At 44.9% G+C, this 72,089-nt stretch overlaps 1 protein-coding gene across 1 annotated transcript; it reads right to left on the reverse strand.

Moving 5' to 3' along the window:
• Positions 1-8,792: 8,792 nt before the first annotated feature.
• LOC129854147 (A disintegrin and metalloproteinase with thrombospondin motifs 18-like) lies at positions 8,793-55,517 on the reverse strand. The gene is made up of 23 exons (XM_055920904.1): positions 55,195-55,517; positions 55,000-55,078; positions 53,908-54,227; positions 41,224-41,491; positions 40,501-40,700; positions 40,202-40,285; positions 39,944-40,094; positions 38,978-39,083; positions 37,927-38,064; positions 37,631-37,784; positions 36,574-36,669; positions 35,841-35,989; positions 28,712-28,884; positions 27,026-27,156; positions 26,773-26,896; positions 25,771-26,015; positions 21,810-21,930; positions 21,157-21,283; positions 13,942-14,146; positions 12,938-13,132; positions 12,312-12,545; positions 11,670-11,856; positions 8,793-11,566 (listed from the first exon to the last, which is right to left on the reverse strand). Exons 1-23 carry the CDS (start codon positions 55,294-55,296, stop codon positions 11,448-11,450), a joined length of 3,708 nt encoding a protein of 1,235 aa, XP_055776879.1. The 5' UTR covers positions 55,297-55,517; the 3' UTR covers positions 8,793-11,447.
• Between the last annotated feature and the right edge of the window lie 16,572 nt (positions 55,518-72,089).

The raw sequence follows: 72,089 nt of genomic DNA on the forward strand, positions 1-72,089 counted from the left end.
TCTCATCCCCTTATGAAAATGTCACAAATGACAGTGGAGTTCTCGCAGTAGGCTCCTCATGTACACATGCTTCACTTTTGCTGCAGTTTGTCTTTCCCGTTGGAGGCAGCAGAAAGCATTGACACAATAAAGTAACTCTTTTGGTTCTTTACCATTGAGTTAGTTGAATAACTAATCTATATCTCCTGCTGATTTCAAGCATGCCTCTAAATAGCTATTTTTGGGTGCTTGCCTTGCAATCATTCCACAACAGCATGCAGTGTACTTGTGTAATTAAGCTCCACCATCCCCTGTGAATCCCATCCAGGGAATGGGACTTTAATTCTCCACTAATTGAGGCCATCGCAGGGGACAGACAAGGTATCAATGGCTCCTTGAGGGTTGGTGGACTGCTGAGAAGGAAGATTACAGTGGATAACTACAGTGGTTTTCCACAGCGCAGTCAGACATGCCTACTCACCACCAACCCGCTCCACCTCCCCCCAAGGTCTCATATAGGAAAACCCGAGCCTCCCCAAAACAAACCGTGCATATTGGCTCCCGAGAAAGTTAATGATTGTTTATCCTTTGTTGTTCTGAGAAGGAGGGGAGCAGGTGGGCTGATTGATTTGCTTAATTTGTGCTGATATCTATTGTAATTGTTACTGTTGTTGACAGCTGTTCCGCCAGCTCCAGTGAGATGGTGGAGCACAGGGAGCTTGAAGCACCCGCTGATGCTATGTCTAATAAGCGGATCCATTTGTAAATATGATTTATTTATTCAGCAGTTATTAGAGGTGTGTATCCTTTATTTGCTTTGCGTTTCGCCGACCGAGCTAAGCTAAGGCATGCGTCCCCATCAGAGTTGTTTCCTTCGTTTTTGGTGACAGTTGTTTTGTGTGTAATAACGTCGGCAAATAGCGTCGCTGCAATACCTCGTTGCTTTCATGCTCACTTTACCAGAGGCGATGTGAAAAGAATTGACTGTGTGGAGTGCCTGTCACAGGACGCCGTCACGGACGCCGTCTCCTACTTTCTCCATTCCAGTGACAAATGACAGCTCTGAAGCCGCAGAGATCCATGTAATGGTTTGATGCTGTTGTCTTAGGGAGTTGTCTTGAGTTGTACCTGCCTATCACACGTCTGCACGAGGGATCTTCAGAGACGGCTGCTCATAAAAATAGCTCCTGTTCTGTTCCGAGTGTTGTAAAGCCGCTCTGTCAATGGTTTAGGGTTTAGTTTCGATGCTGCCTGAGCCGCATCAAGCAGGTTTCATATTGTTCTATACTTACAAGAATGACTTCTCAGAAGTCATTGTTTCCTAACGGAGGAGTGCAGAGGTTCAGAAAGGATTCAAGCTAAAGGCTTGTTAAAATGTGCAGAAATAATGAGAAAGCTTAATCAATAGTACAATATATCAACCTAAAAGAAGCGTACAGTTGAACAGTGCATGGTTCATGCACAACATACAGTAGTGCATGCGATGTTGCCAGCTTATAGTTTTCTTTGAAACATTGTTTCACTAGTAGGCCAAGTCATTTTGCTTGCCTGTCCTTGTTTGAAGCGATGCTGGCCCTCTTTGATTTATTGAGGTTTCTAACCTTGGCCAATTACATACAAATCCTCTCCTTGTTTTGCGATGACGCTGGAAAGCACCTTGGCCCTGCAAAACAACACCTTGTTGCTTTGTTTGCAAAAAAAAGAATTCGACCTTGTGTGATTATTGTCTTGTGTGCTAATGTTTTCCCTTAGCTGGCAGGGTAGTGCTCCGTTTACCTATTAGATCACTGGCACACCAAAACAATGCCAGTTTTTCCCTTATTCATCAGGGGTAACATGCTCTTACTATTGCTGTTCGTATTTGAAACCAATGGTTTAGGAATGCATATCAATGGAATCCTACAATAACATTCCATACTGTCACGCCCTGACCTTGGTATTCTTTGTTTTCTTTATTATTTTTAGTTAGGTCAGGGTGTGACATGGGTATTTATGTGGGTTTTGTAGTGTCCAGGGTGATTGTAAGGTTTAGGGGGTTTATTTAGAGTAGTTGGGTTTATGTTTAGTATAGTTGTCTAGCTGTGTCTATGTTGTGTGTAGTTGTCTAGGAAAGTCTATGGTTGCCTGAATGGGTTCCCAATTAGAGACAGATGGTTTCTGTTGTCTCTGATTGGGAGCCATATTTAAGGTAGCCATAGGCTTTAGTTTGTTGTGGGGAATTGTCTATGTTGAACGTCTGTAGCCTGTGTGTGTGCACAACGTTTTTAGCTTCACGGTCGTTTGTTGTTTTGTTAGTTTGTAAGTGTTTTGTTTCGTTTTGCCTTCTTCAATAATAAAAGAAGATGGCTTATTTTCCACATGCTGCGTTTTGGTCCGTCTCTCACCCACACGATCGTGACAGAATTCCCCACCAATCCAGAATCAAGCAGCGGTGTAATCGGAGGAAGGGACAGCGCAAGAAGGAGGAATGGACTTGGGACGATGTTTTGGACGGTAAAGGTTGCTACACATGGGAGGAGATCCTGGCTGGAAGGGATCGCCTCCCATGGGAACAGCTGGAGGCACTGAGGAGAGCAGAGGCAACCGGAGAAGGGAACCGGCGTTATGAGGGGACGCGTCTAGCACGGAAGCCCGAAAAGCCCGTGAGTACTACCCAAAAATGTATTGGGGGGGTGCTAAGAGGTAGTGGGCCAAGGGCAGGTAGGAGACCTGCGCCCACTTCCCAGGCTAACCGTGGAGAGCGGGAGTACGGGCAGACACCGTGTTACGCAGTAGAGCGCACGGTGTCTCCTGTACGTGTGCATAGCCCAGTGCGGGTTATTCCACCTCCCCGCACTGGTAGGGCTAGATGGAGCATTGAGCCAAGCGCCATAAAGCCGGCTCTACATATCTGGCCACCAGTACGTCTCCTTGGGCCGGCTTACATGGCACCAGCCTTACGCATGGTGTCCCCGGTTCGCCTACATAGCCCGGTGCGTGTTATTCCACCTCCCCGCACTGGTCGGGCGACGGGGAGCATTCAGCCAGGTAAGGTTGGGCAGGCTCGGTGCTCAAGGGAGCCAGTACGCCTGCACGGTCCGGTATTTCCGGCGCTACCTCCCCGCCCCAGCCCAGTACCACCAGTGCCTACACCACGCACCAGGCTTCCAGTGCGTTTCCAGAGCCCTGTTCCTCCTCCACGCATTCTCTCTATGGTGCGTGTCTCCAGCCCGGTGCCTCCAGTTCCGGCACCACGCACTAAGCCACCTGTGCGTCTCCAGAGCCCTGTACACACTGTTCCTTCTCCCCGTACTCGTCCTGATGTGCGTGCACTCAGCCCGGTGCCACCAGTGCCGGTATCACGCACCAGGCATATAGTACGCTTTGAGAGTCCAGTGTGCCCTGTCCCTGCTCCCCGCACTAGGCTTGAAGTGCGTGTCTCCAGTCCGGTGCCTCCAGTTCCGGCACCACGCACCAGGCCTACAGTGCGTATCAGCCGGCCAGAGTCTGCCGTCTGCCCAACGGCGCCTGAACTGTCCGTCTGCCAAGCGCCGCATGAACTGCCCGTCTGCCATGAGCCTACAGAGCCTTCCGCCAGACAGGAGCAGCCAAAGCCTTCCGCCAGACAGGATCAGTCGGAGCCATCCGTCTCCGCAGCGCCATCTGAGCCATCCGTCTCCCCAGCGCCATCTGAGCAATCCGTCTCCCCAGCGCCATCTGAGCCATCCGTCTCCCCAGCGCCATCTGAGCCATCCGTCTCCCCAGCGCCGTCTGAGCCATCCGTCTGTCCCGAGCCATTAGAGCCGCCCGTCTGTCCCGAGCCGTCAGAGCCGTTAGTCAGTCAGGAGCCGCTAGAGCCATTCGTCAGTCAGGATCTGCCAGAGCCGCCAACCAGACAGGATCTGCCAGAGCCGCCAACCAGACAGGATCTGCCAGAGCCGCCAACCAGACAGGATCTGCCAGAGCCGCCAACCAGACAGGATCTGCCAGAGCCGTCAGTGAGCCATGAGCGTCCAGAGCCGTCAGCCAGCCATGAGCGTCCAGAGCCGTCAGCCAGCCATGAGCGTCCAGAGCCGTCAGCCAGCCATGAGCGTCCAGAGCCGTCAGCCAGCCATGAGCGTCCAGAGCCGTCAGCCAGCCATGAGCGTCCAGAGTCGTCAGCCAGTCATGAGCTGTCCCTCAGCCCAGAGCGGCTATTTATCCAGAACTGCCCCTCAGTCCAGAGCTGTCTCTCTGTCCGGAGCTGCCTTTCAGTCCGGAGTTGCCCCTCTATCCTGAGTTGCCCCTCTATCCTGAGTTGCCCCTCTATCCTGAGTTGCCCCTCTATCCTGAGTTGCCCCTCTATCCTGAGTTACCTCTCTATCCTGAGCCATCCCTCTGTCCTGAGCTATCCCTCTGTCCTGAGCTATCCCTCTATCCCGGTGCTGCCCCTTGTGTCGATGTTACCCAAAAGATTTAGTGGGTGTAATATGAGGGTGGTCATTTGTAGGGGGAGATGTAAGCTGGGATTGACTATGGTGGGGTGGGGACCTCGCCCTGAGCCTGAGCCACCACCGTGGTCAGATGCCCACCCAGACCCTCCCCTAGACTTTGTGCTGGTGCGCCCGGAGTTCGCACCTTATGGGGGGGGTTATGTCACGTTCCTGACCTATTTCTGTTAGTTTGTTGTATGTGTTAGTTGGTCAGGGCGTGAGTTTGGGTGGGCATTCTATGTTTTCTGTTTCTATGTTGGTTTAAGGGTTGCCTGGTATGGCTCTTAATTAGAGGCAGGTGTTTGGCGTTCCTCTAATTGAGAGTCATATTTAGGTAGGTTGTTTCACTGTGTTCGTTGTGGGTGGTTGTCTCCTGTGTCAGTGTTTGTCGCACCATACTGGACTGTTCGGTTTGTTTTTGTACATCGTCATTTTGTGTAGTCTATTTTTCCTGTTCGTGCGTTCTTCGTGTTTAATGTAAGTTCGTCGTCCAGGTCTGTCTACTCCGTTTGTTGTTTTGTTAGTTATAGTGAAGTTCGTGTTTTTTCGTCTTGTCTTTAAATAAATGATGTGTTCACAACCCGCTGCGCCTTGGTTCCATCACTACTCCTCCTTTCGGTTGAAGAGGAGGAGAACTACCGTTACACATACAGATGTTTGTCAGAAGATGCCAGACATAAATAAGGTATAAAGTACAGTAGTATGCAAAGGTTATTATTATCAAATGGATATTATCTCAAACACGAGGTGGCATGTTAGCAATACAAATTCTGATATAGGTAGAAAACATGACATAACATGCCCTTGGTTAAAGCTTTGACAATTGAACTACTGATTTAATGCCTATAAATAAAACCAGAAACTGTGATTTGTTTCTCAAACATTTATAGCTTATCTCTGGTTTACTTATTCATCATTTGTTCAGACAATACAGGTCACCCTGGTGAAGGAAATGGTCTACTGAGAAGAGGAGGTAGTGGACTCTGTCGGAATGGGTTTTTTGGTGAGCATTGTCCTCTGCTGGACAGAAAAGTAATAGACACATTTTAGAATGGAGTGCCTCCATCACAGCACAGTCAGTGTCATTGTCCAAACGTTTTCTCTTTATCCTTACACAAGAACTGTAGCTTACTGTACCGTCAGACTCAACGTTAATAATGTATCCAGTGCTTAATCATAAATGGTTGCTCTGACCCGGATGTGCCCACAAAATGACACATGGTTGGCGGTACTGTAGGTGACCCCAGTGTTTGTATTACTATGTAAAATAAATGGATGTCCTCCAAAGCCATGCATCTCTAGGGAGGGGGGTGGGCCGCTGTCTTACATGTCGGGTACACATCAGCACTTTGAAATACAACAGTGGAAATGGATACGCTCACAGCATTACATTGATTAATTCAAAGGTGTCAAAAGGAAGGTCTTCCGAATATACATTACGACAATTTAAGAGTCATGAAATTCTGCAGTGTGGCCTTGGAGCAAGAGAGGGAAGGCAATGCCAGAGAAAGAGAGTGAAGGAGAGAGAGAGAGAGAGAGAGAGAGAGTGTGAGAGAGAGAGAGAGTGTGTGAGAGAGATAGAGAGAGAGAGAGAGAGGCAGTGAGAGAGAGTGAAGGAGAGAGGCAGTGAGAGAGAGTGAAGGAGAGAGGCAGTGAGAGAGAGTGAAGGAGAGAGGCAGTGAGAGAGAGTGAAGGAGTGAGGCAGTGAGAGAGAGACAGAGAGAGAGAGAGAGAGAGACAGAGAGAGAGAGACAGAGACAGAGAGAGAGAGAGAGAGGATGGAGAAAGAGAGGCGGACTGAATCCTTTGCTGTTACTTTGCTGCTGTTTCCTCTGCTCAAGGTCAGAGCGTGATCCGCTAGGCTCGGTGGCTGCAGCTGGTGTCCACGGGGATGTGGATTGTAATCAATTGTAACATTTCAAGGGGAAAATGATGAGAACGAGTCGCTCAAAGGAAGATAGATGAGGGCCGCCTCAAACACACAGATCAATAATATGCATAGCCCAAAGGACTAAATACAATAAATAACCGTTTTAATCAATGAGCTTTTATGGGATTGCAGAGGAATGTGGCTGTAAATTCTCCATAAGCAATTCTAGGATTATTTAGAGTGGAAAGAAAATGAGAGAACTCTGAGAAATGTGCAGCAGGTGGACACAAACATAAAGGCATAGACACATTTGGCCTTCATGTTGATATGAAGTGTTTGTTCAGGAATGAAATATAACTGATTTTGAGAAGGATTCACTATGAATCCAGATAATTAAACTACGATAATAACATTACGTTTACATTTACATTTTAGTCATTTAGCAGACGTTCCTATCCAGAGCCACTTACAGTCTCTCCTTTAAGTTACAGTAGTTGTTTATCATGTTAGGACACTCTATTGCATAATCCCTGTTCGGGACATCAATGCACATTCAGCCTTGCGTCTGTACTTTTACTGTACTTTAGGCAGTGGCTTGGTTAATTGCACTTTGAAGTAATGATTGTTTCAACCTTGTGCTCGGATGTTCATTGTGATATTATAGAGTATGCCTGTAATCTAAAGTCATTCACAGACAAGGCCACAAATGTGTCATGTAATACGCTCCTGCTGTGTTTTATCACCATGGCCATAGAACCAATTGATATAAGACCACGCCCTTCATGACAAACCAAGTCACATTGACACAAAAACCTTATTACCTCATGTCGTCTCGCTATGACAACCATGAGAAACATAGTGTATCAGCTTTATAGAAGTGTACACTCCATGTGGACAGATCGCCTCTTGGATCCACTCCAATCTGCCAGTCCTGACTGACTAACACTACATGGGGTGGCTCTATGGTTTCCGCTGCGCTCTCATAGCCCTGTCTTGCTGTGCTCAATGCAGCGAGATGCTCTAATACCACTGGATCCCCTATGAGAGCACTAAAGCATAGGTGTCACTCCACAAACCGAGTAGTGTTTCAGACAGGGGGGGTTAATGCTGCGAGTCAACCTCTACAAAGTTGGGAAGGTTTAGGAGTCAGGGCTCAGGGCTGGATTTGGAGTGTACTAGGGAGGTTGGGGGTGAAAGGCTAGAGGGGGTTGAGGGGGGTTTGTGCTGGCTTCTGATTCAGTCGATGTGATGGCAACATAACGGCGAGTGAGAAGCTGTCAATTCCTTTGAGATGGTAATCCGAGAGATTTTTGCCAGTGATAAATGGGGCGAAGGAACCTGCCATCTTTAAATTACAGAGAAAAATGGGCAACTTCACCTGACAGCAACAAATGAGGCGTGTGCCTGGGCTCCTGCACAATCACACAGATCTAAACCCACCTGATGCCCTAATCCCCCTGATATAACCCCACTGGGTGTGCGTGTGCGTGCGTGTGTGCGTGCGTGCGTGCGTGCGCACACACAAGTACATGCTCAGTGAACTCTGTCTGACATTGTAGTGGTGATGAGAGAGGTGGCATTGACATATGACAGTTCTCACTTCGATTGAAGTCTGCCCTTAGCCCGAGCGCTGGGAGACATAGAGAGATCACTCTCGCACAGAAAAGGAGACGCTTACGGACAGACCTCTGTTCAAATGTGATTAGAATGAGTGTCAGAAGTGCGCAGCTCTCCAAAGGTTCACCTCACAGGGAGGATCAGAGGTGACTGCCTGAGTGCGGCTGAAGGATCCTGGAGTGCGGGGGTTACCACCAAGTTACAACTTAGCTGGAGTTGGTCAGATGGCAACTTGTGCTTCACTGCCTTGAGAAACACCCACGACAACTAACTCAATGCTCAGTTTGAAGGAAAGCAAAAGACTGTCGTCTTCCAGCTTCAAATCAAAACACAGAAACAGTGACAGACCCATTTGGATGCTGACAGAGGATATACAGAGATACAGTACCATGTTCTTTGGAATGAATCATCTCTACAGTGTATTTCTAAATAAATGAGCTGAAGCAGATAATGAGGAGAAATAACCAAAGGGTGCGCTGTAACGATGTGACATGTCTGTATGTGAGTGTTTGGGGAGGATGGAGATGACAGAGAGCGGGCTGGTGATCATGGAGGAAACAAAGGGGGCTGTTATGCACAGGAACATGACAAGGCATACATCCTCCCATGAACTAAGGAAAGAATATAGCTGAAAAACCTCCACCTCCCAGCCCCATCACTACCCCTGAAAATGTACAAAATGGCTGCATTGATCCGCTAGGTGTTTATAATTCACCCTGCCATGCCTGCCTCTCAGTAGGATAGTAAGCGTGCAGTGGAAATGATGGGGGATTCCTGCCGTCATGATTCAGGTTAGATTGAGAGAAACGTGTTGATTAAACCCAATCATCCCTCCCGCCGAGTGTGGCACAAAAGTATTAGGAGCATCGGAGAAGTAGGGGAAATAAATTTTGTCATAGTTTTATTATAAAACTTTGAGAAAAAGTATTAAATATTACACTGATCATGCTCTATATTACAAGCAGCTCCCCTCTCAATCAAAAGTGTTCAGTATCTCAGATCCAATGAAACAGTAATAAATTACACACTTTTCCTGTCTTTACAGGTGAAAAGACAATAGAGTATACAACAACTGTACAGGACATAGAAAATAACACGAACAACACATATAGAAATATGAATGATGCAAGGCTGATGAAAAACACACGTAAAATCAAATATCCCCCACTCCCATGTCCTCCTACAGTCCAATGTGACATTTGAAAGTCTATTTGAGAGCATTAGTTCAGCACAATAAACTGGAGATAATTCACACAGACAATTCACAGGGACCGGAAACTAATTGAGTGGTTTTATAATACAGAGAGAGTACCATCCCTGGTGGAAACTAGTTCATAACCAATATAACAAACAAACAAAAACATGAAATGACCATGCGAGTATAGCAAGAAGGGGAGAAGGAACAGTCAACAGTCCATCTTGACCCTTTGTGAGTGTAGGTTGCAGAGATGGTGTTCAGGCCTGGTGAAGCCAGGGGAGGAAGCTGTGGTATTGGAAGGAATGGTAGCCTCCCATGATAATGACAGTGTTAGCCGTGAGCAGGCCAGACCAAAGACCGAGAGAGCCATCGCTCAGGAATGTCCTTCACGATCATATCAGTCTTTCTCTCTCTGTCCCTCTACACTCTCCATTCCAAGCCACTGATGGAGAGCAGGCTGAGGAGGAGGAAAAACAACTCCGTGGTCACAGAGCCTCTGACCAGACCGGACATCTCTCTCTGTATGGGGCCATCCCTCTCTGGGGAGCAGGGGGAGACGTAGGATCTTCATGATTTACAGCAAACGACATCCTATACTCTAGCCATGCTCTTCCTGTTTCTCTCCCTGCTGGCTGGAAGTAGGTTGCCTTTGCTGTCTGTACAATTGGCTATCCCATTACCTTCCACATGGCCAATAGTGCAAAAATGGGATTTACCATCATGTAGCTGCGATCTACAGTACTTCATAGCACTGACTGATGCTAAAAATGAAGGTGGGGGTCACGAGAGAGGGAGCGGGGGAGTGGAGGGACGCTGGCATTTTCTCAAACAAACCAAACAGAGCTGGTCTGGATGGTGAGAGCAGGGGCAGAGTAAACAGAGGGAAGAATGCAGCTGCCCCCTTTAGAGGCCTTTGTTGGTCTGCTCTGCTCCCCCCTAAAGTCGGTCTGCTCCCACCACGCCAGGCTCTGTGACTGATTAGCATTCTGAAAAAGTATGTCGAGAGCAAGTGACAACCTCAACCCTGGCTACCCCTTCCTCCCTCCCAACTATGCCGCCAACTCTCGCCTACCACTTCTCTCCACATCTCCCACCTGGCCAGGCAGAGGAAATAAAGCCTCTTCTCTGACCCGGCCCCATCCGCAGCTCCCTTTACTAGCCTGCAGACATTGATTTTCATTAATGAGTGGTGGAAGTCTGGGGGATCCTCTGTGGCTATACCCAGCGCTAGTTAATGATTTGGCATCATATCTATCCGGTGTGAGAGGACCTAGGTTCCGTGCTGCTGGTCCAATAGACAGAGCGTGTTTCCTTATCAATATGATGGATGGGGAAAGAACGTACGGTTTCACGACGGCAGTCAGAATTGCACCAATATTTTCACAAGAAAGGGAAGGGGGGATACCTAGACAGTTTGTACAACTGAATGCATACAACCGCATTTAACCCAAGCCCTGTGAATCAGAGTGGTGTGAGAGACTGCCTTAATCAACGTCCACGTGAACGGCGCCCGAGGAACAGTGGGTTAACTGCCTTGCTCAGGACACTTGGAGCATACATTAAAATGACAATATGGGTAAACAAATGTTATTTTCTCATACACAAATATGCATGTATTCACAACATGAAGATGTATGGAATGTACACATGTACTGTAAGTACTGTATCTTGTTACACAATAAAGCACTAATCATGGACCATGAGAGATAGAGGGACCAGGCCTGATAAGTGCATTTGGGAGTTGTGATCAACTTCAAAATGTCTTTTAAAGTTTTACATGTATAATGTGCTGAGTTTCTGTGATAGGTAGCCTGCTACGTGTAAAGAGCTTGAAACATGGAGCACACGCAGCACACAAAGCCCATGGTACACCTGACAAATGCTAAATAACATGTGTGCCATAATAATTTAAAATGTCGTCTGAAACCAGATGCCAAAACACGAGTGAGCTAAAATGCAGACATTCTCAGAGCTCTCTTGATGGCGTTGAGTTAGACGTTGACAATATCACGACATACAATACATATATTTACACAGAGACTGTCCTGCAATGATCTGTTGCACTGTATTTCCAGTTATGAGATGCTGCTTTCACATGAATGTCTTTGCCCACATTGCCATCTTTAACACGATGTATCCAGAAAGATGGAGATGATTCTCTTTTATTTTGCTAATCACTGTTAGTCAAGTACTCCAGGAACAGAGACTGCACCTCAGTTCTCTTGTGCATTATGGCCCAAAAATGTATTTTCAACCACAGCAACCTTTAGAGTTGTAGCGCATATTAAGCAATTTGCAGCTAGAGGCTCATGGGAAAAGGAGTCCTCCGAACTTATGGCTTTTTGCCACTGCAGGACTTGCAGCACTGATGTCCGTAGAACTTGTGATTGCACACACTGTGCTGAGGAACCAGGTGACACCAGCTGAAGAAGTCAACACAAGACTGTTCGTCTGATGGAGAGAAGATCAGGGGGATAGTGTTGATAAACGCGCGCCAACAAAAGTGTCAGACAGAACTTTACGATAGTTTCTATGAGTTGTTGAAGTAGTTCACCTTTGAGGGTTGTCCCAGGAGCAGGAACGTGTGCAGGTACGTGAACAGGAGGAGCAGGACAGAAGTGTGTGTTGCAGGCCCGGGATGTTATGGGTCTCTGGGGGTTCAGGCATCCAGCTGCAGGACGTCCCTGTCTCAGACACTGGATAGAACGGGACTGTACCCCTCCCCCACAGGATACAGAACACTGAGAGAGAGAGAGAGAGAGAGAGAGAGAGAGAGAGAGAGAGAGAGAGAGAGAGAGAGAGAGAGAGAGAGAGAGAGATAGAGAGAGAGAGAGAGAGAGAGAGAGAGAGAGAGGTGTTGAAGATCGTACATAGAATAGATTACGAATGCATACACCATGTCCATTACCTCCAAGCTATGTCTAGGGAGAGGAGAGAGAGCCTACGTGCATACAGTCATCACAGGCCCCCTGATCAAGGAGAAGTCAGATGTCAGACTGCAAGAGGTTGCCTTGGTAGATACTACATACATATACATGAATGCCACCCCCTTTGGGCCTGACAACAGAGAGATAGAGAGCAAGAGTCGAGAGTCGAGAGAGAGAGGGGATGTTTCACTAAATCCACATCCATTCAACATGAATCCCCATCATGTCTGGGAGAACAGGCAGGGTGGATGGAGAGTTGATATGCATACCTGCTGCCAAGGAGAAGAGTACCAGCCCAGGACCACAGCACTGGCTGTCCTTCCTGGGACGACAGGTCGAGGCTCTGGGCACGGCCCCATGCTGCAGGTCTGCTGGAGCTCCCCAGAGGGTTTGGGAAGGTTCCTGCACCTTCTCATAGGGAACTCTGTGTAGCCCCCCTGAGAATCCCTCTCCCTACAACGCAGCTCTCTGCTTCTGACACCTGGGCCACAGGATGTGGAGCACTGCGGAGAGAACGGCCAGAGGAGGCACCATTAGCAAAAAGAGAACGGAGAGAATAAGACAATGTGAGAATCCTCAGAGAGAAATACAGCTGGTCCCCCAGTGGAGAGAACAAGACAAGGTCAGCCCGCATCGCCATAGCAACAGTGCTCAACTTATAAAGTGAATGTCTGAAATGTTTGCCTTTGGTATTCAGGCTATTTGCTTTGTTTTGACGAGGGGACACAGCATCAGCACTCTGGATGTGTATGTTTGTCACATAATGCATTTCTGTCTAGACAATTTTCAGTGTATGTATGGGTTTCTTTGTGCGTCGGTGTGTACAAGGTTATACAAGGTATGTGTGGGTGTGTTTGTACAACATGTGCGTCTGTCTGTCTCCGTGAGTCCCTACCTCGCCCCAGGGTGTTGTGAACCACTGCAGCCGGTCATTCTTGGGGCAGCGGCGCACCACGCAGGTCTCCTGGCCCTTGGGTTTGTGGTGTGGCTTACACATACTGTCCGGCACCACCACAGCCTTTGCTCCGGGGTCAGTGCTTCTGCAGAACACGCCGCGCTTCCTCATCCCACGCCCACACGACTTGGAACACTGAGAGGAGAGCAGAGGAACAGAGGGTCTGGTGAACTCAGCCTGAACTCATACTGGGAGGCATGCTCAGAATTGCGTCTGAACCCTGTGAAGGATGCAGTCAATAAGGGATGTAGTCAGTGCACTAAATCACTCTGGGCTCTCTCTGCAAAGAGACACACTCAACTTGAGATAGCCTGAGAACTCTGAAAGACAGTATAACCTACTGTAACAGTGTAGGCCGGGTATGTTTGAAGTATTGAATAAGACGTGAAAAGACCTGGAATTAAAGTCATTTTATTTGTATCATATACTGTGCACTGCTTAATAAAAGCATATATATTTATATATATATCAGATAATGCAGTAAAGAGAGACGTCCCTCCAGGTATCTGCGGTATCACTGACAGACAGGCTTTTATAGAAACAGCAGGTGGAGATCCCAGTCACTACTGACTAAGATGGAGAACACTGTCACTGATCATGACTAGGTATCATAGCCTCTATAAATCTGGCCATGTCAGTTTTGCCTAGCCAACTCAATTGAGGAACTCACAATAATGGCGTGTGATTAATGATGATAATATGATTGAAATAGTTCTCTGCAGTCTGTGTCCTGTTCTCAGGCCAGTGAGTACGCAATTAACCATGTGTCCAGCAGAGGGCAGAGAAGTGTTTTCCCCATTAGGCCACCACAGACATTTGCTAATTAATTGCAGTGCTAGCTGACACAACAAGTCTTATAGAATCAAATTTTCAAAAGATTTCCAAAACGCCGTTTTTCAAAATATAATAGGCAGTATATGGGCATGTCGCGCAGTGTGGCCTACCTGTGACCAGGCTCCAGAGCTCCACTCAGGTGGGCAAGCCTGGGTGTGGCAGGGCTGCACCTGGGCTGGGGTGATGACCGGGCACAGGGAGTGAGCCACCACCTCCTCCCGCTGGTACGTCACCTTACGTAAGCACTGGATGTGACGTGTTTGTTGCCCGCCCCCACAGGACCGACTACAGGGCCCCCAGTCCCCTGTCGTCCAGCTGAGGAGAGAAATGGAAAGAGATGTGTCAGCCCAAGTACCAAACTAACAAAACGCTCCTCGAAAAAGAGTCACTGAATTATGAGAAACAGAAAGGCGGTATAGCTCTTAGAATGACTCATAAACCTGCACATAATCTCACAGTCACAAACACACACGCAGAATAACTGCTGTACTCAGCACAGTCAGCAGGGAACCTATCCAAACAGATGATTCGGGTGTATACTTTCCCCTCCTAGCCTCTGTCATAAGCGTGTCAACCACATCCCTAATCCCGGCAAGGAACCACAGATTTCCTAAATCTGTATAATTTATTTTGGGTCTAAATACACCCATCACCCATCACCTGTGCCCACAGGAAGGACAGAGACACACGCACACACAGGCCTATACACACACAAATATACTGTATAGCACATGTGCTCTACAAGCATCAGTACCCACCTCTGCACGCAGCACACACATGAGAATCTAAACATAAACAGTACATCACTGGGGCCGATCTCCCAGCCATCCACAACCTCTATACCAGGCGATGTCAGAGGAATGCCCTAAAAATGGTCAAAGACTCCAGCCACCCAAGTCATAGGCTGTTCTCTCTGCTACCGCACGGCAAGCGGTACCAATACACCAAGTCCGGAACCAACAGGACCCTGAACAGCTTCTACCCCCAAGCCATAAGACTGCTAAATAGCTAGCCAAATAGCTACCCGGATTATCTGCATTGACAATTTTTGCACAAACTTTTTTTTACTCATCACATACGCTGCTACTACTGTTTACTATGTGTCACTTTATTCCTAGTACATATCTACCTCAATTACCTTGTTACTATCGACTCAGTACTGGTACCCCGTGTACACTACCGGTCAAAAGTTTTAGAACACCTACTCATTCAAGGGTTTTTCTTAATTTTTTACTATTTTCTACATTGTAGAGTAATAGTGAAGACATCAAAACTATGAAATAACACATATGGAATCATGTAGCAAAAAAAATTTAAAAATCTTGAATGGGTAGGTGTTCTAAAACTTTTGACCGGTGGTGTACAGTTGAAGTCGGAAGTTTACATACACTCAGGTTGGAGTCATTCAAACTAGTTTTTCAACCACTCCACAAATGTCTTGTTAACAAACTATAGTTTTGGCAAGTCGCCGGACTACTAGCTGCCACCGATCCCTTTCCCTTTTCTGTTTGTTTTGTCTGTTTAGTTTCACCTGTTCCTTGTTGAGGTTGATTAGTTGGGCTATTTAAGCCGCTAGGCCCGCCTGCTCTTTGTGTGGGCTTAACTATTTTTCCCACTGTGTTACTGTGTGGCAGTATGTATTGGTTTGGGCATTTTGTTATTGTGCGCCCAGTATTCTAGGTGAGCGCTATTTTCTCCCTGTGCGTAATAAACGCTATCCTGAACTTTCTGCCTCCTGCGCCTGACTCCGCACCCACTACGCCCAGATCGTTACAACTTTGTGCATGACACAAGTAATTTTTCCAACAATTGTTTACAGACAGATTATTTCACTTATAATACACTGTATCACAATTCCAGAGGGTCAGAAGTTTACATACACTAAGTTGACCGTGCCTTTAAACAGCTTGGAAAATTCCAGAACATTATGTAATGGCTTTAGCAGCTTCTGATAGGCTAATTGACATAATTTGAATCAATTGGAGGTGTACCTGTGGATGTATTTCAAGCCCTACCTTCAAACAGTGCCTCTTTGCTTGACATCATGGGAAAATCTAAATAAATCAGCCAAGACCTCAGAAAAGAAATGGTAGACCTCCACAAGTCTGGTTCATCCTTGGGAGCAATTTCCAAATGCCTGAAGGTACCACGTTCATCTGTACAAACAATAGTTTGCAAGTATAAACACCATGGGACCACGCAGCCGTCATACCGCTCAGGAAGGAGATGTGTTCTGTCTCCTAGAGATGAACGTACTTTGGTGAGAAAAGTTCAAATCAATCCCAGAACAACAGCAAAGGACCTTGTGAAGATGCTGGAGGAAACAGGTACAAAAGTATCTATATCCACAGTAAAACGAGTCCAATATCATCAAAACCTGAAAGGCCACTCAGCAAGGAAGACGCCACTGCTTCTAAACCGCCATAAAAAAGCCAGACTACGGTTTGCAACTGCACATGGGGACAAAGATCATACTTTTTTAGAGAAATGTCCTCTGGTCTGATGAAACAAAAATAGAACTGTTTGGCCATAATGACCATCATTATGTTTGGAGGAAAGAGGTGGAGGCTTGCAAGCCGAAGATCACCATCCCAACCCTGAAGCACGGGGGGTACACTGGGTACATGTGGGTACACTGAAGCAACATCTCAAGACATCAGTCAGGAAGTTAAAGCTTGGTCGCAAATGGGTCTTCCAAATGGACAATGACCCCAAGCATACTTCCAAAGTTGTGGCAAAATGGCTTAAGGACAACAGTCAAGGTACTGGAGTGGCCATCACAAAGCACAGACCTTAATCCTATAGAACATTTGTGGGCAGAACTGAAAAAGCGTGTGCGAGGAAGGAGGCCTACAAACCTGACTCAGTTACACCAGCTCTGTCAGGAGGAATGGGACAAAATTCCCCCAACTTATTGTGGGAAGCTTGTGGAACGCTGCCCGAAACGTTTGACCCAAGTTAAACAATTTAAAGGCAATGCTACCAAAAACTAATTGAGTGTATGTAGACTTCTGGCCTACTGGGAATGTGATGAAATAAATAAAAGCTGAAATAAATCATTTTCTCTACTATTATTCGGACATTTCACATTCTTAAAATATAGTGGTGATCCTAACTGACCTAAAACAGGGAATTTTTACGAGGATCAAATGTCAGGAATTGTGAAAAACTGAGTTTAAATGTATTTGGCTAAGGTGTATGTAAACTTCTGACTTCAACTGTATATAGCCAAGTTGTAACTAATTGTGTATCTATTATTACTTATATTATTATGTGTTTTACTTTTCTATTATTTCTCTATTTTCTCTCTCTGCTCCCGAGTGGCACAATGGTCTAAGGCACTGTATCTCAGTGCTAGAGGCATCACTACAGACCCTTGTTCAACCCTGTATCACAACCGGCCGTGATCGGGCGTCCCATAGGGCGGCGCACAATTGGCCCAACGTCGTCCGGGAGCGTCGTCCGGGTTAGGGGAGGGTTTGGCCGGGGTAGGCCATCATTGTAAATAAGAATTTGTTTTAACTGACTTGCCTAGTTAAATAAAGATTTAATAAAACAAATAAAAGATTTGTTGGGAAGAACCGTAAGTAAGCATTTCACTGTAAATCCACTTCTTTTTTTTTTACAAGTATGTGATTAATAAAATATTGGTTTGATTTGTATACAACATACTAAAACAGTGCAAGGTTTCCACCATACAGTATAAGGCTAACCTTATACAACCGACTCTCACCTTCAGTTAACCCCATAGCTCCCCTCAGAGCTCCCCTTAGCCCAACTCTCCTCTCCCCTGGCCTGGTCTGGTCTGGCTGTAGGGAGGGACAGGATCCTACACTCAGCGTCTCCACTAGTTGTGGTCTTCTGGTATCTGTGGATCATTCTCAGCCTCTGATGAAAGCCGCCAGCCTCTAAAATAGACTGTCTTGGCATTTTGGGCGTAGGGAGATTAGCGCAAATGACTGCTCCGACTACCACATGACCAGGGGCATGGAGGACGGACAGCTGACTCAGTCGAGTTCTGAGGCTCCGCTGCCGACCAGCCACTCCTACTGCCCATCTGTCAGACCTTTCATTTCCCTTCAAACCCATCTCTGATAAATGAGGGAGAAGGCTAAACTGCAATTTTGAGGGGAGAAACACGACCCGTCTAGCAAAACACCGGTTCAGATTTCGCTTCTCTCTTTTTTCACTGCCATATAAATAACAATATGTCATTGGAATGAGGTTGAACTACTGTGCTTCACTGCAAACCAATGTTGGCTTAGCTGTAATTTGTATTTCTGGAATCTTTCAATAACTCCCATATTTCCAGCCATACAATTTAACTTGAAAAATGCAGGGAATATTGAGAAATACTGGATGGCTTTACATTCATGCAGTGGTCACATTTTACTGTCATGGTACGGGCTGCATTTCACTGGCAAACGTTGACTTTCCATCTGATGCACAACCTGTTACTATACTAACAATCTATTCAAGTGTAAAGTAGCAGTTGCACAGCAACCAACAGCACTTCAGGTTAGAACTTCAAGCACCACTCTAAAACAGCAGCCTCTCCGAGCACCTCCTCCTACTCCCTGCTCTGGGCCTGCCTGCTGATGTCTCCCTGTTTCTCCAGTAGTTTGGTGCACGTGCCTCAACTACCCAGGAAGAGCCAGATAAGTAACTCTGCAGCTGCAGCCTGCCTACAGGAATCTTCTTCGGAGCACTAAATAATCTATAAACTAAATAAATAATCATGTCAAATGAATAAAAAGGAAGTAAAAGTAACATTGGGAGACAGACAGAAGAGAGGAGAGAGAGAGAGTAGAAACGGATGCACCAGGGGAACTGCAAAACTCTTTAAGGCATTAACATTGATCTTTCCGGTGACATCCTGGGCTGGCAGATAACGTTGGCTCCTAGCGGGCCTCGTGGTGTTTGATCTCGCCATACCCCACACTGCACAGTGACTGCTTGCAAGCAAGTGGCCCTTGCAGGCAAGCCTGCATTGTCTGGTTGAGGCTGGGGCTCTAGACCGGTGCTAAGGCTGGAGTTGGCGCAATAGGGCTGGGACTGAGTGCTGGATTCCTGCCTGGCTAGACTGATCTGGCCCTGTGGGGATCCAGACTCTCTCTCTATAATAAAACATGGACAGACCTGTCAGCACTGCAGATAGTCGATGGAAAGAGGCCTCTTTTACGCTCCTCCTTTTCTGTTTTTGATAGCATGCCCATACAGTTTGGAAGTATTTGTAAAAGGTATCCCATAAATCCTGACACTTAATCAGCGGGAAACAGGGTCCACTGATTCAGGAGTCTGGTACTGATGAACAGGACTCTGCTCTTGGATTTATGTTGATGATATCATTCACCTGGACGGCACACTTCCTCTCCAGCTCACACGGGGGGAGGTCATTAGTGGTCTGGTCCATTTAAACCTTTCCCCTAGATAACAGATATAGTTTGACCCAGATTACAGGGAAGAAAACCCCTCTCAAATGGTGGGAGCCTCACAGAAAAACAGTGGCAGCATGTTTAAGTCGTAACTGATAGCGCCCTGGCTGGTTATTAGCCCTCTCAGAGACAGGCGGGGCAGCATAGTCTCGGGTCTTAGCCTTCTATACAGTGACGGAGCCGCCTGTGGAAATGTGACGTCGTAAAAATGTGACCGCAGCACATACCACAGAAGAAGAGAAGGTGATCTCTGTGGTATGTGCCCCTGTCACATTTTGACGACGATAGTCCCCTGAACACAGAAGAAAGTGGGTGGTTTAAGTGGTCTAGCACCAGGCCTACAAACGTGTCTCGAGAGATAATGATGTAGATTAGAATGATGTACCAACGCACTCCCCAAGATGCAACAGTACTGCGCTGACACAACAACACACACACCAAAGGCACTCGCAGACTCCCAGCAGGCTTAGAGTCGTTTCAATTACCCACTGTTATTGAACGATTTGTCAAGATTTTGACAGGGAAAGCTGCACTGGTTATTATTGTTTCTTTAAGGAAACAGTTGTATGGTCCTGATTTCCCCCTCACCCACCATCACTCATATACGCTGTACTGTAACGTGAGTGTAGGGGTGGGACATCAGACAACACAGGCAGGCGACAACAAGGAGAGGATGACAGGCGGGTGGCGAGAGAGAGAGACGTTTGCCATCTCTTTGTCAGCGTGTCATTCTCAAAGAGTCTCTCTACTGACGGGTTCATGGCTGTTCCTTTGAAGATGGAGCGTCGTAAATCGAGTCAGTCCCATAGGAGCTGAATGGATTGTCACTGGAGCAGAGCCGAAGTGATATTCATTCAATATCCCAACTTTTATTTGCAAAGTTGAGAATTGCATCCAGTGTCTGACGAAAATGGTTGGTGTCTGAAATAAATTCCCCGAATGATGAGATCAACCAAAATGTCTGAAAGGATTCCTGATGCCCAGTAAGTGTTTGGAAATTACTTTTACTGGTCTGTCGTGGTTGTAGAACATTGTTGACTATGCCAATTTAGCAGACAGTTGTTAATAATGGGCTAATAATTGAATCTGTGATCTCTGTCTGACTTTTTCTAGCATCTTCATTCTTTCTCTCCGGTGGTGAACACCACTCATTGAGGAGAAACGAGAGGCTGCGGAGGTTTTCTTCAGAGCTGTCTCTGTGCTGAACCTTATCAGTGCGAGCAGTACTCAGACGGTAAGGCAGGGTGAAACTGAGCATGAATGGGGCTGGGGCAGCTCTCTCCTGTGGCCTGGTCCAGAAGCCTTGGCTTTGAGCGGGGGCCAGTGCTGGGAAAACCAGGCCGGCCTGCCCCTGTCTGGAGGGTATGTTAATCCCGTTTGGTTTGGGAGCCGGAGCCTTGGGTAGGGAATGTACGGGACTCTCCAGCAGGACGCGACAGTGAGAGAAGGCTGAGTAGTCCCTGCCCGCAGCAAAGAGACCACACCAGCATCCCAGACCAAGCCACAGCAGCTCGCCAATGGAACTACAGCACAGACAGTAGGCTGAGGTTGTGGTATGTGTCTGTCAGAATGAGAGAGAGAGAGAGAGAGAGAGAGAGAGAGAGAGAGAGAGAGAGAGAGAGAGGAGAGAGAGAGAGAGAGAGAGAGAGAGAGAGAGAGAGAGAGAGGAGAGAGAGAGAGAGAGAGAGAGAGAGAGAGAGAGAGAGAGAGAGAGAGAGAGAGAGAGAGAGAGAGAGAGAGAGAGAGAGAGAGAGAGAGAGAGGAGAGAGAGAGAGGAGAGAGAGAGAGAGAGAGAGAGAGAGAGAGAGAGAGAGAGAGAGAGAGAGAGAGAGAGAGAGAGAGAGGGAGACAGGGAGACAGGGAGAGACTGAGAAAAAAAGGGTTAATTACTAGGCTGGGCAGGGCTGCGTGTTGCACAGGTGAGAGCTGAGCACTGGTCTGGTCTGAGGGTTGCACTGTGTCGAGTTGACTTGGGTCCGCTGATCTTGCAAACAGATGGCTTTTGTCGAGATCCGACCTGAAATTGAGAAAAAAAGAGAGAGAGAAGGAGAGCGAGGCAGACAGACATCATTCCTATCAGTTTGCCTTGTCTTTTACAACCAATGAAAAGGTCACACACAAAGCCCACACTCTTCTTCTGTCTGAGCAACGCGGGAGGGCTTGACAACTAAAGTAAAGTATGAACGAAATAGTGGCTGGGTGCAGATAGCGATCTCTGCTCTAAGCTTGTCTAGAGCTCTCTGTCTGCTCTGTCTGCTTTCACCCTCCCTACTGGGATGGAGTGAATAGAGCAAGGGAGCCGCTGATCCAGGCTCACATATGAAAACACACACACACATTCGCTGACATACATTGATGGGTGAATAGGATAGAGTACTCCGGGAGGTCTGTAAAGGACCAAGGGGAGACCGTGCAACCTTTTCACTGTCGCTTACAAAGATGCTTTTGATGAGCCAGAAAGCACTTCCTGCTAGCCCACTGCACCACAAACATACACACAAACACACACACACACTCATGGAATTCTCTCATCGTGGGCTCACCTCCAGCACACGGGGCAGAGCAGTCAGAGCGAACCACTCCCCATGTGTAGTTGGGTTTCCTCTCACTGCGGGGCAAGGTGTACTCCCACACCACACCCGGGTTCTTACCCTGCAGCAGGATCTGAGGGAGAGAGGGAGAATATGACAGTGAGGTATTGGATCCGTATTAGCACCTCCACAAGTGTGGTTAGCAGTCATTCCCCTCCCCGCCAAAATAGACAAGGCTAAGCATACCCTGAAGTGGTTCCAAGCAATGGACCATAGAGAATGATAATGAAAAACTAAGACAAGTGAAGTGGCAGGAAACTGGTGACTTGGTGACAACGGCGTTGTAGAACTTTGTGTGTTTGTGTGTGTGTGTGTGTGTGTGTGTGTGTGTGTGTGTGTGTGTGTGTGTGTGTGTGTGTGTGTGTGTGTGTGTGTGTGTGTGTGTGTGTGTGTGTGTGTGTGTGTGTGTGTGTGTGTGTGTGTGTGTGTGTGTGTGTGTGTGTGTGTGTGTGTGTGTAGCCCTTGTAAGGGTCCAACAGACAAAGCTCTGTGACTGAACTGAAAAGTGACCGCTTGGCAGACATAGATGTTGGATTAAGGAGCACAGGCTGGGGTTGCTTCTAATGGAGTGGAAAGCTCTCTCTCAAAATGAAGGGCTGCTTTGTTCCCCATAGACTTGGTCAAAACATTTTGGGGTCAATATTCAAACCGCCAAACTGAGGGATTTGTTGACAATGCCCCGCAGCAGTGACACTGACTTAATAGATTCAGGCATGCAAGCAAATAGCTAATTGTTGACCTATTACAAGCAATAGTCTCTCATATCAAACTCTAACATTTGTCCCAAAAGTTGTTGTGTATGTAAACCAGTAAGAGATACACACACACACACATGCTTCAATTACTACAGGGCGTTCAGAGTTTTACAAGCTAAATACGCTAACAGCCTCAGCTCTCACCGTAGATTATCCCTATTGTAGTCCAACTAGAGTAAAGACAGGGGGTTTACACATGGAGAAGACATCTGTACTGGGATCAGATGTCTGAAGGAAAGGTCCTCCTGTTCAATGTACTGGGATCAGATAAAATGACTGTACATCTGTCCCGTGGGCACGGTCAGTGATATGAACTTGATGTGCATCCGGATAGATGTTGAAACATGCGCTCTCCAAAGCTCAGTGAAGCAGGACATGCGAACATGAGACTGCTCTGTACTGAGTTGTACGGGCTCCAGAGGCACTCTCCAGTGAGTCCACAACAGGTAACAGAAACCAAGAACCTCGGCAGTAGGTATGGTGAGAACCGAATTGGATTTAAAGCGTTATCAGAGGAGTCGTTGCAGAGAAGGTTTAGTGGAAAGAGAAAGTGAGGTGGAAAATGTTGACTTAGCGATGAACTTAATAAAGCTTTAAGCTAACCCCCAGAGCTTCCAGGCTAAATATATTGCCCTGGACCTGTGCCATTGGACACTTTCACACTAGCCTGTCCAGGACTGGTCCAAATTTACTGCTGGCACTGCACAGCAAACACAAGCTCCAGAACGCAGCCCCAGGGGCTCCCCTGTCCATCTGGAGCCCTGACATCAGACACAACACGAGACAGCCCTCCCTAACCCTGCCTGCCTGGGATAGTCCACAGCCCTAAATGCCCTCTCCCCACCTCCACCTCCATCCAAGCCTCAACCTAATTCACTGTGCATGACTTCTCTCTGATATGCCACAGTGGTTTCAAACAGACGAGAACCCAACAATCTAACAACATCTCATTTTGCCATTCTCACATGACTAGAGTATATTCATGCCTATGAAAATAATAAGTCACACTGTGTACCAGGGTATATTATTAATTTCACTGTAGCGCTCATTAGGCTAAGGGGAAAATGATGATGTATTACAGAGTGGCAGACATGGCTACAGCTCCCCAGCATCACCTACTGCCTGCCGCCCAGGTCCACAATCCTCTGCTCTCGACTGACGTGACCGCACCAAACACTTTGCCACAAGAATGTCAATACAGAGGATAATCCCTATTCTATTTCAAATAACATCCTAGAGCTCACCATATGTTGTGTCTCGTTTCTCCCTGCCTTTTTCTTGCCATTCTCCTGTCTGATTAGACTATATGCATGAACACTGTCAGAGTTTACCCTCACCACTCTTCAACATTTGTTTTCATGAATTGTTTCTAGCCGAGTCAGGGTCTCAGAGCCATCAACATTGTTCTAGTTTTCCACGAGAGCATAAAAGATCTGCCAGGCTCAGTGGAACACAGTTTCCTTCCCCTTTCTGCTACCTTTTTCATTTGGAACGTATTTAAGTCTCTCTCTCTCTGTGCCCTGACCCTAGCTCTTCAGATCTACACAGTTCAATTACAGAATTCTTTTAATCTTTTAAACTGGGTCCCTCTCTTCTTTTTGTAATTACGGAACATACTTACAGAGATTAATGTCCTCTCATCTGCAGAACAGCAACCTGCTATTGCTAACCCTGCTACTGCTAACCGCACTAGTGGACACATGACTCTCAGGCTACATGGGAGAAACCATGTCAGTGCAGCGAGCAGCATGCTGTTACCACACTGAGAATGGAGCACTAAGCACTTTAAAGTCAATCAAATCAGGTCATTTCAACTGTGTGCGGTGATGTAAAGCTAACAAAAACATGAAGAAAAACATTTAGAAAAACGACATGGTCACATCCACTCTTTCTGCAAAATGACAAAAATTACTGAAAGGCATTCCAGGGATTTTACTATGGCATTTCTCATATATTTATAGGCGCCATTTAAACTTCAGCTCTCAGTTCACAGGTAGCCCGAGGCCGGGGGCTTTGTCCAAACTAGCTTTTACATTACGTTCACCTTGCCTTTGGTGGATAGATAACAAACCAAACTTTCCAAACTCACCTGGTTTTCCCCCTCTGTTTTTAAGAGTTCAAAGGGCATGTGAAAAAAGCTTGCCACCGTTTACATAGCTATCTGGGGAATATATCCTCTGCCTCTCAACACCCTAACTCTTAAATATACAAACTAAAGCATGAGCAACCTTGAGAGTGACTTATTCTCCAAGGACAATCAATAACACTTATTTTCATTCGACTGTCAGGAGCTTAATTTCTATTCTTTTTCGACCATCAGTTGCAGCAGTGAGTGACGACAAGTAATGGCTTGCTTTTACCTCAGAGCTTAGGCCTCTGCTCTGACAGGTAATACAAAAGAATGTGCTGGGTGTGTAAACTGTGCAGTGTCCAACCAGCTGCTATGTCTACATCCTTATTAACAACACGTTTTAAAAAGGGAAACACTAAATCATAGGATCACATACTAGAGCCTGTGACACATAAGGTGAGGTGTCCACTTTGACCTCAATGGTGAATATGGAAGCATGACGGCCCGTTTAGCCTAATTGACCACTTTTTACTCTCTCTCTCTCTCTCTCTCTCTCTCTCTCTCTCTCTCTCTCTCTCTCTCTCTCTCTCTCTCTCTCTCTCTCTCTCTCTCTCTCCCCCTCTCTCTCCCCCTCTCTCTCCCCCTCTCTCTCTCTCTCTCTCCCCCTCTCTCTCTCTCTCTCCCCCTCTCTCTCTCGGCCACCGCTTTGAATTGCTTGACACCTCTCGCTGCCACTCTATTGAAGTTAAAGCCGCTGGCCTGGTTTCACATTTTTTCTTCTTTTGCATGAAGTGACCGAATCTGGAAGTTCAAAGCGCATGGCGAGCTGTTTGAACCCCAGACCTCTTGATTATAGAGATGAAAGCCCCGACGACATCAGAATCAGGACACAATTAATCCTGAGCAGTAGCGTTACTCCCCTGCACCACTCGTTGTTGTTGGGAGTTTTCTCTTTTTTCCCGCCCACCCTGCACTACAGCCCGGCCTTGTTTTCATCTGAGTGAGCATCCGAGCCCTGTGCCAAGGCCCTGTCACCGCTAATTCGCTAACGGACGTCAGGGTAGACGGGGACGAAGGGGCAGCTTACTTCAAAGACCAGGGTCTCATTAGTGGGTCCAGCCGTGTACAGGCTCTCTGGGTGGTTGAAAGAGCGCTGATAGTCAAACACCGTCCCACCGAACTGGAACTTTCCAGGCCAGTCCACCGTCCAGTCCCCTGTCAGATAGTACTTCCTCTTCAGGGTGCGCACAGCCAGGTAGCTGGTGGAGATCTCCATCTCCTGAACACGGATGCTCCGTGCTCCAGGTGGGATGGTCACCATGGCGTAGTATTCTGAACAGGGAGAGAAAGAGCTCATTTACCTTCTGAGAGTCAGGAAATTGATTTATTAGAGATTCATATTCTTTACAACATGGCAACACTCATTACACTGTCCTGGGTATATTCAAGTATTTTATTGGGATGAATTATCATCAAGACCAAACCCAAAAGTAGATTACCAGTACAGAAAACACCTTTCAACTAACAACTTTCCCTGGTTTTAATCTTACTCTTGTACATTGTATTACACAATGTTTTATATAACATGATCATATGGTGCTGTGTTTTCAGTAAAGAGGTGAGACAGTAAGCTTAATTCACTGAGACAGCATAAACCATTGTAACTCTCTGCAGTTTACGGCTGCCCTGGTGTAACGACGCATGCAAGCTGCCACATAAATAACTTTCCACTATATTAGAAGCAACCCCAGCCTGTGCTCCATGACCCAACATCTAGGTCTGCCAAGCGGTCACTTTTTGGTTCAGTCACAGAGCTTTGTCTATTGGACCCTTAAAGGGCCACACACAGACACACATACATACACACAGACAGTGATCTGGAAAGGTTGCTCATAGCCAGTTGTGAGAGTATAGTATGAGGTCTGGAGGAAGGGACTGTCTCCCCCACAGTGGCATCTGCTAGAGAATTCATCCTGTGATGTTCCGATAACTCTGCCCCAATAACACTGTGCCAGAAATGTCCTACAACAGAGCTCCCACTCTCTCCCACTGCATCAAATTGACCCGTCAGTCTTCTTGTTTGACGTACCGTTAGCTCTGTGCTGGAGGACGTACTGTCCCCTGAAGAACTTACAGGTGGAGTTGTCCCCTCTACAAACTCCACAGGCATCCAGAGTTGCCTTAGAGGCCAGGACCTGGTCACAACCCACTGGCTACAAGATGGAAGAAACAGAAGGAACTTAGATGACACAGACGGCATCCTGAGTCCTATATCACATTCAGTAGACTTAGATGTAGTTAATGAGTTGCTGTACATCATGTTCCTCAAATCTGCACTTTACCTCACAGACTCCTTCGATGCACACGTCACCTCTGTGGTCTGAGCAGGATGTCCCATCCTTGACTTTGCTGGCCATGGCAAAGAAGAAGTCAAAGTCCTCAGCGATGCAGTACAGCTTACAGATATCCTCAGCTACAGAGGAGATAGAGACGATTTAACAGGTGTTATAAACAAGATCATGGAGGTTATTCTGCACCTGTGCATTAACCAATTCCTCCGTCCCAGGTGTGATTCTCCAGGACTACATAAAGAGCGCAAACCTCCGTATGGCCTCTCTCTGTCACTGGTACACTCCATATTACAATGTGGGGCTTGGGAAAGGCCTATGGTAATGAAGGAACCGTACTCGCCAATTGATGAGGGCAAGCTAGGAGCCAATCGATGGAGTAATGGTGAATAGTGTATTCAGGGTTCTATTGTGTTAACGATGCATGTCCACTGCAGTGCAATGTACGGACCCTCTGGGGACTGAAGGAGTAGCAGATCTCTGGCACAATTCACATACGTCAGACCTGAAAGGCTGCTACAAATGGGCCCATAAAACAGGGAATGCAGGGAGGGCAGCTTCTCCACAGATCTCACACAGAGTTCCAGACATGGGTTCCGGGTTCTACTGTACAACACACAGTCATAGTCTAATGACAGTGGTGTTACCAGGAGCATGGCAACAGCCTGGTGACACAGGGGCATCATTATCTGACCAGCTTCAGTTTTGGGACTCTGGCTATTCAGATTCTTTCCGTTTTGTCTTAATGTCAATCTCTTCCATTACAGAGAACCACTGAACGCATTCCAGAAGCATCTTATGGATTTGTATTTGACATTTAATGTTAGTAATTCACTTCCGTAGGCCAAGGCACTTGATTTCATGAAGTCTATTGGATTTGGTGCTTGGAGCCCAGTTAGACCAGGGTAAGACTGCCCTTACCTCCTGATACCTTGGCTTGTCCTCTGAAATGGTGCCACGATCAGACACTACAGGCTGCCCTGGGGGCTGGGCCTTAGGGAGTGTTCCACCACAGGGAGAGAGAGAGAGGAGGGCGGGCGGTGTGGAACCACTCTACAATCACGGAGGCGACCGTTCAACTCAGGCCCCAAGAGGCTTTTCAGGATCTGCTGCTTGCATCTTCATGAATCAGCGTCTCACTAAGGTAAACGGGGTGACAGCCAAACTCTCTCTATCGCTCTTTATCTCTCGCTCTCTCTCTCTCTCTCCCTCCCTTCTCTCTCACTCATACAGTATGTATGCTGTAGACACAGGTAAAACCTGCCTTAAGGGCTTCCTTTATAATATATTCCTTCTCCCTGAGAGAGAGCAGGTGGCTACATGTTTCCCACGTAGATTAGACTGACAGGGTATCCACAGAACTCCCAGGCATGAGTAGACTGACACATTGATATGGTGCACATGAGGCACATTTTTGGCTTCAACATTAAAATTGGTAAACAAGGTTTGTCACAAAAGATTCAAAAAGTCATCCTAATTTGAGAGTTGAAACAGGACATACCGCTCTGATCAATCTGCAATGCTAATTAAATGCACTTTTAACAAGCCTGCACTGTATAGACAAACAGCGAAACTATAACATCTGGCTGAATGAGGTGCATTCTAGATGGACTCTATTGGCTCATTCAATATTTACCCTGTTCCTAATTACAGGGGGAATTGAACAAATAGTTGCCATACCTTCCACCTTGGTGTAGGGTTTCCATTTGTAGTACCATCCCCTGAAGGGTTTGCTGTTGTACTCAGCACACTGCTGGGCACGGAAGTCCACTCCGCTGGGCTGGCACGGCTTTGTGTTACACAGCTGGTTGAGACGACTGGAGCCCTGGCAAAACTTCCCGTTGTGTTGTGGCCTAAAACAACAGACAATTAACACATGTAGACCCAACACAGATGTGGCATAGGTTAGGACAGGCATTCTCTTCGCCTCATGTTCAACACAAATTACCTCAACAGGCTAGTTGAGGTAATTTGTGCATGTAGGTAATGGTGAAGTGACTATGGACAGATAATAAACAGCGAGTAGCAGCAGTGTACAAAACCAATGGGGGGGGGGGGCGTCAATGTAAATAGTCCTGTGGCTTGAGAAGGGACTCAAGCCAACATTTCTAGGGCCCTGTTTCGACAGTTTCAAAGCAGAATGAAATAAATCACATTTAAGACAAACTATACAATGACAGCCTCAAAACAACACTACTACTCAGGTTAATGGGGTTTCATCCAGGTTCCCAACCACTCCTGTGAAGACAGCAGCCACAAGTATCTCCAGTCAGCCACATTAATAGAAAAGGCCTTCTGTTCTTAGGAACAACCTACCAGTGGATGCTGTTGAGGGGAGGACGGCGCATTAATAATGGCTGGAACGAAGCGAATTGAATGTCATCAAACACATGGAAACCAGGTGTATTTGATACCATTCCACTCATTCCCCTCCAGCCATTACCATAAGCCCGCCCTCCCCAATTACGGTGCCACCAACCCCCTGTGGAACCTACTCACACTGTTTCCCTGTTGTGAGCCTGATAGGCTGTTTTAAAGTGGAGCGGTGCACTTCTTGGGCAGGCTTCCACTGCCTAACCTCAAAGCAAATGAATCTCCGTTAGGCTCTTCCTGCTGGAGCAGAGCCAGCATTCACTTACAGCTAAGTGAATGTGTGGATGTTGGTGTTTGTGTGTGTGCTTGCGCGTTCACACATGGGGAACAGTGTGTTGTTAAATGAGAAGGAAAGTCTTCCATGATTCATTCAAGTAGCTGAGGAATAAGTCTTCATTTCAAACGCCCTGGGTAGATGTGTGTGCATTAGTAGACAGTCTGTGTTAAAATGCCAACCAAAATAGAAACAAATAAACACAACAATTGGCATAGTCACCCAGACAAGCACTGGGAAATATTATTGGATTTCATTGCCAAGATCAAATATGTAAGCTAACACAACAACATCAGCCCAGACACTGAACAGCAAAGCAAAAGACAATTTAAAAAAACACTATTTTTGGTAAAGCATAAAACCTCAAACCACTAATTCCTATCAAACCGCACACAGCAAAAATATGATATGTGTATTATGTTCAGCAACAAAGTGGCACACATTCCATAATATATTTTACTGTCAACACTCATCTGAGCGGAGCTTACACAGAGAAATGCACGTGCTGATAACTGTGGATTGTCACATATCAAACCTGAATGTCAGAATGACAGGCTCTATTAAAGGTGTCTGTGTAAACCTCCTGTTTGCAGAGCAACGCTCATTTTGTGTGCAGAGATCTGGGCCTGAGCTCCCAGTCTGATCCTATTAGGGCTTAGGAACGGAGACATATAGGCCCATATGTTAGACTGCTTATGAGGGCTGCAGACAACCAGATGTTGTCGGGTTCTAACAGGGGGTTCAGGTGCTACTTGTTTAATTCAGGGAGATGAGGTAAAGGATCATTAACTACATTTACATAATAATAATTACAAATCATTTGTAGACTGCAAATTGACCGCAAGTATAATATTTGACTAAAACATAATCATTTCAAACCTTGCTTACATTTTTATACGATCAAATATATCTCTCTATTATGTGTGGGAATACTTTGGAACAGATTTGAAAAATGTAAATGACTTGGATCTGATTTGCTGGTGTTTTTATATTCTTTCGTGTTCAACAATTTTTTATATATCAAAATTCCAGAAAAATTGGGATGGCCAAATAAAATCACCCAAAACTTTTTGGATAGCTGACTACTCACTCACATGCATAAGGGGGGTACCAGACAAGTTTAACTTCTTGTTATACCCTTTTTATTTTCTTCTCTCTCTCAACAGATGCTGTACCTCCAGCATCCCAGAGGGACGTTAAATCTCATGGCGACAGCAATGAGTCCAAACTTCAGTGGACTAGAGGTCATCCTGTCTGGCTAGTCATCACCTGCTCTCTCCCTTCCCCCTCTTACCCCTCCTTGTCCCCCGTTTCTCACACAGCAACCACCACTACACAGGGTCATCTCTCTCAGGCCCCTGACCTAACCACCACTGGACCTCCTACTTTGCTGCCCTGCTTCTTCCCCAGTCACTCCGCACTAGTACTCCCACCTGAATCAAAGGCCTGCTGAGACCTGGGCCACCCTGCTGGATCACACTCCCCTCTGTGTGGTGTGGAGCCCCCAGTGAGCCCTACTGACCTCTCCCCTCAGGGCCTACTGGCCAGGCTGCGATTAACCCAGGGGTCTACAACCTGATAGCGTCACAGGCTGCACACACTGTCACGCCCTGATCTGTTTCACCTGTCTTTGTGATTGTCTCCACCCCCCTCCAGGTGTCACCCATCTTCCCCATTATCCCCTGTGTATTTATATCTGTGTTTTCTGTCTGTCTGTTGCGAGTTTGTCTTGTTTCTTCAAGTCTACCAGTGTTTTGCGTCTCAGCTCCTGCTTTTTCCAGTTTCTATTTTTCTCGTCCTCCTGGTTTTTGACCCTTGCCTGTCCTGACCTGTACCTGCCCGGCTGACCACTCCGCCTGACCTGACCCTGAGCCTGCCTATACCTTGGCCTCTACTCTGGATTATCGATCCCTGCCTGCCTTGACCTGTCGTTTGCCTGCCCCTGTTTTTACAATAAACATTGTTACTTCACACAGTCTTCACTTGGGTCTTACCTTGGTACCTGATACACACTGCCAATAACTGCTGTGTTTTAACCTTTGTAAAGCAACTTTAAGAGCCTGTCAGATGCTGTCGTGAAACAGGCAATCTGATCATCACCGGTCCCATGCAACCTTATAAAGGGTTTTACTATCAAACACCAACCTATGTTTCCATATTTATCAAGACTGTTAATTTATTTAATCTGCCAGGTGATTGCTGTGTTCAGAGGGGGCTTCCCTCAATACAAAATTAAAATGAGACTGATAAAAAATACATATTTTACAACACCTGCAAAGATGTACGTTAGCTACCTATCGACAGTCTCTTCAAGATGATTTGAAACTTTTGAAACTGTTTTAAAGGTCTGCAAACAAAGATATAATATTACTGAATAGAAATGCATAATACATTATATAATATGTTCTGTGGTTTGTGAGGAGAGAACATATTCTCCTAATCTGTAAACTACATGGGGATGTTACAGTCTGATAGCCAAAACAAGTGAGCAGATTGAGGGCAATCTATCCCCAGAACCACAGATTATACCAAGAGGGGGCTGACAAAATAATCTGACAGATTGCTTAAAATACACTCTCCTGTTCTCACGGATCAGAGCTAAAATGTGATTTAAGGGGACAAACAGATCCAACAGGGAAGACACTGTGCCCAGAATGGAGTTACTGTATATATGATTCTAATACTGTAATGGACCACAAACTGTCAGAAACACAGAAAGTAGTCAGCAGAGAAGTAAAGTATAATTTATATTTCTATTTAACTAAACAAGTCAGTTAAAAACAAATTCTTATTTACAATGACGGCCTACCCCGGCCAAACCCTAACGATGCTGGTCCAATTGTGCACCGCCCTATGGGGCTCCCAATCACAGCCGGATGTGATACAGCCTGGATTTGAACCAGCGACTGTAGTACCACCTTTTGCACTAAGATGCAGTGCCTTAGACCGCTATGCCACTTGGGAGCCCAAAAGGGTCAACGATATCATAAATATCATTGCTCCATACTGTATAGATGTAGGATCTTAATTTGAGCCAGTTTGCTATAGCAGGAAAATAATCCTGCAGCAAGAAAAAATGTAAACTATTATGTGGATTATAATTAATGGACATTTGTGTAGGGGTTGATGCATTTTTCGTAAGGGAACATTTTTAAGTGGAAAATATAAACTTCAGAAACCTTTTTAAACATCAAATACTCTACAGGTTTTACATTTCCTGCACTGCAGAAAAGTTATCCTGCAACAGGGTGATCAAACTAAGATCATGTAGGATCTGTAGGTAAACTAACAATTTTAGGTCATGATTCGCCATGAGTCCCAATTCGCAACATCAACCAGGATTTAGTGGTTGCTTCTTACTAAAAAGACCTCTTAAATGCCCCAAAACATTTTAAATCAACATTACTCTTAAAGTGGATTATACTTCTATAGCTCCATGTATGGTCTGTCTGCTAATCACTGACTGTATAATGAGCATCATAGGCTGTCTGCGTCTGGCTCTCTCTCTCCCCAGGCTGGTCCAAGCTGGATTAAGTGAACAATCAGGTACAGCAGAGAGGACAGCACCTCACCAACGTCAGTCCTCCAACACATATGGCTCGTTGACTGGACAGACTGTTGTGGGAGAGGGAGAAGTAGTTTCCAACTCTGTGCTGAGCCACTACATCCATTCCAATTGAGGTTTTCCACTTGTGGGATTTTGTATTTTGTTTTGCTTTTGTCTGCATGTATGGATTTGAGGTACCAGTAAAAGCCATCGAGACGTTACGCCATTAACGAAAAGAGACATACGTAAGTGAGGAAGGTAAGGTGGACTTCCCATGCCACATAGTTTACCCACAGTGACAGCATAGGAACACCTGTGCCTGGGAAGGTTACTCTATCATGCCTGTGCTGAGAAGAGAGGTCCTCCGTCAACCTGCTGCAACTGCTGGGAGGAAACATCTGGGCTTACACCATCAGACACACACACGCGCGCGCTGGCACACACACACACACTCTCTCACACAAACACACATACACTAAACTGTCATGGAAATCATTTCTGCCATTACATTTCTAAATCATAGTCTTACTAAATTACATTTCTCGATCATAGTCTAATTGGTGTGGCTAACAGATCATCATATTCATCAATATTATGGAACAAAGAAATCAGTGTTCTCAACACACTGGAAAGGTTTGAGTTGAGGTCTTCAATAGCATTGACGCAATCAAAGTGGTTGAGTGCCTGGATGTTATCCAATCGGCATGATCACATCCCATCCTGCAAGACACAAACCTGAGAACAAGCCAGATGCTAAGAAATCTAAGCCACCTGTCCATCAATAATGTCCCTCCTTCTTTCAGCTCCTTGTCCCTTTCTGAAGCAGCCAAGCCCTCCGAAGCCAAACATGCCCTCAGAGGGAGTCGTAATCTCAAATGAATACAGAATCTTCTTGAGCTTTCACATCAATCTGACTACTAGTGGTTGTACCAGGCAACAAGCACACAAAGCCTGACATCAATCAGACGTATTCTGAGAACAATCTAGCAAAGAGATAATTATTTCACCTTAATTTAACTAGGCAAGTCAGTTAAGATCAAATTCTTATTTACAACAACAAGCTGGTTGTGATACAGCCTGGAATCGAACCAGGGCCTTAGACCACTGCACCACTCGGGTTCCCCCAAGTGCACAGAAGATCTGACAAACTAATATGGACCTGAGAATTGAATCTAGTGTTGGGGCATTTGTGTGCTATGTCTCTATATTTACTTGTGTGTTCAGTGTCTGCCTCGGGTGTGACTGCTTGAAGAAGAAGAGGTTTGTGTTTCCTAGGGAAGTCAGAAGATTGGACGAGTAGCTTGAGGCAGAGCATTGAGTAGCGCTGTGGGCTGAGCAGGTTAAACTGGCATGAGAGAGAACCCTTTAATCTGGCCTGCTGTCTGTTTGTAGACTGACAGATAATAGAGTTTAATGGGCTGACAGCCAACTGGCAGGCAGGCAGCCAGGCAGGCCACGCTCGCAGGTGCTCAGTTAGTAAGTCAGGGGGAGCTCACTGGGAGGAAGGCCATGTTTACCTGTCCAAATCCAACCCTGTCCTGTTTGCACAGAGCAGACACACTGTATGTGGAACTCTTCATGTGTTCTATGGTGGTGCTGGTAGAGACTTAGCGAAGACAAGCAACAGTTGAGGTAAAATGTGGCTAATCATGCCTCAAGCTCATCTATCCATCAGCCGTCTTGTATGGAGCGTTACCTCTGCAAGACAAGGTAAAGCGCCTCAAAAGAGGGAGGAGTAACTATCACAGTAATAATCCTCTCTGGGGTATTACCAGGGGTTCTTGAGTTCACCCAGTGCAAATCTAGGCTTGTTATGGTAGGGGAGAGTGGGGTAAGTTGAGCCACCATACACAACATTAATAATTTGACCAAATATTTAGGAAGAGGTCATAATTTCATGGAGTCATGGAAAAAGTGGTAAACAAGTTAGTTCCAAAAAACTGATTCTCACCAAGTCAAATGAATTTGGGGTGTTAGACGTTTCAAGTAGAACATTTTAAGATTGTTCTATACACCAGTTGGGGTCTCTATAAGTGTGAATATGAGGTCCTAAACCTAGCATGAAAGTGCATCCTTGTAGCTTTGTGGGCTAATATAGTCAAAATGTTTGTCTTGGGGTAAATTGAGCCAATGGCCATTGGGTAAGTTGAGCCAATGGTTAAGCCAAGAGCAAGTTGAGCAAATGTAAGTATTTTCATTACAGGCGTAATGCAAGGCATTATCGCTGGGATATGAGGTAACAGCAGGGCCTGACTTATGTTAATTTGTAGACGGCTTAACTTACCCTGTCCCATGGCTCAACTTACCCAATCCCTGGGGTAAATTTGGCCAAGATACCACTTTTTAGAACAAGCTTTGTTTTCAAAACTGTAATTTTTACATGAATTCGGATTATTTACAGGGATACACAACATCCTAAAATATATGTAGATATCTTTGTTAAAAATAATACTATATTTCCCTTGACAAAGTGATACTAAATGTAAAAAATTGCCCAATTTACCCCACTCTCCCCTAGTAGGCTATGCATAAAAAGAGCCCAGAGTGAGACTCTAAATCAGTAGTGAACTCTTATGACCCCATCTGACCCCCTAGTATGACTAACAGAACTGTACCTGGGGCTGGTGCAGGATCGCTCCCTGTACATCACCCCTCCCCCACAGGTCCTGGAACAGTCCGACCACTCCAACCATCCTGACCACTGACCGTTAACAGCTCTCGGACCGTGGTCACCATACTTCACACACTGGCCTCGCCGACACCACTGTTGAGAGAGAGATAGAGAGAGAGAGAGAGAGAGAGAGAGAAAGAGAGAGAGAGAGAGAGAGAGAGAGAGAGAGAGAGAGAGAGAGAGAGAGAGAGAGAGAGAGAGAGAGAGAGAGAGAGATGGGGGCGGGGTGGAGAGGAAAAAGAAAGTTGAGTTAGTATCGGTGGTAGGATCTTTGGCTTGCCCCAGTGCTGAGGTTCCTGGTTTGGGTGAATGCCCAGCACCACACCTGGAGACCTAGGCCTATCTGAGCCAAACCACACACTCATACACATCACCACCTTTCTTTCTCTCCCAATATCATCTTTCACTGTGGAAAAAGAATAGGAGCCTTGTGTCCTTATGGGACATTTAACAATGCACAAAACGCTCCTGCAGGTGTGTGCATATGTGGATTTGTGAGTGAACCTGTCTTTTGTGCTTTGGCCTTGGGCATTTGTGTACGCGTCCCTGTGTGTTTTTACGTCTGTGTGTGTTTGAAAGTGTGTTACGCTGAATGATAATGTTAGAGGGAAATCCCTGTCTCCTCCCATCCCGTTCACGATGGGCAACATTGCCATGGAAACAGATGGTACACTTACCATGTCAGTCCCACAGCTGGTGCCCTCGGCAGCGGGCATGAACTTGGTCTCACACCGGTGACCTGTCCTGTGGCACCACAGTGACTTACAGATGTCCTGCCGAGTGACCGAAAACACCAAACAGTGAGTCCAGCATCTGCCTCCCCTCATCAGAACACCACCACTACACCACCAACACCCCACTGCCATGGTTACACGCAATAATCCCCCATTTCCAAAAAAACTGTCAAAACCAATCATTGTATTCCCTGAAACACGCTATTCATGTATCTTTTATTTCTTCCCACAATGCAGTATGTATGGAGAGATGAGGCATTGGGAGCCAGGCAGTGGACCTGTGCCACGCTGGCGTGACGCCCGATTGCATCTGGCAGACAGCTAGCGAGACCGGGGTTGTGAGAGAGCTGGTCCCCCTGTGCTAATCTAGCTCTGCAGCAGACTGACTGAGCTAGTGTGCCACGGCCAGCCGTAAGAGCAGAGCACGCGGCTAATTAGCTCTCCTCTGCACCGCGCGAAACGACTGCAGAATCCCAACAGGGGGAAGAAACACGGGGAGGCAAACATCCCAAATCCTTGTTAATTAAGATGTAGAGTCACCTACGTCGAGGTTCAGGAGACGGATTCAAACTTAGGGCTGGGGTTCAGGAGAACACAAAAGGTTGTATGGGGGATATACAATGGAGCATGCTATACCATGAGCACTAATCCTACAGATGGACTGGTATGGATGTTGATTTCCCACACACAACCTCCTTTTCTTGACCCGTTCCTTATTCATGCTGGATTTGCATGTCAATGCATTTCTTGTTGAATGTATTATAGTAAAAGCTTATAGAGGCCCATTCCCTTAGGGTTGTGTTCAAGTCTGTTGGACCCGTTTTGAATACTGTAATGGGAGATTAAATATGGCTGTTTTAGACATAGAATGGTTTGTCCCAGAAAGAACATGTAAATTAAATAATACTGGTTTTAAACCCTGCCTAGTTTTCCCAGTAGCACACTTGTCAGACAGTTTCATGCAACCCCAGTAACGAATGTGCCTATCAGTGTCAGGTACCTTGACAAAGTCCAGGTTGCACAGTTTAGCCTTGGAGCCAAACTGCCACTTGCACTGTGTGTCAGCATCATAGAGCTGACCTGGGAGCTGCTCTGGGTATTTATACTGCCCAATCTGCCCGGGCTCATCCACCAGACATGATGCTTGAGCTGTTCTGTGGAATAAAACCAAGAAACACTGAACAATCAGACAGGGACCTATCATTAAAGACTAATAAACACAAACAGGTGCATGAGAACCACACTACATTATTCCATGCATGGCAGCCATATCAGAGGTCAATATATAAGGCTTACCCAAGGAAGCGGCTGAGGTATTGGCGACTGCAGGCGGACCAGGAGAAGACCCCGTTATTTCCTGCCAGGGTTGGAGACATGATGTTTCCTTCAGCTTTCCGACAAGGATTCCCCTCTCCATCATGGATCATCCCAAAACTACCAGAGAGACAGATCATTAAGAAGTAGAGAGAGAGAGAGAGAGAGAGGTTTGAACTCTTACCTTAGTAAACTCACATTTAATTTTTTATAAAACTCGTTAAGCTCCATGGAGTGTGAATGGTCACACATTGCCTCACGCTTGTTTTAGAAACAGATGTGTTATAACCAGGCATGTGCTGACACAGCATTAAGGTCTACCCTCCTACAGAACAGTACATAGCTGAGGTTCACTAGTCTGTAGAAGACCACGTCATCTATTTAGAAATGACATCCCCTCAATTTGTCAGTGATTAATGGTATTGGGCCTGGAAGTGGTTTTCATCTGAACAACGTGCAAATTCTGGGAATGATTCCTATTCCATTTGACCAAAGTGATTAAGCCGTTGAATGTTACAGGGATTCTGACATGATACCGGCTCGTCGTATCGAAGGAACATGTTCTTTCCCGTTTGTGTTGAGAGAGTGCCAAGCAGACAAAGGGCTTTACCGTAATAATTCAATCTCAAATGTCAAATATAAACTGCCTCTTATCTCGATGGAAACGTGTAAACACAAACAGAGCATGCCCATCGCCTGTGGCACTTTAAATGGTTTCACACATTGTCATAGAGCAAATTAAGTGCTTTGCTCGTGTAACGCTATTGTTTCAGTCCGTATCTTTTGCATCTTTGATGTGGCACTGTAGATTAAAGCCGTCACATTGCAACTAAGCACGACGTTCTATAAAAAAAATAAGCCTGCATGCATTTCTTAGGACTAATGTCCCACGAATACACTGCTATATAGTAACACGTTCATCACCTGCACTAGGTGTTCTCCTGTTCTCCTAAAATGCATGGGGGTCTATTCTGCTGCATGTGAAGGTAAAGCTAATGGCTAGTGCTAATTGCGAGGGCATTGATGGACTTACTTGTGGCCTGATTCATGAGCGATGGTGAAAGCTAAGCCCAGTCCTGTGTCTTCATTAATCGTACAGCTCCGGTATTTACTACACATTCCACTTATAGGAGCAAAACCTGCAGAGATAAGCAGAGCAGGGAGAAGGAGAGGAGGACATTTAAAAGAGTATTGTAAGGGAGATATCAGGCTCAAATATGTATTCAAACAAAGCTACTATGTCTATCTACAAAAACCATCAGACAACATAACTGTTCTGGGAGAAGGAAGGCCGTAGGCAGTGTTACAAGACAAACTTATTTTCAATACAGGCATTACTATTGCCAACCTAAAAAATGCAAATCCTGCTATTAGAGGGAGCAAAGACTGCTGTTACATGGCAATAAAGGCAGTCTTTACAGTTTAAATGGTCCACGGAGAGCATGAACGCTATGGATTGTAGCATGAAAGCTGTGGGTTGTGTTACAAAGAGCATATTTAAATCAAAGCCTCGCTTGCTCCTCACACTGTACGTCCCAAAGTGCATACTTGTGGTTTAGGGCCGTTGAGATGAATTAATTATAGTTGGCAGATGCTTCAGTTTTAACTGATCTGACAATGCTGCCAATCGTTCACACTAGTGAAGAGAAGAAGAGAACAGGATGGGTGTAAGATGTGTGTGGGTGGGTGCATGTGTGTGCGTGTGAGTGCGTGCGTGCATGTATGCATGGCCATACTTGTGTGTATGTGTGTGTGAGTGAGTTTTGACAAGGGTGTATTTAGTGCAGGTGAAATCCCCTGCCGGAGGGAGTCCTGGCAGAGCATGCAGGATCCCGCCCACCCTGGAAGTGACCCCATGATCTCTGGTGCTGTCTAATCCCCCAGCAGCACCATGACTAAGGGCTCTAATTCCAACAGTCCCCTCAGGAGCCCTGGCTGACCTACTTCACCCCCGCCCCCACCCCCACCAACCCCCCCCCCCCCCCCCCCCCCCCCTTACCCAGGGTGTCACAGGGCTCGTTCTTCCAAGAGCAGATGTCCAGGCCGGTGAGGAGCACGGCGTGGTCATGGCGCTTACCGATCAGGCCCGACTGCCACTGGCAGAAACTGTTGAGAGACTGGTCGGCGTGGTGGTTGATGGACAGGCCGAGCTGAGGAGGAGACAGAGAGGAAGAGATCAGAAGGGGAGACTGGAGAATTCATGACGTTGGGGAGGCTGGGGATTTTATTGTCAGGCCCTCAGATCGATGTGACTCACTGGGTCTTGCTCTAGAAGAAGCAGACTGACCACCACAATGTTGATATCAGTTCCAATGGTGCCGTCTTTGAAAAGGCTGGAAACCTGAAACAAAAGCAACCCAGACTGCCAGTTGTAGATTAACATCTCGGTTTAAATGAATCGTTGCTTAACATTTTGTGGGAAGTAAATACATAAATCATGACATTCATTGCTTGTCAAGCCTTAGGCCAGGGTTTTGCTTGAGGATAAAATCTACTTTGGGATACAGTATGTTACATGACTGATGACTGACTGACTGGTGTCCCTCCCCTGCTCACCATGTTCATAACAGTGAGGACGTAGGTGGTGACGTTCTCTCTGCCGTGTTTCTCCAGCATCTTCCTGTCTGCCACCACCAGCGTTTCCACATTCAGGGTCCCCACCTTGTTAGACGTGATGGGTGATCGCTTCCCCCTGCCTGGGAGCTCAAACTCATCAGGCATGGCGAGACGATCCTCAGCAGGGGGCTTGGGAGTGTCTGCAGAGATATGGTAGACAGATAGAGGGCAGGTAGGGAGGGATAGAGATATGAAGAGAGAGAAAAAAAGACAGGGGGAGAAATGCTTTGGAAAGGAGCTCAAATGACAGCTCCTCCTTCTTCCTGGACCTTTCCCTGATAAGAGCAAGGGGCCGGCAGAGCGTTGAAAGAGCAGGAAATATTCAAAGTCATTCACTCCTCATGCTGCTTCTGAGTATTAATTTCAATAAAGGCCAGCTACTTTATACCCCTATTTTATCTGAGCACTATTTCTTTCAAAATACATTATACACATTACATCATAAACAATCAGTAGTGGAACATTTGAACATTTTTAACTTCATTTTTTTTATTTGTCATTGTACTGTTATTGTTCTGTTCCTGTGATAAAACTACAAAGCATGTCTCTCTACCATCTTTACTACCACTGTCCTGTACACACAGTCCCACGTGACAGTAATGTGTTTTTCTCATGTGAGCGGATCAAAGGCAGTCATAATAATAAGGAAGTTCCCTTACATACATTGCTTGCGGCGTCCACAGAAGTGTTGTCTCTGCAGCTTCCCGTGCTGGTAGTCGTGGTGATGCTGGTGATGGTGCTGTAGATATGGGTTGTCAGGTTGGGAGCTGTGGACAGACCTCTGGCCACCATGGACTTTGTGTTCAGCCGAGCGTTTGTAGACCACGTGTGGGTGGTGTCCACTCGGGGAGCTGTAGTTGTGCTCTGCAGCTAGGTGCTGGGGCAAGGGGGCGATGAAGTACTCATCATCAGACATCCGGATCAGACCTGACTGAAGAGCACAGATACCCCTGGGCCTTAGATTTATTCATCAACATTAAACATTCATCATGGTGGATGAGGACGAGAGTCGGATCAGTAATAAGTCATGTAGATTGTCATGTGTTAAGGAATGGCGTAAGTAAGAGGCCTGTCAGCAGTTCCTAGATAAGGCCTGAAGGGACATAAAAATAGAGAGGAGTCAGGTCAAACCAGACACAGACACAAGAAACCCTGGGACAAGGTGGTGTCTCCATAGGTCAGGCTCCCACAGGAATGTGACTTACTGTCTGTCAGCATGATAACACAGGGTACAAGAGGTAGTCTGGGGCAGCTGCTCCTCAACACAGGATTCCTAACCCAGAAGGTTAGTGGGTTCTGAGTCAATCTAGAACCAACTCTTACACTGTAAAGGGGTTGCTGTGAATTTTACATTAACTTACAGGCAGCTCAGTGGCAAGTAAAATGATGGATTTCATATTACAGTACACCTACTGTAATACAAATACGGTATCAAAGAAAGTACTGTGTAATTACACACAGTACAATACTGTAGAATTGACTGTATTATATTGTACATAAGTCAATGCTACCGTAGTCAGAATGAATGAATGGATACATTTAATTCATTGAGGGGAAAATTTTGTATTTACAGTATTTTACTGTAATTACAAGGAATTGGTAAAAGCAGGTAGGTGGCTAGGTAAAGTGTTTACACATTACAACATATTTATGCATATTTGGTGTTTTAGATCACTTGCACTTCTAGAGGCCTTAACAAAGTCTTTCAAACTGGCAGCTACAGGGCGACTACAGGGCAAAACAGACCAAAAGGAAATGGCAAAACACTCAGCCATTTAAGGTTCAAGTCTTGCTGCCATTCCAATCTTTAAAACGAATGGTGCACTATAACCACATAGGAGTTCAATTTGTACAGCATTCTCACTCATGGGTGAAACAAATATAGCCTCTAAACAAGGCCCGCCTCAAAATATGCTAATGAGCCATAAACAACAATTCTATGCACCCAAAATGTTATTGGCGTTCCAAAGATACGGTACCCAAAAGTGAAAACATGAAGCAGACCAAACATTTTGGTCCTTTAAAAACCTGCTGTAAGAAAAATATTGTGAGCTATAGCTTGGAAAAATAAATACATGTGACTCTGAATGACAACATAATGATGTATGTTTCCAACATTAGCGCTGTTTTCCTAAAGAAGTTAAATATGCTTTGTGTTTTGTTTCTTTGTCACGATAATAACCAGTATTGTGATACTTGTATCGTCCCGGCCCTAGTATTCTAGGAACAGTACCATTCTACTGTTGATAATACCCCACATTACTGTATAAATTACAGTCTTCAGTTACAGTGTAGTTTACCTCTCAAACACGGCCTTTAAAAAAACTGCTGTGCACAACCTAAGTACTGGCAGTCGCCATGGATACAGCAATCAGATACAGTGAAAAAATATATAAAGTAGCATGATGCAAGAGCTTTATATATGATAGTGCAGTCAGAGTGTAACTGGTAAAAGGTTGCTAACTAGTAGTGTTTAAAATGCTTGCAGGTCAACAGAAACAACAACTCAAAAACTCAACGTGAAAAAAGTCCCTTTGAACAGACCTCTGCTAAAAACTGCTCTTTAATTAACCAGCTTTTCATGTAAAGGATTCCAATACACTCCAAAGAAAGGAATAAAGTGTTGAGACAACCTCTTGGAGACTGCCTGTAAAAACACATTAAGGCGGGAGGCCATTAATCTTCAACATCAGCATGGTCCTGTTATCGGACCTAGCACTGGAGGAGACTGAATCAATTTGATTAGCGAAAAGAGCTGAAACACAGCGGTATTCACTTTCCCTTCACATGTTCGAGGGCTACAATGTATGAGATAGCCTCTCTATGGAACCCTGTCAGCAAGCCAACCACTGATTGAAAAGATCCAATATTGGCTCTTTGTCATCCTCCGAGGCAGATAGCTAGGCTTTTCTTCAACACTCTCCCTGTGTGTGTGTGTGTGTGTGTGTGTGTGTGTGTGTGTGTGTGTGTGTGTGTGTGTGTGTGTGTGTGTGTGTGTGTGTGTGTGTGTGTGTGTGTGTGTGTGTGTGTGTGTGTGTGTGTGTGTGTGTGTGTGTGTGTGTGTGTGTGTGTGTGTGTGTGTGTGTGCAGTTTGATGATTACATGGAACAATAGGGAGGTGGAGAGAGGATGTTCAAGTCAAAAGTAAAAATATTGTTTCATAAATTAGGCAAAGGTCAATCACAGAACATAAGGCAACAAGCTACTGTAACACCTCTGAAAATGCATTTCACTTACTCACTAGTCAGCTTTCTGTCTATGGGCCATGTGCAACTGCCTCAGCACCAAGTCTTACATTTGGCAATCCATAGCAGTATGATTCATCTTTGAACGTTTGACATATTGATACAGAACACTTTCCAATTAATAAAACATTTATAATACATATAATACACCTGTAGAATCCTTATTTATACCATTACATTATATGGAGGTGTAAAATATTATTTCAAACATCACCACAGGCTGACAGTTTAATTTATACTCAAAATAAATATAAACGCAACATGCTAAAATTTCAAAGATTTTACTGAGTTACAGTTCATATAAGGAAATCAGTCAATTGAAATAACTGTATTAGGCCCTAAGCTATGTATTTCACATGACTGGGAATACAGATATACAGTACATCTGTTGGTGACAGATACCTTAAAAAAAAAGATAGAGGAGTGGTTCAGAAAACCTGTCAGTATCTGGTGTGACCACCATTTGCCTCATGCAGCGCGACACATCTCTTTCACATAGAGTTCATCAGGCTGTTGATTGTGGCCTGTGGGGTGTTGTCCCAATCCTATTCAATGGCTGTGCAAAGTTGCTGGATATTGGCATGAACTGGAACACGGTGTCCAGAGCATCCCAAACATGCTCAATGGGTGACATGTTTGGTGAGTATGCAGGTCATGGAAGAACTGGGACATTTTCAGCTTCCAGGAGTTGTGTACAGATCCTTAAAACATGGGGCTGTGCATTACCATGCTGAAATATGAGGTGAGGGTGGCAGATGAATGGGATGACAATGGGCCTCAAGATCTCGTCACGGCATCTCTGTGCATTCAAATTGGCATCAATAAAATACAATTGTGTTCGTTGTCCATAGCTTATGCCTACCATTACCCCACAGCCACCATGGGGCACTCTGTTCACAATGTTGACATCATCAAAACGCTAGTCCACACGACTCCATACATGTGGTCTGCGGTTGTGAAGCCGGTTGGACGTACTGCCAAATTCTCTAAAATGCCGTTGGAGGCAGATTATGGTAGAGAAATTAACATGAAATGATCTGGCAACAGCTCTGGTGGACATTCCTGCAGTCAGCATGCGAAATGCACACTCCCTCAAAACTTGAGACATCTGTGGCATTGTGTTGTGTGACAAAACTGCACATTTTAGAGTGTCCTTTCATTGTCCCCAGCACAGGTGCACCTGTGTAATGATCGTACTGTCTAATAATCAGCTTCTTGATATTCCACACCTGTCAGGTGGATGGATTATCTTGGCAAAGGATAAATGCTCACTAACAGGGATTTTTACAAATTTGGGCAGAACATTTGAGAAAAAGCTTTTTGTGCGTATGGAAAATGTCTGGGATATTTTTATTTCAGCTCATGAAACATGGGACCAACACTTTACATGATGCGTTTATATTTATGTTCAGTGTAGTTTTGGTTAGTTATAGTTGAGCATTTGTAATGCATTTGCAACAGGCCTCCAGCTTAAGGTTTGCAATATAAGACAAGAACAGAGTCAACATTAATCTGGCAGCAACGACCGCATCCAAGACGTTCTGGAAGAGTTCGCTGTACTGTGCTAGCTGAGCGTGCATTTATCTCAGTCCGTGAAATGTGTCGTGTTGCTGTAGAATGAAGAAGCAGTGGTTTGGTTTATTCTGCCTGGCAGAGCTACCAGACAGACAGACAGGCTGATAAACACCCTGGCCTCTGACAAACCATCCGTTCACTGCTGTGGATGTTCATGTCAGCAGGGTTAGACAGCGTTAGACAGCGCTGGGGAGCGGCGTGTCTCCACTTGGCCTCATCCACAGTGAGTTACAAACAGAGGAATAATGGTGAAATGGACTCTATAAGCATTGGCAGACTAGAGAAAAAAAGATGTATTTTGTCTTGGTCAGCACTACTATATTATTATGTATTACCTGGTCATTTGTTTATGTGATGATGTGATTGCATGAGACAGAGAAAGAACTGAGTTAAGATAGGTGAACGCAATCATTTCATTTTTGTTTGGTTTCCCCAAACCTCTGTCCTTTCTCCCATTTGATGACCAAGTTAAGCAGTTCATTCCACTCTCTGACCATGTCTGAGATCGATCACTAGAGCGCTGAACCTCACACATTCTGTCTGGCCATGGAATGCCATCTAATCTCACCTCCTGCTCTCCAAATCCAGCCCAAATAGCTGTGCATTGTCATCCACACCCCTCACACCCCATGACCCCTGTCCATTTTCTACGTGTGACACCCACCTCCCCCTTCACCCTCCTGATCCACAGTTCCCCAGACTAGCAGGTGGCAAAGTAAACATAGGCGCACAAAGGGGAAGCCATGCAGAAGCTCTTGTTGTGAAAACAGTGGCGAGCCATGGCAGACTGCCACCATGCACAGCCATCCGCTCCCAGACTCCCACCTCCTGGGACAGGGGTACAACAGAGGCACTCTGGGGAGGCCAAGTCCACCATAACCCCATCCATCTCTCTTCTCCCAGGACCTGACAGAACCACCAAACCACCTCGTATCACTCATTCCTCCCCCGATGAGGATCAAAAGGCCATGTGAGTAACCCAGAGGCTCTTGTCAAATTTGGTTCTGTTTCTCCCATGATAGTAATGGGCAGTAATGGCGTCGGGCATCCGTCGATGTCTGTCAGCCTCGTTCTCTGTGTTGCTCCGGTGCTTTGTTGAGGAAGAGTGATTGCTCTTTCTGATTGATGGGTTTCAATCAAAAGGGGGTTTAAAATAAATGCAGTGACGTCTATTTTGGCCGAGCCACCGGGTACCTTGTGTGCCTTGCCTTCCTGTGTCACATTTTCCTCTTCTTTCTCTAATGTGACCTCGGCAGAGCCCCACATGCCTTCAAACACTGTGTCCAGACAGAGAGAGAATAACAGTATGACATGTCTTCACCACAGCTGGGCAGCCAGAACAGCCAGGACACCTCCTTATGAACCAGCCCTAGCTAGCCCCCGACACAGGCCATAGTCTAGGGGTAGACAGCGTGAGGACAGAGAGCAGGGAGACACTGACAAACTTGGGGAGGATACACGCTATACTGGACTTAGAAACCATTCCACTTACTTAATAGCCACAAGACTTGAGTGTAACCCGCACTGTCATTTCATTACACTTTTCCACTGCACTGTAAAGATCTGGCAGCCTGGTCGGTCTGGTGACTGCTCCAGCCCTTTGAACTGACGAGTTTAGGGATCTCACCAACTAACTCTCAGCAAACTGTCAAGCAATATAGGCCTATGCATGGATATATGGATGCTATTTGTATAAATCTCTGCTATGCATTACATCAATAAAGATACATATTTTCTGCTCATTTTTGCAGTGGTGACAGTAGTACTTCATCCCAGATGAGCCCATTTTTAACATTAGCATATGTTTTGTAAAGCTACCCTGAACTAAGCCTGTAGCATTAACAAGTCTGACAGCGACCGAATTACTCACACAGACTGAAACTGTAAAAGAGACAAAGATGGAGGAGACAAAGAACCTCTTCCAGGTTCCAACCTCTATCTGTGTAAATCTATTAGCATATTAGCCTGGAATCTCGCTAGCCACTTCCTGTTGTGATGTGCCTGCTCCCCGTTAACCCACAACAAACGTTAACCAACACCCTGGAGGAAATCCACTGTTAGCTAGCTAGCGCGTCCCATTGTCTGCCAACCCCCCACGCCACCTCACACTCAATTATCACACATGTATTCCATTTGTCTCAGAAACATACCAAACTTTACTGTAAAATATCTATCAACATCTTCCAGCAGTTAGCAGATGGAGGTGCCTATGCTTGATAATGGGAGGAAATTGATTCCATCTGTCGGGATGTGGTGCGTCTCTCTTCTTGTTCTGCCTGAACTGTATGTCTGTGAGAGTCCTGAGAAGACTAGAAGAACTGCCGGATGAAATGTAAAAGTAGAACACTGGAGGGACAACATGCAAATGAAAACATAAGCGTACTAGTAGCCATAAAATATCAGTAATATCAGATACTGATAGTAATATCAGGTGATATCAGGTACATACCTCAATGTACTGTATTAGTTCTGGCATTACATGTAATACATGTTTTGCTATGTATAGTAACATGCTGTTAAATGGATGTTATTCATGACAACATATATCCTCTGAAAGGTACTTGAGATGTATGGAATTTCACAGGGAGTAAAGAGACACCAGGTCCTCAGACTTCAAGTAATATTGATGTGGCAGACCTCTAGTGATTTCCTTAAATGTACACTTGTAAGAGTTACACAGATTAGAGGGAGATGTCCTCTGTTAAACACCAGTCTATTTCTCCTCAGACCTGCAGACATCAGACGACTCTCCACCCCCCCCCCCCCCCCCCCACCATTCTCAGTTTACAGCATAACATGCACATGGTTACTCTGAGTAGACAGTTTTCCGAACCCAACAGTCTACATGTTGGGAATTAGCTAATACAGCAATGGTCTCAGAGGACTTTCCTATGGAAGCTATTACAACATGACTTTGCGTTTGCTTTCATGTGGTTTTCCGAGGCCTGTGACTACATACTGTAACCTTACACATTTCGACCATGCATGTCTTCAGTGTAAGCGCGGGACACCATTTATAGCTTGTTCCTTAGGATCTGTTGCGGGGGAAAACGTAATTAGCTTGTCTTTGTGTAAACTGTAGCTGCTTTTAAGGCTCCCAACCATGACATTATATTTTAAATTAGTAAGTGCTTACATGCTGTTAAAGACTGGGAGAGATGTGTGAGAAACCCAAAGCCAGTGATTATAAAGCTCTAAAACACATCTGCACTCCAGCTCAGCGTTACATGTGACCATAGTGTCGGCGAATGCAGACCAGAGCATCCACATCACTCAGTGTCTGTCAGCTATGGTAAAAGGATACAGGCCATTATCAGTGCAAAATCTGCCACTTCTGTCTGAGCGGCCTATGTCTCCGTGTCTATCATTCGACCTGGCCAATAATGATTTGAGTTTCCCTCAGCGTTAGCCTAGAGCATTCCACAGAGTGTGTGGCGTCACTAATTGCCTTTAAAGAGCATAGACACCCACTGAGCAGCCCTTGTTCTCCAAATAAAGCACAGGTGGGCCTGGAAACACCATGGCTAATGATGTTATACAGCCTCCTTATCAGCTGAATCGAAATGGGCAAGGTTCACCTCATTTTCCTGTCAGCTCAGTTGGGACCAAGCAACTTCCTCTGACAGTGGATGATGACTCAGCAGGTGGCCAAATTGGGAAGTCCACTATTTCAGGCACTCAGTCCCTCCCAAACTCACCAGAGGTCAGAAATAGAGAGAATGAGAGGATATGAGGGGAAAAGAGAAATTGACGTAAATATGGGATATACTGTATATGGTTCTGTGTTCAATTTAAGCTAACATCTTTACTGTTTCCATGGCTTCCAGTACTCTGCCCTGAACCTCGGACACGGTCAGTAACCAGCTACCATCCAGTACTCTACCCTGCACCTTAGAGACTTTTGCCCTATGTACAGTCATTGAACACCAGTCACTTTAATAATATTTGCATACTGTTTTATGCACTTTATATACTGTATTCTAGACATGGCTCATCCTATATAGCTGATTGAGGACCTTCTTATTGATGAATGTGTTTGTTTTTTATGACTGTGTTTTTCTTTCTGCTTGCATTTTGTATTCATATTTTGATGTGTGTATTTTCTGTCATTTCTGTAACTAAAGGCTCATCTGTAAAATAGACCTTGGTCCGAGTATGACTCACTGATCAAATAAAACTTCAATAAATAAAGAATCTACTGCTATACACACCTTTTCTATTCACATACTGTCCATACTGTCTATACTCACCATTCACATACATATGTATCATTTCCGAAGCTAATTTCCTGCAATTCTATCCATTTTGCTATGGGGTTGTGCACTGTGTATTTAAATACTGTATTCTCGACATAGCTCATACTAATATATCTACTGCTGTACATATCATTCATAGAATATTCCTTCCTAGATGCGTATAGGTTGCAGTTGGATTACTGTTACGTTGCTATTTGGGTTGTAAAATGGATTCGTTACATCATTTCTGAATTTCTTTATTTTTACTTTTTGGATTATGTGTATTGGATTATTTGTATTGCTACGTACTGCTGCACTGCTGGAGCTAGAAACACCAGCATATAGCTGCACCTGTGATAACATCTGCAAAATCTGCCACCAATAAATGTTGATTTGATTTGTTCTGCAACCATGTTTGTGCACGTCTTATATACAGAGAAACATTTTTCACTAAAGCAGCCATACTGGTCACACCGCTATCCTCATTTGACGACAAGCCAGAACCGTTGTCGGAAAAGAACATATTGTCTAACAAAAGGGGTACTGCATCTATTGTGCTGACACAGACGGGTCGAGGAATATGTATGGATTCTGCTTTGTGAAGTGACGACCACTTCAACGCTCCTCATTCGTCTTGTGTGAGAAACCCGAGCACAATGCCTGTGACAAGAGCAGAATGGCGAGGGCCTGGCTCCCTCTCCTACTGGCATCTAGCGGTGGGCACTACATCACTGTCACCACGGAGACCACCAGGGAATCTCCCTCCGCAGCGCTCACAACATGACCGGCTCACGTCGTATGTGGCATAACAGCCTATGAGTTATGAGTGGGACTAGGGAGCCATAGTAACTACAGAGTTCCAACAGACGTTCCAATTTGTCCAGTCCTCTTTTGAAAATGGACAAGTACAAATGCCCAAAGTCCTACCTGAGAATTCCTCATCATGTGTCAGACTCAGCCCTCCTCCCTGTATGCCCTGCATCCATATAGAGCCCATTGTGGGGAGATGGAGCCCATGGGACACTGAGCAGAGAGAGTTGTGGTTTACAGTAGGTCATATGAGGTGCTGAGAAAGAGCATCAGCCATCTTGTTTATTTCAGGCCTGCGCACAACATTTAAATATGACACTCTCCAGAGAAAAGTTCACTCCAGAACAATCATTTATGGCCACTACATCACCTATAACTCATGTTTAGTAATATATGTAGGACTATAATTCTGATTTAAAAAATAATCCCACTAAACCGGTTTTATGACCGATACCACACCACGGGAAGAGGATGAGTGTCTTTTTTAATTCACACAGTGGAACGTCCTACGACTTACACCTTGTTGAGACAGTCAAATGTGCATGTATGCTGACGTGTTTCCTTTCCTCGGATCATTGTCAAAGGATATCACAACTGTCCCCTGCAACAAGGCTCTGAGCAAAATAAACAACCTCCTTTGAGGTGTCTGAGAGCAATACACTGGGGAATGAGAAAAAGAAAAGGAAAAGGGGAGGTTTGTTTTCACACTCATCCCCTAGTACATGGGGGTCATTAAAAAGACCACTAGTACACATCAAAACAGACTCAATTACTACCCTAATTAGAACCGGTCTGCAACTCTACAGGGGTTGTGGGAAAAGAATACACCTAGCCCTCCCAGCCTCGTTTCTAAAATAAAGAAGAACAACAAAAACTTGTTCTCAGAATATATGTGGTTACCTAAGAGAGAGTGACGTGCTTTAATACCACAGGAAACACTGAAAGGAGAGACGTCTCACAGAGACCACGTTTACATGCGCACAGTATTCCGGATGGAAGCTCATATCCCGCTTTTGGTCTTACTCGGGATAAGCTGTTTACATGAACCTTTGATATCCCGTTCCCGAGTATCCCTGTATCTGTAAATGAACAGAATATTCCTAATTTAAGTTCATATGGGTTAAATGGAATAATAACTGAAATCTGGACACTGACTGTAGGCCTATAACCTCTCACATATACGGTAATATAATATTAACTCTTGCAGAATTATGCATTTCTTGCAGTAAAATTATATAACAAATGTTCATTTTGTCTCGGGAACAGGAGTGGAGAAATGTGATTTCTTTCTTTCAGCATCCCTTGAGAAAATGTGAATGGGTGCGTAACGTGTTATCTTTGACACTTTTATGCAAGCAGACTATTTCAACCACATAAAATATGCCCCCTAGATGAACTTGAAGTCTTATCAGAAACGTGGTTCATCGTTTTCTCAGCTAGCACTTAAAACCTTTAAAGGTGTGGCTGTAACTGTATAGACTAAAGAGACATGCATCCTAACGTGGAAGAGGGGGCTTGGGAAAGGTCATGGCCGTGTTTGTCATGGTCGGACACGCTTAGCCAGAGAACCGGAATCCGCTGAAGGGGCAATCTAATGGCTCAACAGCCAGACAATATAGCTGGCCCACACACCAATGATCCCGCCGTCCAATAAGATAATAAATGACATATTAATGAAGGTCTCAGAGAGTGCATCCAAGCCTACTGGTAATAGGCTGGAACAGTTCTTGTTGAGTTCAGTTCAGCTCTTGGGGTCTGGTCCTTGTGAGGAAGGGCTGGCTCTGTCACCCAGTGTACGGAGCGATGACCTGGGGAGGACAGCAGAGCTCTAATTTATCTCTCCCTGCATTCACAGAGGAATGGGAGAGCATCTTTGAACTTGCACTACAGAGGAACTGAGACCAGCATGACCCTGAAAGAGGGAGTGACTGAGGTCAACCACCGTGACCTCTGGACCAGAGAATGCAGGCAGAGAACTCCTGTGTGCAACCAGCAATAGCTGTACTAGTTTTTTTTTAAACTGATGCCTTCAAGTCATTTGAGGTCAGCAGAAAAGAGAAAAAGAGAAAATACTTTCGACACACAAAGGAAGTACATGTCCTTCTCATGAGGAGTGTAATTAAAAACACCATGTTAAATTATTCAGGATTTATTAAGCAAATCCCCTATCCCCGGTCTTAATACAGAGTCTGCCTGTTCTTGATTTAAAAACAGAATCCCCCTCCATCTGCTGGGGCATGATGCACTCAAACAGTAGTAAAGAGGACCAGCGTGGGCAGACTGTGGAGGCCGGGGCTTCTCTGACCGACCGTCTGTCTGTGTGCCAGCAGTGGAGACCTACACTACCACAAAGAGGGCCTCCATAGGCCTATAGAGAGAGCAACCATCCTCCCTCGGAGCGCCACTCTAAACTCGGAATTAACATTCTTCTTGCAGAAAAAATCAAGCTCTCACCCAAACAGACTGCCAGTTATCCTCTGTTTCCAGGCAAAAGAAGCTGCTGAGGATCAAGGGGGATGAATGGGTCCTCATTTGTACTTAATCCAAAGCTCCTTGTGAAGGGGAGATGACATGTGGGGTTAAACTCCTCCAGGCTATGCACTCTTTCAGTGCAACAGACAGACCTTCTTTCTTGTGCATTTTTCTCTCTTCCCCTTTTTTCAGATTTAATGTACTAGTGTAAAAGTAGGTCTTTTAATGTGTCTCTCCCTCCCTTCCATCTGAAATCTAAAGGTAGAAGCACATTTTAAGAAACGATAGACTAAGTGAATTTCTGATGGCCCTCAGGTCATCCTTGGGAAGAAAAAAAAGAATAACTGGGGAGGAGAAAAACAGATCAAAGAGTCCTTCCAGTCTATTCAAATGCATCTGCTCCCAAATTACATTGTGTCCTTGCACAGTTTTAAAATAATGGGTCACTGCTGTTTAATTGTGGAGAAGCTACTACTAATGAATAGAACAATACAAAGATTAGCACTGCCAGCCAAGCGGCTGAAACTTCACCCTGGGTTTAATTGCACTGAACAAGGGAGATGGGGAAGCAGGGCAAACAAGGGACAAAAGAGCAAGGAGCAAAGGAGGTAGAGGCTATTGGCAAAAATAAAGGCATGTTTTATGGAGGCCTGGTGTCCGGGGTGGGACATGTGATCTGCTTGTCCGCCTAAGGGAGGAAATAGTGAGAGAGGCACTAAGGCCAGCATCTTAAAAAAACAGAACTGTCTCTTTTCCACTCTCCTCCCTTTTTCTCCCCACCCCCCCCCCCCCCTCTCTCTTTCTCACTCCCACACACACACACCCCTCTCTCCCTCTCTCATCCTCACACACAGAAACACACACACTCTTTTTCTCTTTCATTGCTTACATTGCATATTATAAAGGTGGTTTGACACAAGGTGTAATACATGACAAATCTAAATCAGGAGAAAAACAAGTGTATGTTTCCTGACGCAGGATAAAGTGTAACGACGCGAGGGGACACTCACCAAGCCAGAACATGTAGATATGGCTGCAGAGGAAGCTGTGAGATTGCGTATAAATCCCTGATACAAGCAGTCCTGATGGGCTGGCTCCTGTGCCAATGTGGTGATTCCCTCTGTCCCCAGTACCTGTACTGTGAAGCCCTCTGCCACTACCATGGCAGGCTGTAAGTCCAGGTGCATGTCCCTCCCGAAGGCAGATAGCCTGTAGTGTACAGGGCCCCCCATGGACGGCAGGGACCTCTTATTCCGGCCTCGCCGCAGAATATCGTGGGACACATACCCACCCCGAGCATCCACCTCAATTGGCGTCACAAACATGTAATCTGGGGGAGAACCACAGAGAAGGTCACCACCAAACCCACATCCAATAAGTTCATCTTATTGGCACAAAGCATTTGCACACATTTCAACTCCCTCTAGTCTATTGACACTGATCACGGTATAATTGATCAAACAGTGTTATAATATTTAAGTGACTTATGAGGGGAGCATTTGATATCATACTGGCTTGTGTATTCAGGCCTTTCATGATCAAACCACGTTTCAGATCCAAAAGTTGTAAACATTCTTCCACTACCATAGCCTATATTAATCTAATAAACAGTTATTCAAAAAGAACACAAAGACACCCATCATTTAGGAACAGTATCAGACGCCACGTAGGCCTAATAGGAACGCCCAGAAACAAATCCAAATCGTTTTTTACAGTCACATCCACTCTCATTGGTAAAACAAAGAATGTAAATCATCTAAACTCTACCCGCCCCGTGGCCGGCTGCTCAAGGAGGAAACTGCCGCTTCTGCAGGGAATTCCTTCACCGGCAAACGCGCGTGGCTTAAATTTACCAGCCAAGAAGACGAGAGAGGCAGTATGCGCGCAAGGCACCATGAGCGCTTTACCTGGTGACTCATCGATAAACCTGACACAACACATACAAGTAATGCGTTTTATTCTTTCTGAACAGTTGCTTTGTTATTGTTTCATTCGAACGGATTGTAAAAGTTACAGACTGCTGCAGACTACAATGCTGTTAGTAACCATTGTCTTATCAGTTATGGAGAGAAGTAAACAACTGGCCCGTGCAAAATACAAACCATGATTCAGTCCACTGGTGTCACCGGCAAAAGTGGACGAAACAGAGTAAATGGAATGTGAGCAGTAGATATGCAGCGTCTGCAAAACGACAGGTAGCAACAAGTTAATGGCACAACAAGCGCAACAGTGTACTGTAACAGGCAGCCTACTGCAATTTAAAAGTATATCTGATGATACAGTTAATTGTCACCTGCCTTCAATGTGTTCCAGAACCACAGAGTGGATAAAATCTTCACTGATGTGCAGCTGACAAGTGGGATAGGCAAAGTCCATATCAAAAGAAAAAGGCAATCCATGTTGGCATGCAATATCCTCCTCTGTTACCTCCTCAAAAAACACAGAAGTAATAACCTGTGGCAGCGGGTAATGCAACTGTAAGACATTGCTGATTTCTTTAGGTGCCTTTTACATGTGATCACGTCTAGTCCGCCGGGTCCATTTGGCTGTGCCTGGAGAGGTAAAGCGCACTCGTGCGTCTTTCTGAAACAGGTAGCAAATCGCCGGAGTGCTGACTGTGCTCTCTACAGTGAACAGTGACAGTCAGCTCCTGCAGACCGTAAGTAGCACCAGCGGGTGGAAACGGAGATGGGCCAATCAGCAAAGAGCATCATCTTCTCTGAGATGAGTAGCCTACTGTTGTGCAGGAAAGCTCTTAACTCTCTTTGGCTCAGTGTTGAGTTTAACAAATTCGTGCTCCCCGCACAACCCATCGGGCAAAAACAGGTTAAATCAACGTTGTTTCCACGTCATTTCAACCCCCCAAAAATCTATGTGATAATGTTGAATCATGTGGAAACTGATTGGATTTGCAAGGACATTTTTTGTTGTTGAATTGACCTTAGTTGACAACTAACCAAATGTAAATCAAAACTAGACGTTGAACCAGTGGGAAATAATATAAAGCTCTTCAATTAATATTACAGGTCGATGCAACTTTCCACATCAAGGAAGATACAGAAAGTATTTGATTGGATGTAAATTGTGTAGCCTATAATTCAAGGTCAGATTTTCATTCCACTTCTGGAGTTGTATAAGAAATTGCCCACCTGACTGACCTTTGTATGAAATGTAGGGCCAGAGTAAAGATGAATAAACTATTTGTTATTATAGGCTTATTATAGGCAAACCTTTCTATTCTACAACAGGTCATTCACGCAAATTGGTGAATTACGTGTAAACATAAAAGGATCATTTTTTGCACATTTGGGGTTAGTCTTTCAGTCGAGCTGCCTAGTATGTTTTTTTCATTTAGCGAATGTGTCAATGGCTTGGTCACTATCCCACCTTTGTCAAGAAGAGTATAGGCTAGTGGCCAATACTAGCGGCTGGCCCCTAAACGACCTTTTACGTCGTGTATGCCTGAAACCGGCCCTGTTAAACCCGTACTCTTGAAATTATGTTAGGGGTAACGTACGCTTCTAAACTGCGCACAGTAGCCCAGAGACTGCCGCCCAGCTCACCCCGGACTGCCGCGCAGAAGAAAACCGTTTCAACCCATGCACGAGATGGAACTTCATTCAATTTTCTAAAGTTTCCCCTGTTAGCTATCACTATCAACGCAATATTAGCCACTTTCAATGCAACATACCGAAACAAAAACGAACTATGCAAGACTTAGTATGCAAAACTAACTGCAGGAGATTTTGTTGAAGGCAGAACGCATCTGACACGCACGACACAGCCCGTAATCTACACAGACAAGTGAGGTTTAGAGCTGCAGTAGGCCTATATGCAAATAGCCTATTGCCATATATGGATCTGTGACGTTGACTTTTTTTTTTTATCTGTGAAGATAACTTTGAACTGGACTGTTTACGGAATGAGCGGTCATGAGTAAATGCGCTTGTTTTGAGATCAAAGCAAGAGCTGCATGTAGCCACTTGCACGTTTTGTTTGCTAATTAGTGAGTTATTGGCCCAGGTATAGATAATTTGAAGTCAGCGATAGGGGAGTGATTGCTTCCTACAAGAGCACAAAACGTGTACATTTCTTTGAAAAGTAAGTCAGGTAAAGAGCATGTGTTTGTGTTAATGGGGCAGTGGTGTATTTGGAGACCGGCTTCAATAAACTACGGTAAGTAGCCAATAGGCAGAGGGTAGCATAATTTGTCTGATTCTCTGTAATAATGCTATGGGAATAATAATGTGTTTTATTTTGTAAAGTGGTTTCTTGCATCAAACAACACAACAATATTTTCAGTCACCTCCTTGTCTGAAGGACAAGTTGATAAACAGGCTAATGTCAAGCCCTGCATGTTTTTTTCAAAAGTCTCATGGAATGTAGGCCTACATTGAACACCACACATTGTCTGCTACTGTAGGCTGAATGATAGAACAGCTATTTCCATGTTAATGGATGCATTTCCTCCATAGTTTTTGATGGTAGGCCACTCTGGTAGGCTTACATAATGATCAAATAGCCTTAACTGTAACTTAAAGCAGGTACAGCCTCGGTGTTCACAGTATATATATATTGGATTTTTTAATTAAATCTTTATTTAACTAGGCAAGTCAGTTAAGAACAAATTCTTATTTACAATGATGGCATACACCGGCCAACAGTGGTGGGCCGTCAGGGCCTGCAAGGCCTTCTCTGCTGGCCTAAACATCATCAGAATATAATTTTTTTTTAAATATATTTTCCCACAAATATGTATTAAATTATTCCCCAGAGTAAGAGTTATACTCTTCATTTCATAGCTTTCCTCTTGGTTGCACTGCTTCCAGCCCCAGGTTGAGATTTGGAGGGCTGGTCTTTATGTTAGATCTTTTATCCAATCATATTCAGCCATCATGTGTTGCCAGGGGTCTAAAATCTGCCCTCGGGCATTCAGAATCAACAGTGCGGGCGCTTGTAGCTTATAGGGAATGGAAATGAAAATTTAGTGTCAACTAATCAGCTTTAGAGTTGGCTATTGTACGCCTGCTGGCTGGCTCCAGTGTTACACAGGAGCCAGCTAGCAGGCGTAGCGCGTGCACGTCTTTTGATTGGATTACCAATATTGAGAGGCAGGTCCTATGGAGATCTAGGAAACTGAATATGATAAACAAATTAATTTGCGTACTACTAAGCTGTTTTTTCAACCCACAATGGCGGAAGGAGGAGAAGATATCGACTTGGTCGAGGATATAATTATAACGCCATTCTCAAGACGAACTTTTCAAGAAAAGTTAGACATTGTAAGGAGAGGTCGCCCGACGCCACAAAGCCTGTCACAGGCGGGAAAGGGCTTTGTTCGCTCGCCACTTTCAAAGTTTCAACTACAAGCGCTGTCAATGGCTCACAGGCTCCTTGGCTCCGAGAAGCACTGCAAACTGTACTGCTGGGAATGCCTATTATTTGCAAGTGATCGATTTGGTGTTTGGAGCCACACTGGCTTTGCAAACTTAAGTTGTCTAACCAAGGCAGCAACGAGACACCAAAGTACGGCTGGGCACTAACAAGCAATGGTGCTTTTGAAAACTTTTGGGGACACCGGAGTGGATCTACAGCTCAAAGAACAAGAGCGCAGGGCAAAGGAGCTGCACAATGAAAAGGTGAAGGGAAATATTGAAAAGACTCATTGATTGTGTCATGTTTTTGGGTAAACACTGTTTACCCAAAAATGTCAATTTGTCAATTTCAAGGTGACGCAACGCCTGGTTATACTGCGTTTCTGTCTAAATGTATAGTGTCTAGAGCCATGGCATCATAATGAGGTGGATTAATTCGGGTGGGACTGTGTAGTACCTCACTGAAGGCCCATGCCCCAGGCCCACGGCACGCCACTGCCGGACGAAGCTGGGCCCATTGTGCACCACCCTTTGGAACTCCAAATCACAGCTGGTTGTGATACAGCCTGGAATCAAACCAGGGTGTCTGTAGTGACACCTCAAGCACTGCGAAGCAGTGTCTTAGACTACTGCGCCACTCGGGAGCCAATATGCGTGCTGGAAGTTGCACAGAATTTTAACAACGTTAAAGTTTGCGCTCAGCAGACCTGAGATTTTCTCAGTGCCCAAAGAAATTTGAGGGAACATTGGTTAGCCAAACCTCCCACCCCCCAGGTTTGATTCCAAATCCAATATGGTGTTCTGTGTAGTAATTCCAACAACCCAATAACATATGCCATGGCAAACAAGAGGTAAAACTTGCTCTATGTGATTATTTATGGTGGCTGGGGATTGACTGTGAGATAGTGGCCTCTGTGTACCATGCTTGATCCTCTGCAACCTTTTTTCTTTTCCGTCAAAGCTCAGGGATCATCTTCAAATGTATATGTGTGTGGAGCTGTGCTATTTTTTTTGCCACATTCAACGTACAAAACTCCACCCACAGGCCAATTAGGCGTTGGAAAGATCTAAAGGCAAGTCTGTTTGTGACAGCCCTTTCACAGACTTTCCTTCACAACCAGACAACCAACCATTCCACTACTGGAATATTCCCCGCATCATTCTGGCTAGGGTAACATTCCAGTTAGTCAATGGGTCTCTTTGGTATGCAAGCTGCATCTCCTGAATGCCTTTAGCTAACTGTAGAAATGGAAACGGATCACCCCACAGCCCCAATACCCTGCCAGTCATACATGGATATTACCCTTGTCGCTGCAGCTTGCCCAGAATGACCAGTTAGCTGTGCAAGCTGGTCAGACCCCAGAACTACAACTACCACTGGCTACTGGTCAGACCCCAGAACTACAACCACCACTGGCTACTGGTCAGACCCCAGAACTACAACTACCACTGGCTACTGGTCAGACCCCAGAACTACAACCACCACTGGCTACTGGTCAGACCCCAGAACTACAACCACCACTGGCTACTGGTCAGACCCCAGAACTACAACCACCACTGGCTACTGGTCAGACCCCAGAACTACAACCACCACTGGCTACTGGTCAGACCCCAGAACTACAACCACCACTGGCTACTTTGTCTCCACACCCTTTGAGGACACACTCAAGTCCTGGTCACCTCAAAGACTTTGAATCAACCTTGCACACTTAGCTTTAATGGGGAAAATAGGGCTGTACATATACACTACTATTGTATAATGGTTTATTTCCTGTAACTTGGTTGTTATATTGTGTGGAATTGCCCATTGTTGATATGCTGAGATTAAGCATGAACACACATTGAAAAACGAGTTGGCTTCGGCTATTCAAACACAACAGAGGCATGGCAGTGCCACTCATAGTCCAAGATATACCAAGAACCTTATGAAAAAAAATTCAAGACAGAATAACACAATACAAAATGAACAAAGGCTACTTACATGCAGGCGAAGGTGTTTGAGTGTAATCATATTGGGAATATTGGATTCAGAATAAAATGCACACATTTCTGAAAAATGCCTCTCATTTACACATTTTATATTTACATGTGATTTTACCTCAATCAAATGTTATTATGGCAGCCATATTGGATTTTGGACGCCATATTGGATTTGAGGCAAAATATAAAGATAATCTTTGATGGCCCCCTGACCTAATTGCAAGATTAGGGGCTAAAGATACCAAATCCTTTAAGGAAAAAAATGTAATTTCAATGTCTGAGGCCACTTGTTTTCCTTAGAGCCAATTACAATAGCCACAACATCAACAAAAGTGTAACTGTATGTATTTTTGTCAGGCAGGACCATACATCACTGAATGGGAGCACATTTTACTTGGAAAGTTGTCTATTGAACAGCTACCGAAAAATCGCATTTACATTCGTAAATAAATATTCATAGTTTGTATTTCCACCTATTGCATCTGTGTGTTTACAGGTCTATATTTCCACAATTATTTCAGAAATCCTAATGTTGTTTGTTTCTGTATGCAAGGCATACAATTGACTACTTGTATTCCAAATTTGAGCAATATTGAGTTACATGAGCTTATGTGGCCAAACCCCTCTAACCAGGCATTATTTTAATTTTAAAACATTTAACTAGGCAAGTCAGTTAAGAACAAATTCTTATTTACAATGACGACCTACCCCAGGCTACACCCTAACCCGGATGAATTGTGCGCCGCCCTATGGGATTCCCAATTACGAGCGGTTGTGATACAGCCTTGAATCGAACCAGGGTCTGTAGTGACGCCTCTAGCACTGAGCTGCAGTGCCTTAGACCACTGCGCCACTCGGGAGCCCAAAATCATTCTGTACTGAGTTAAGGGGTGGGTCACAATCTATCAATTTAACCACTTTTGCAGTAAAATATTTTTACACATCATCCATTTCAAATATGGGATATATGGAATAACATGGTTGTGTTTTGTTATTCCTCGGGTAGGGGTATCTAAAAAGGTTGAGGGCCTTGCCACTAGCCTCGGCCAACCAGCTTCACTGACTAGACCATGTGAAATTATTCAGAATCAGAGTATTTGCCTATTCATGTGTTCTAATATTTATGTATCTGTGGACTGTATGGGTAGGATGTTTTGCACTCATGACATGACGCAGTCTAGGCAACCTGTAGCACACTGACACCTCAGCTGGAGCTACCCATTACCTCTCACTCCACCAACTTCTCACACTTTCACATCTGTGACCTGTGTCACAGCAAGCCCCCTGAGCTCCTGCCATGTCTGGGAGCTGACAGAGGACAGCTGCGACTGGGCCAAGGTATAGTCTACTTCTGCAGTTCTCTGTCTATAGCTTTTCAGTGCCATAAGCTCCCTGCCTGTTATTTGGTATTATAGACAGTATTTACCATACGGTTGTGTACCTATGATTGGAGTTATTATATTTTATGATTCTTATGATTCTTATTCTTATTGGGGCGGCATGCAGCCTAGTGGTTAGAGCGTTGGACTTGTAACTGAAAGGTTGCAAGATGGAATCGCCTAGCTGACAAAGTAAAAATAGGTCGTTCTGCCCCTGAGCAAGGCAGTTAACCCACTGTTCCTAGGCCGTCATTGAAAATAAGAATTTGTTCTTTACTGACTTGCCCAGTTAAATAAAGGTTAAATATTTTTTTTTAACAAAACTGTACACTTAGCCAAAACAAAATATGCCAGTTAATGACATCATTTTAGAAAAAATGGTTCCAAAAGGGTTCTTTGGCTGTCCCCATAGGAAAACCCTTTTTTGGTTCCAAGTAGAACTCTTTTCGGTTCCATGTAGAACCCTTTGTGTAAAGGGTTCTGCATGAACACATTTTTCTATGATTGTGGTTGTCTGTGCAGTTAATATTTATTATCTTTCTGAGATACTGCGGTTGCCATCGACGGTGTCAGGCCAGTCACCCACAACCCTCATAATGTGCTCAACCTATGGAACTGTTAAATTGCAAGTAGGACAGAGGGCAGGAAAGCACATTTTGCTTTGACTACAATGTGGTTGTTTACCAGATGGTTCTTGTTTTCTGATGTTTCTCTTCTCTCTTTTCTGTCCTGACAATGCAGGGTAGAGTGGCCACAGATTGCCCCAAACTGAACAAGGCCACACCACACCACTGTGTTCACAGATGAGTTTATATACGGTACGCTTAACCAACTGTCCAAAATGCCCCAAAAGTCAAGAAGTTCACCCAAGCCTCTCTGTTCATTGGAGCCTGTCAGACAGCTAAGTTGTTTGTTTCAGGCGAGCAATACAAGATATCACATTACGAATACATGTAACCAGTGCGGTTCTCGTGGGGACGGATATAAAATCCCAGAAACCGCAGCAGGACATCTGATAACAAAAGACATGATTAACAAATGTGCATACTGTGAACCGAGAACTCTCACTTGCTGTCATTTCAATATGCAACGCTTATGGTATCATAAGCAAGCCACAGCAGTTTCCTCAGTGTTTGCACTGGGAACTGGCAAAGAGAATTAGTGAATTCTGTTTTGAATCAAATTATTTACCCAATAACACAAATACTCAATGAGGTCATAAGAAAAAGGGTAACCTTAGAGACTTTTTAGAGGTTTTTCCCATTCTCTTTTCCTCCATTAGTTTTGTTTGTTTTTAATTTGTTTGTTTGCTTATTGTGTGGCAGTCCCTTTTCCAGCCGTGGCTTGAGTTGGCAGATTCTTTTGCCGGCATCCGTATACTGCTCCCTGTATCTGCTCCTCATTTACGGTCCTCATTTCCTTGTAATTTCATTGCTGGTCATATCTGCAAGCATTTTAGGGGGAGGATTTCTGTATATTTCTCCTAGATTTTATTTTTGGTGCTTTTAGTGGTTGCCACTGTGGCAGCCATATGTTTGCCTGTCACTCAGTCAGTGCTCGTCCTTTGCCCATGTGATTTTCCGAAACTGAGCAGAAATAACCCGGTTTTGTCTGCACGACATACCACCGATGCCATATGCTTTTTGCCATTGAGCATGCATGGAATACTTCAGATGACTTTTTATGTTGTTTTGAGGAGTGATATTTGACTTAGATTAATCACTGTTCCTATGTCATTTTTTGTCAGGATTTAGTCATGGTCATCATTTTTGGGAGATTCACTGAAGACGACACATTAGGCAAAATCAAATGATATACTGTATTGGCTAACCTCAGCATATATCATAATTGGATCCTCTGTACTTAACACTTCCAGCATCCACACTTGGGTTATGGGGTCATGAATCAGAAGATGTGACATGAACACATGTAACAGTATAGCTTCCGTCCCTCTCCTCGCCCCTACCTGGGCTCGAATCAGGGACCCTCTGCACACATCAACAACTGACACCCACGAAGCATCGTTACCCATCACTCCACAAAAGCCACGGCCCTTGCAGGGAGAACAACTACTTCAAGGTCTCAGAGCAAGTGACGTCACCGATTGAAACGCTATTAGCGCGCACCACCTCTAACTAACTAGCCATTTCACATCGGTTACACTCACCCCCCTTTTGACCTCCTCCTTTTCCGCAGCAACCAGTGATCCGGATCTACAGCATCAATGTAACAGTATAGCTTTCGTCCCTCTCCTCGCCGCTTCCTGGGCTTGAACCAGGGACCCCTGCACACATCAACAACTGCCTCCCACGAAGCATCATTACCCATCGCTCCACAAAGCCACGGCCCTTGCAGAGCAAGGGGAACAACTACTTCAAGGTCTCAGAGCGAGTGATGTCACCGATTGAAACGCTATTAGTCCGCACCACCGCTAACTAGTTAGCCATTTCACATCGGTTACACACACATTGGGTGGAGGGGTACAGTGGGGGGTCTCTCACACTGTTTATTTGTCTCTGTCATTGAGAGCCCAAACAGTCTACAGGACTGGGTAATTGCCTTTCAATACTGAACTCCAAGCTTAACCCTTTATCCCAGTTATCCTTCCATCCCAGTTATCCCAGTCCTAATGGCAGCTGAAGACCTCAGTCTGACTGTTATCTCATCCAAAACTCAAGATCATATGTTTCAGGGGAGACATGACTCACCTTTGATGTAAAATGGTCAATGTTATGCTTAACATTAGCACAGATTCTCATAGACCACTGATCAATGTGATTATCTGGAGAGCTGAGTGTAGCTAGGATGATGTTTACTTTTAAGGTGACACATGGCAGATGTTGTTTCCTGTATAAACTATTTGACCTAAACTATTGTCCCAAGAAATTGTGTCAAAAATCACAACCAAACAAGCAGCAGTGTTACACCTAGTAACATTTCCAAGGGTTTATTACTGCAAAGCAAATTGCGAAGCAGTAGAGAGAACATTTTTACATACAGAGTGTGTGGTGGGATTTCCCCCGTTTTACTTTGATCTTGAGGCGATTACAGGTTTTAAAATATTTCATCACTTTTAAGCCAGATGTCAGGAGAAAGACATTGCCCATTTCCTTTGAATCAGCGCTTGTATTTTTTTCTCTCCATCTCTTTATGCCCTCAAACAAATCGACGTGCTAACTGATTTGTGTGTGTCTGATAGGGCTACTTACTGAAAGAGGGTTAAAGGACAGATTGCATGATATATTTCCACAAATCTAACAACGTAGATTGATGAAATTCCATCTAAACGGCAAAAGTTCATACAAAAATAATCCATTATACACTTCTATTTTTGACATCAGGAGGAACGGCCTGGTGGTGGCGGTGTTTACTGGAATACATGTTTGGTCAAGATGGGAAGAAAGTCGTACCACTTCGGGTAGACTGGGTCATGGGAACCCATTATGTCCCATTATGTCTGGTGAAAACCAAACACTGCATTCCACAGTAAGAACCTCATACCAACGGTCAAGCATGGTGATGATAGTGTGATGGTTTGGGGATGCTTTGCCGCCTCAGGATCCTGCTCTGTGTCAGAGAATTCTACAGGAGAATGTCAGGCCATCCATCTGTGAGCTGAAGCTAAAGCAGAGCTTGGTCATGCAGCAAGACAATGATCCAGAACACAATGAAGTCTACATGAAAATGGCTAAAAAGAAACAAATTTGAAGTTTTGGAATGGCCTAGTCAAAGTCAAGACCTAATCCCAATTCAGATGTTGTGGCAGGACTTGAAATGAGCAGTTCATGCTTGAAAACCACAAATTTCGCTGAGTTAAAGCAGTTCTGCATCGACGAGTGGGCCAGAATTCATCCATAGCAACGTCAGGGACTGATCAACAACTACACAAAGTGTTCGGTTGCAGTCATTGCAGCTAAAGGAGGCACAACCAGTTATTGAGTGTAAGGGGGAAATTACTTTTTCACACAGGGGAATTGAGTGATGCATAACTTTGTTAATTAAATCAATTAAATAAGTATATATATTTTTTTGTTATTTGTAAATTCAGGTTCCCTTTATCTAATATTTGGTTTAATTGAAGATCTGATAACATTCAGTATCAAAAATATGCAAAAGTAGAGAAAATCATAAAAGGGGGCAAATATTTTTTAACGCCTGCTTGTGTAGTGTTTCTCTTTACGTCACTTTTACAAAAGAAATTCCGACATGACCAGTCAAATTCGGATAAAATATAAATGTAAAATAATATGTCGTATTGGGACTTTTAGTTGGAAGGACGAAACAAATCAGAATGTTTAACAGCAACAGACTTCTACACTCTTCCCAAATGAAAACAATAAAACAAGTTACTGTCACAAATAATATTCAGTTAAATGATTTAGTGAGAAGAGTGCCAACCCCTTTTTCCCCCATACATTTGGGCTCCAGGGCCTTTAAACATACTTTACATGATGTGATCAGAAAGCGTACCATTTGGCCCTGGTCCAAACCATCTGGGACTCTTTGGTAAGAGGCACTAGAAGTAGAACCCAGAGAGAGAGAGAGAGTAGAGCCTTATCAGGCCCCAGACTGTACCTGGCGCTGTAGGTGGGCCCAAGGCCTAGAGGGGAGGGCTACACCAGCCAAGCCACCTGGCCTCTACCTGGCTCAAAGACAGACCCCTCTCAAGTGAACTGCCGCTCATCTCACACTTTGATGCGAACAGATTCACAAACACACACACACACACACACCCATACTGATTCACAAATGTTTCACGTTGTCATAGGAAACACATATAGAAACATACACTACACAGCAAGCACACATAGAAACCAATGATCAAAGGAATGAGAAATGGACTTTCATGTGTTCTTGTTTATCCATCTCAATGTAAAATGCACCAGTATGACTTAAGAATTGTTCAAGATTTTTATTATGAGTGAGTCATGTACTGTCTCCAGCTTTATTGATCCAACATGAATCACAACAGTTGCTGAAGGACAAGTCCCTGTGTTTTTCTAAATGCCTGTGCATGCATTTATAGAGAAACTTTATAGGAACCATAATGATGCATGACACTCAAATAACCCATATTACTAAACAACCGACTAAAAAGCTTAGAATGAGTAATGACCGTAATCAGCAGCGGATTTAGCTATGGGTGACATGGGCAGCCGACCAGGGCGGCATCACGGGGCGCCTGCACCCCAAAAAAATGTATGGTGACATTTGCGCGATCGTTTTTCTATCGCTCATTTGCACGTCACGTCAATGATGTCATGTCACCGTGTGGGACTGTGGGTCAATTAACCGTGTCAGAGTGGGCGCCCTGATTCTAGTTTGTGAGCTAGGCAGGCTACTGCCTGGGAAGGTCTCCCACTCAGAAGTACAAGATGGGGAGGGGGGCGGGGGTAGGTTGACCTCAGGACCCCGACTGGAAGCCCGAGGTAGGGGGAGCGGGGGAATCTATCAAATAGTGCACCTCTAACTTTGTACAGTACTAATGCAATAAGTAAAATCAGTCACACTACAAAATGCTACGGAATAAACCACAATTCATTCATAATACTGTGAATATATAGCTTCACAGACATTTTGCTGAATTTTTTTCTGGTTTGTGCAAAATTGTTAAGAATAATATAAATTAGTCTGCACACCACCAAGGTGAATTGGTTTAGTCTTGACTCTTGGTTGACAGTGTTGGGGGATGGTTAATGTATTAGTGCCAAATCAACACAAATGGATAAGAAAAGGTCTAAGACATCAAGTGCCCAGTTTAGGAAAAAGAGGGAAGAAGAAGAGGAGAAACGCGCAAAAGATAAAGGTATGCATTTATTTCAACTCTTTATGAGTATAAAAAACTCAGCAAAAAAAGAAACGTCCCTTTTTCAGAACCTTGTCTTTCAAAGATAATTCATAAAAATCCAAATAACTTCACAGATCTTCATGGTAAATGGTTTAAACCCTGTTTCCATGCTTGTTCAATGAACCATAAACAATTAATGAACATACACCTGTGGAACGGTCGTTAAGACACTAACAGCTTACAAACGGTAGGCAGTTAAGGTCACAGTTATGAAAACTTAGGACACTAAAGAGGCCTTTCTACTGACTCTCAAAAACACCAAAAGAAAGATGCCCAGGGTCCCTGATCATCTGCATGAATGTGCCTTAGGCATGCTGCAAGGAGGCATGAGGACTGCAGATGTGGCCAGAGCAATAAATTGCAATTCCGTACTGTGAGACGCCTAAGACAGCGTACAGAGAAAGGACGGACAGCTGATCGTCCTTGCAGTGACTGACCACATGTAACAACACCTGCACAGGATCGGTACATTCGAACATCACACCTGCAGGACAGGTACAGGATGGCAACAACAACTGCCCGAGTTACACCAGGAAAGCACAATCCCTCCATCAGTGCTCAGACTGTCCACAATAGGCTGAGAGAGGCTGGACTGAGGGCTTGTAGGCCTGTTGTAAAGGCAGGTCCACACCAGACATCGGCGGCAACAACGTTGCCTATGGGCACAAACCCAAAGTCGCTGGACCAGACAAGACTGGCAAAAAGGGCTCTTCACTGATGAGTCACGGTTTTGTCTCACCAGGGGTGATGGTCGGATTCAAGTATATCGTTGAAGAAATGAGCTTTACACCGAGGCCTGTACTCTGGAGCGGGATCGATTAGGAGGTGGAGGGTCCGCCATGGTGTGTCACAGCATCATCTGACTGAGCTTGTTGTCATTGCAGGCAAACTCAACACTGTGCGTTACAGGGAAGACATCCTCCTCCCTCATGTGGTACCCTTCCTACAGGCTCACCCTAACATGATCTTCCAGCATGACAATGCCACCAGCCATACTGGTTGTTCTGTGGGTGATTTCCTGCAAGACAGGAATGTCAGTGTTCTGCCATGGCCAACGAAGAGCCCGGATCTCAATCCCATTGAGCACGTCTGGGACCTGTTGGATCGGAGGGTGAGGGCTAGGGCCATTCCACCCAGAAATGTCTGGGAACTTGCAGGTGCCTTGGTGGAAGAGTGGGGTAACCTCTCACAGCAAGAACTGGCACATCTTGTGCAGTCCATGAGGAGGAGATGCACTGCAGTACTTAATGCAGCAGGTGGCCACACCATATACTGACTGTTACTTTTGATTTTGACCCCACGCCCTTGTTCAGGGACACATTTTTCCATTTCTGTTAGTCACATGTCTGTGGAACTTGTTCAGTTTATGTCTCAGTGTTTGAATTTTGTTAAGTTCATACAAATATTTATACATGTTAAGTTTGCTGAAAATAAACGCAGTTGACAGTGAGAGGACCTTTATTTTTTTGCTGAATTAATTATGCATGTAAAGAAATAGGCTAGTATAACACTTATGTTTGTTAGCCTATGTTGCTATGTTGCTTGCTATGCTATTACACATAGGGCGACAATATTTAGTTTTCTGTCCAACTAGCTTACATAACATTAGATATAATTTCACACATTTTCATCATGATAATGTGTATAGCCTGTAGCAAAATGATTACAACCTACTGTAACTAGCACATTATTGAGTTGGTTAACTTTCATTGAGGTGACATCATAAAGGTTTTCTGTGATTGTATTGACTAGGTCCTGAGCTCAGTAAGGGGAATTGTGTGTGTTTGTGGGTACACACACTTGTGTTTATGTGTGCATCCCTGCACAACATAAACAAAATAAATAGTTTCCCTTTTGCAAAGTTTTACGTTTCCATATGGTAGGTAACAATGATGATTCTATTATTACTGGGTATGTATGTGGGATGTTCCACCACTATAAATGCTGTGAATAACTTGTGTCAACTTATGCCCATGTGATCTCCATTAGAAATGCCTGTAGCAGCATCCCCACCATATCCTGCTGCTGAGGATGAACCACTGTCTACAGACCCTGCTGCTGAGGTTGAACCATTGTCTACAGACCCTGCTGACTGGCCTTCAGTTCTGACTGACAGAATTCGGACACAACTAGTTTGCAGAGGACCAAGTGAGGTACCTACTAACTTTGTTTTCCCAAGGAATGAGAGTGATGGAAGAAGTTGCCACCACCAGTATTTCAGGAAGACCTTGGTGAGTGGTGAAAGAATCCCTAGAAGTTGGTTGGTGTATTCTGAAAGAAACAACAGCCTTTTCTGCTTTTGCTGCAAACTATTTTCTAAGAAGAAAATGTATTTAGCAAACTCAGGACCGACAGACTGGAAACATGCAAGTTATTTTCTGACTTCACACGAGAGCAGTCCAGAACCCCAAAACTGCATGAAATCAAGGAAAGAACTGGCAATAAGGATAAAAAAAGGGAAACAATTGATAAACATGAAATGGCACTTATGGAGGCTAAGAGGATAAGATGGAGAGAGAGGTGTTGACATGTCTGACTGTTATTGTGCCGTCTCTGGCAGTTAGAAATCTGGCACCAAGGGGACACACAGAAACACTGTACTCTCCATCAAATGGACATTTCCTCAAAGAGGTTGAACTGAAGGCACAATTTGATCCAGTCATGAAAGAGCACCTTAACCGTGTCCAAAAGGGACCTCGAGTCACACCACCAGCTACCTTGGCCACCAAATACAGAATTAACTCATTGATTTGTTGAGCATCAAGGTCATTTCAATAATGGTGAGTGACATCAAGCTGGCAAAAATATTCTCTATCATTCTAGATTGCACCTCAGATGTCGGCCACACTGAACAGTTGTCAGTTGTGATTAGAATTGTGTCACTGAAGGAGGAGCCCCACATAATGAACATTTTATGGGGGTTTTGGAGGCAGAGGAGTCCACGGGCCAATATTTGGCATCCCTGATTCTCAAAATATTATAGGAGCTAAAAATTCAGTCTTATGATAACAGGGCCAACATTTTTATTTTATTTATTTATTTCACCATTATTTAACCAGGTAGGCCAGTTGAGAACAAGTTCTCATTTACAACTGCGATCTGGTCAAGATGAAGCAAATGTAACAGGGTCGAGGGGACGGACTAAAGTTAAACTGTTACACAAACGTGCAACAAATACAACAACACAGAGTTACACATAAACAAACGTACAGTTAATAACACAATAGAAAAGAAAAATTGAAAAATCTATGTACAGTGTGTGCAAATGTAGAAGAGTAGGGAGGTAGGCAATAAATAGGCCATGTTTATTTATTGGCCATAGAGGCGAAATAATTACATTTTAGCATTAATAGTGGAGTGATAGACGTGCAGATGATGATGTGCAAGTAGAGATACTGGGGTGCAAAAGAGCAAGAGGGTAAGTAATAATATGAGGATGAGGTAGTTGGGTGTGCTATTTACAGATTGGCTGTGTACAGGTACAGTGATCGGTAAGCTGCTCTGACAGCTGATGCTTAAAGTTAGAGAGGGAGATATAAGACTCCAGCTTCAGTAATTTTTGTAATTAGTTCCAGTCATTGGCAGCAGAGAACTGGAAGGAAAGGCGGCCAAAGAAAGTTGGCTTTGGGGATGATCAGTAAAATATACCTGCTGGAGCGCGTGCTATGGGTGGGTGTTGCTATGGTGACCAGTGAGCTGAGATAAGGTGGGACTTTACCTAGCAAAGACTTATAGATGGCCTGGAGCCAGTGGGGTTGGCAACGGATATGTAGTGAGGGCCAGCCAACGAGAGCATGTGGTGTGTAGTATATGGGGCTTTGGTGACAAAACGGATGGCACTGTGATATACTGCATCCAGTTTGCTGAATAGAGTGTTGGGGCTATTTTGTAAATGACATAGCCGAAGTCAAGGATCGGTAAGATAGTCAGTTTTACGAGGGTATGTTTGGCAGCATGAATGAAGGAGGCTTTGTTGCGAAATAGGACGCCGATTCTAGATTTAATTTTGGATTGGAGATGCTTAATGTGAGTCTGGAAGGAGAGTTTACAGTCTAACCAGACACCTAGGTATTTGTAGTTGTCCACATATTCTAGGTCAGAACCGTCCAGAGTAGTGATGCTAGTCTGGCGGGCGGGTGCGGGCAGCAATCGGTTGAAAAGCATGCATTTAGTTTTACTTGCATTTAAAAGCAGTTGGAGGCCACGGAAAGAGTGTTGTATGGCATTGAAACTCGTTTGGAGGTTTGTTAACACAGTGTCCAAAGAAGGGCCAGATGTATACATAATTGTGTCGTCTGCGTAGAGGTGGATCAGAGAATCTCCAGCAGCAAGAGCAACTTCATTGATATATACAGAGAAAAGAGTCGTCCCGAGAATTGAACCCTGTGGCACCCCCATAGAGACTGCCAGAGGTCCGGACAACAGGCCCTCCGATTTGACACACTGAACTCTATCTGAGAAGTAGTTGGTGAACCAGGCGAGGCAATCATTTGAGAAACCAAGGCTTTTGAGTCTGCCGATAAGAATGCGGTGATTGACAGAGTCGAAAGCCTTGGACTGGTCGATGAATACGGTTGCACAGTACTGACTTTTATCAATGATATCATTTA

Source organism: Salvelinus fontinalis, chromosome 4 (assembly GCF_029448725.1).
Source record: "Salvelinus fontinalis isolate EN_2023a chromosome 4, ASM2944872v1, whole genome shotgun sequence".
NCBI lineage: Eukaryota > Metazoa > Chordata > Actinopteri > Salmoniformes > Salmonidae > Salvelinus > Salvelinus fontinalis.

Bases quoted from the DNA above. Each gene is read 5' to 3' on its own strand.
- LOC129854147 (XM_055920904.1), bottom strand. From the start codon at position 55,296: ATGGATTGCCTTTTTCTTTTGATATGGACTTTGCCTATCCCACTTGTC. The intron at 35,990-36,573 runs GTAAGTGTACCA...CTCTCTCAACAG, and splicing joins CCAGCTGTGGGACTGACATG to TGGTGTCGGCGAGGCCAGTG. The intron at 12,546-12,937 runs GTAGGGACTCAC...TTCTCTCCGCAG, and splicing joins TCACAACACCCTGGGGCGAG to TGCTCCACATCCTGTGGCCC.